Source organism: Solanum tuberosum, unplaced genomic scaffold (assembly GCF_000226075.1).
Source record: "Solanum tuberosum cultivar DM 1-3 516 R44 unplaced genomic scaffold, SolTub_3.0 scf00623, whole genome shotgun sequence".
Lineage (NCBI taxonomy): Eukaryota > Viridiplantae > Streptophyta > Magnoliopsida > Solanales > Solanaceae > Solanum > Solanum tuberosum.
This window is the reverse complement of record NW_006239550.1, coordinates 40,664-108,112: the sequence shown is the minus strand read 5'-3', so window position 1 is coordinate 108,112 and position 67,449 is coordinate 40,664. Positions and strand designations below refer to the sequence as shown.

The 67,449-nt window shown below is 32.6% G+C and overlaps 7 protein-coding genes and 1 non-coding gene across 11 annotated transcripts in view; 1 reads left to right on the top strand and 7 right to left on the bottom strand.

Annotated features, from left to right (window-relative positions):
* LOC102603836 (extradiol ring-cleavage dioxygenase-like) overlaps positions 1 to 2,396 on the bottom strand; it is a 3,749-nt gene extending 1,353 nt beyond the window's left edge. Inside the window, exons 1-2 of the mRNA XM_006366339.2 lie at positions 1,985 to 2,396; positions 166 to 533 (exon numbers count right to left, since the gene is read on the bottom strand). Coding sequence (XP_006366401.1) covers positions 166 to 533; positions 1,985 to 2,335 — 719 coding nt within the window. The 5' untranslated portion in view covers positions 2,336 to 2,396. The remainder of the gene's footprint in view (positions 1 to 165; positions 534 to 1,984) is intronic.
* Positions 2,397 to 7,866: 5,470 nt separating this feature from the next.
* Positions 7,867 to 11,387, top strand: LOC102578972 (ankyrin-3-like). Of its 2 annotated transcripts, XM_015304859.1 has the most exons (5): positions 7,867 to 8,380; positions 8,479 to 8,667; positions 8,914 to 9,033; positions 9,254 to 9,711; positions 10,702 to 11,387. In XM_015304859.1, the coding sequence occupies exons 1-5, from the start codon at positions 7,882 to 7,884 to the stop codon at positions 11,326 to 11,328; spliced, it is 1,893 nt and encodes a 630-aa protein (XP_015160345.1). In that variant the 5' UTR covers positions 7,867 to 7,881; the 3' UTR covers positions 11,329 to 11,387. The 2 variants fall into 2 exon arrangements, with proteins under 2 accessions (XP_015160345.1, XP_015160346.1); XM_015304860.1 differs by lacking the exon at positions 8,479 to 8,667.
* A 1,377-nt stretch (positions 11,388 to 12,764) lies between these two features.
* LOC102603271 (DDB1- and CUL4-associated factor 8-like) lies at positions 12,765 to 18,516 on the bottom strand. Its single transcript, XM_006366338.2, has 6 exons — positions 18,368 to 18,516; positions 18,137 to 18,269; positions 15,512 to 15,763; positions 14,263 to 14,406; positions 13,497 to 14,183; positions 12,765 to 13,251 (listed from the first exon to the last, which is right to left on the bottom strand). The coding sequence occupies exons 2-6, from the start codon at positions 18,233 to 18,235 to the stop codon at positions 13,015 to 13,017; spliced, it is 1,419 nt and encodes a 472-aa protein (XP_006366400.1). The 5' UTR covers positions 18,236 to 18,269; positions 18,368 to 18,516; the 3' UTR covers positions 12,765 to 13,014.
* A 1,591-nt stretch (positions 18,517 to 20,107) lies between these two features.
* LOC102602933 (V-type proton ATPase subunit a1) lies at positions 20,108 to 33,099 on the bottom strand. 2 transcript variants are annotated; one of them, XM_006366336.2, is made up of 18 exons: positions 32,755 to 33,098; positions 30,132 to 30,176; positions 29,115 to 29,237; positions 28,870 to 28,977; positions 27,423 to 27,536; positions 27,153 to 27,326; positions 26,774 to 26,911; positions 26,248 to 26,355; positions 26,020 to 26,127; positions 25,769 to 25,917; positions 24,963 to 25,116; positions 24,699 to 24,859; positions 23,349 to 23,555; positions 23,086 to 23,269; positions 22,323 to 22,406; positions 21,702 to 21,898; positions 21,551 to 21,610; positions 20,108 to 20,686 (listed from the first exon to the last, which is right to left on the bottom strand). In XM_006366336.2, exons 1-18 carry the CDS (start codon positions 32,893 to 32,895, stop codon positions 20,482 to 20,484), a joined length of 2,460 nt encoding a protein of 819 aa, XP_006366398.1. In that variant the 5' UTR covers positions 32,896 to 33,098; the 3' UTR covers positions 20,108 to 20,481. The 2 variants fall into 2 exon arrangements, with proteins under 2 accessions (XP_006366398.1, XP_015160347.1); XM_015304861.1 differs by lacking the exons at positions 20,108 to 20,686; positions 21,551 to 21,610; positions 21,702 to 21,898 and adding an exon at positions 22,028 to 22,246 and having other exon boundaries at positions 32,755 to 33,099.
* Positions 33,100 to 34,580: 1,481 nt separating this feature from the next.
* On the bottom strand, positions 34,581 to 43,120 carry LOC102602486 (arogenate dehydratase/prephenate dehydratase 2, chloroplastic-like). Of its 2 annotated transcripts, XR_368873.2 has the most exons (13): positions 42,705 to 43,120; positions 42,534 to 42,601; positions 42,049 to 42,141; positions 39,119 to 39,319; positions 38,964 to 39,044; positions 38,731 to 38,826; positions 38,569 to 38,646; positions 38,346 to 38,435; positions 38,179 to 38,246; positions 36,336 to 36,417; positions 36,136 to 36,204; positions 34,888 to 34,935; positions 34,581 to 34,770 (listed from the first exon to the last, which is right to left on the bottom strand). XR_368873.2 is itself a non-coding variant. In XM_006366335.2 (12 exons), exons 1-11 carry the CDS (start codon positions 42,976 to 42,978, stop codon positions 36,145 to 36,147), a joined length of 1,191 nt encoding a protein of 396 aa, XP_006366397.1. In that variant the 5' UTR covers positions 42,979 to 43,120; the 3' UTR covers positions 34,581 to 34,935; positions 36,136 to 36,144. The 2 variants fall into 2 exon arrangements, 1 of the variants encoding a protein (XP_006366397.1); XM_006366335.2 differs by having other exon boundaries at positions 34,581 to 34,935.
* A 1,259-nt stretch (positions 43,121 to 44,379) lies between these two features.
* On the bottom strand, positions 44,380 to 47,088 carry LOC102602150 (cinnamoyl-CoA reductase 1-like). Its single transcript, NM_001288307.1, is given in 6 exon segments — positions 44,380 to 44,633; positions 44,760 to 44,946; positions 45,225 to 45,387; positions 45,817 to 46,002; positions 46,632 to 46,804; positions 46,890 to 47,088. Coding segments are annotated over 6 exon segments (975 nt in total). The 5' UTR covers positions 47,011 to 47,088; the 3' UTR covers positions 44,380 to 44,488.
* Positions 46,320 to 46,424, bottom strand: MIR8029 (microRNA MIR8029). Its single transcript, NR_127193.1, has one exon. It is a non-coding gene; the product is annotated as a microRNA MIR8029 (primary transcript).
* Positions 47,089 to 51,629: 4,541 nt separating the features above from the next.
* On the bottom strand, positions 51,630 to 53,640 carry LOC102601812 (dof zinc finger protein DOF2.1-like). The gene is made up of 2 exons (XM_006366333.2): positions 53,429 to 53,640; positions 51,630 to 52,661 (listed from the first exon to the last, which is right to left on the bottom strand). The coding sequence occupies exons 1-2, from the start codon at positions 53,453 to 53,455 to the stop codon at positions 51,780 to 51,782; spliced, it is 909 nt and encodes a 302-aa protein (XP_006366395.1). The 5' UTR covers positions 53,456 to 53,640; the 3' UTR covers positions 51,630 to 51,779.
* Positions 53,641 to 67,449: the final 13,809 nt, after the last annotated feature.

The following is a 67,449-nucleotide window of genomic DNA, read 5'->3' as shown; positions in this document are numbered from 1 at the left end:
GCCGGGGTGGGGGGTGGGGGGGGGGGGGGGGGGATATATTGTGCTTCTTTAAACGTAGTACTTTTATCGAACTATGACAGACTTGAATTAAATGAGCTTTTAAGAACCTTAGTCTTCGATTCACCAGCTAAGCGTAGACACAAAAAGTGGATAATAAGAATGTACCTTCCGCTAAGAAGGGCGTCCTTAAGCCAATTATCAAACTCTAAAGCCCATGAAGAAACATTCTTGGATGGACCGAGAGCCCTTAAGTTGTGGGTGGCAGATCCAGAACCAATAATGAGGACACCTTCATCCTTGAGGGAAGCCAATGCTTTTCCCAAGTTGTAATGATAAGTACCATCCCTATTGGGCTGGACCGAAAGTTGGCAGACTGGAATGTCCGCTTCTGGATACATGAGCATGAGAGGGACCCATGCACCATGATCCAGACCACGTTTTTTGTCCTCGTGCACTATCGGGAACCCAGACGCCATGAGAACGTCCTTCACCCTTTTTGCCAATTCTGGAGATCCTGGTGCAGGGTACTTGAGCTGAAGATCGAAAATGAGAGAAATTGCATAAGGAATTCGTAAGCTTTTATCTCACAACCAGATTAGATGGAGTTAGCGCGTTTCATGCTTATCACACAATTACAAGAAAAGCAGGGAACTTTTTAAAAGGGAGGCAAAGTCCTAGTTATGTGCTTCAATAAAAAATCATATCCTGCTTGCACGATCACAAAATAATGCAACAAACTAATCAATCTCACACTCTTATCACAGGTTTGTAGCAAGTACACCCAAAAAGTTGCTTCATTTTATTTCTTAACGGTTAAGTTAAAGGAAACAAGAATCTGTAAACTCAACCACAAACTGGTCGTAATGAATATCAAAGAACGTAAGATCTCGAAACTCTAACTATAGAAGCTTACTTCAACATATACAAAGATGTCACAAAACCATCCAGCTCCACTAACCAATGAAACTTAATCAAGTCACAAGGAAGCAAGGCACGAGACAGGCAAATCAAAGATGATTTCAGCTACAATCAACCTGTTAGATAATCCTTTTTAACCCCTACATCTTAGAGACAGAGGCGGAGCTAGGTGGGGGTCCGAACCCACTAACTTTTCTGTAGACTCTGTATTTGCATTAGAAAATTAAATAAATATATATGTATATTAACTTATGAATCCCCTAACAATTGATTGACAACTTAGTGATAAGGAAAGGGGCGGTGGAAATGCCTTTCACACTAGTGTTTATCAATCTTCTGTCCTAAAATTTAGAACCCCCAAACTCCTAATTCTGACTTTGCATCTGCTTAGAGATGTATATAGGGATCTAGAGATAACTCAGATGTTATAAATCATGATCATATTCTCCAATACTACGGATCAAAATGAAAAATCACCGTATCCTCCAATGCTTGGAAATGTGGTGCCTCAACATAAGTAAATACTATCATTTCATTTTTGACATTTTACTGTACAGATACTGGGACAGAGCCAAGGGGAGGACCGCAGTTATTCAATAACTTCGGCTCAAATCTTATTCTTTTATTTTTAAAACACCTATTCAAAACCCAAATACACACACAAAAAAAAAAAATTGCAGTTCATAAACCATAACCTAAATTTTTTGACTTCACCTCTAAAAATAGCTCTGATATAGTAAACTCAACATTCATCAATTAATAACAGGTAAAACAACGCAATCACATCAAGCCAATCAACTGAGCTACTAATAATAATGATAAAAAAAAGGGAAAAGGATAAATATACCCGAACTATCATAAATAGTGTGCAACTACCCTCCGTCATACTTTTGGGACATTGATGCCCTGCCGTTCAAAAACTAGACACAAATATCCCAAAAGTATGACTGAGTCTGGATATCATTTACGATAGTTCGGGTATATTTGTCCTTTTTCCTAAAAAAAAATACTTGTATCCGAAGTATGTACAATTATCATCTAAAAATTATGAACAAAAAACACGAACCTGATACATGGATTTGGGGAATCCATAGAAATCATGAATAGTGTCCTGTCGTCCCCGAATAGAATTAACAGTTGGTTCTGAAGTCTCCCAATGAGCAGAAATCACCAAAATTGAATTAGGTTTTTGATTAATCATAAATCTTTCTTTGAAACTTTTCAAAAAAGTCCTTGCAGGCAAAGATTCATCAATGGAAAGTGTAGGAGATCCATGTGATATGAAAAAAGTCTCCTTCACAGGCAAAAAAGCTGGGCAAGACATTTTCAAAACTTCAATTCCTTCAATTTCTATATTCAATTTTGTATCCAAATCCTCTGGGCTATTTATTGGATATGATGTTTTACAAATTCCCATATTTTTTTTTCTCTATTTTATTTTATTTTATTTTTGCTTTTTTTACGCGTTCACCAACCAAGTTTTTTTTTTTTAATTATTATTATTATTTTCAATCACCAACTTTATTAAGTAGTAGTTGCCATTTCAATTTTTTCTATATTGGAATCTAGAAACGTAATATGGTCAACTTCACATTGATTTACTTTTCTCCGGTTCAATTTATTTAGCCTATTTTGATTTAGTACGAAATTTTAAGAATATTTAAATATAAACTAGATATAAGACAAATATATCATTAATCTTGTAATGTAACATATATCATGTGCAAATTTGAAATGTAAAATATTACTTATAAAAATGGTTTAAACGAACTAGAACATAGGTTCAATAAATTGAAATGAAGGAAATATTTATCAAACACGATTTATATTTACTGTATAATTGTTCTCATAATATTTTTGTGCAAAATATTAAATCAGTGAAAGTTTTTTTTTTTTTTTTTTTGGAAATTTCAATTTTCTTGAGTAAAAAAAATAACTTAAGTATTAAGTCACCTACCGCGTAACCCTTTTTTTTTTTTATATATATATATATTTGAGAACCTACCAAGTAGTAGTCGACATTTCAATTTTTCTGTTAGGAATATGAAAACGTGGTATATATAATATATAAATACTAATATTTTATACTATATGTAACCTCTAATTCAACAAAAAGATTTGTAGAGTCCTAACAGAAATAATATTTAAAGGAAAAGGTTCAAATTATATGATTTAGAGTAAATATATGTTACATTAAAAAAAGAGTCTATTTCTACTCTTATCATCTCATGTTCAATCTGAATCCTAATTTAGACTCTAAGATTTATCTCACACCTTCAATATAGCGTTAACTCCATCATAAATCTCGTCATTTAGAATTATGTCATCCCCAAATAACATATGCACCATGACACCTTTCGTTGAATATGATTTTATGTCATTTCATCGATTACCAAGACAAATAAAAATAGACTAAGGGTTGATTCCTACTCCCTGGTGCAACTCGACCACTACTTGGAATTGCTATAAGTCTCATCCAACTTTCTTTAATTATTCGGGTCTTGTTGTCAATATCATTTTGTCTTTAATTAATTGCCTTAATTAGTGTATGCGCTGCGCCCTGAATCAATCAAAAAGCTTATTGATTTGATTCATCCCATTTCATTTATTTGGGTGAGAGGGAGGCTGTGAGTTACATGGGCTATGAATTTTTTCGTTAGTTGATTTTCGAAATTGAAAAAAAAATCCGATCCAGACATGATAAAATCTTTCTTGGGACTTTGTCATATAAGCGATCTCTAAGTTAATGAATTTCATGTGTAAGTCTCTCTTCCTTTCTGTATATTGCTCCACAGATGAATGTCTTTTATAGTAGAACACTTTGACATGAATTCAAACCGGTTCTCAAAAATAGGCATACTTCTCGTGAATCTCATCTCAACTACTTCCTTTCACAGTTTATAGTTTTAATAATTTTACTATATGCAAACAACATATAAAGTAAATAATTTTTGGGTTCAATTGATTGAAAATAGTTTCTCTACGATCTACATGATAAAATAAGAAAGCATTTTTGTGTAAATTTTTATATTTTTCTAGACTTCAGTCTCCACTTATGTGATTATGTTGTGCTTCTAAACAATTTTGCGGGGCCTTAGTGGCTCCCTTCTAGCCGGACATGCGTATCACATGGAGGGAGTTGTCTTGCACTATACTTTAATAGTTATTCCAAATTTCAAAGATAAGATATTAATATTTTAAAGCAAATAATATTCTAAATTTTGCTTACTTAAACATGACTCTTTAACTTAGATTCAGTGAATAACTATGACCTCAAACTTTGAGTGTGCATAAGTAGACACTTAAACTTGTATAAAATTGAATAAGTAGACAAATGTGTCCTACATGACATAATACACGTAGGATGCCACGTAGGACACAAAATTGTCATGTAGGGTACCATGTAGGACGAATGTGTCTATTTGTTCAATTTTATATAAGTTTAAGTGCCTACTTGTGCACACCCAAAGTTAAAGGTCATAGATGCCAGCTGCCACCAATTTAAAGGTTATGTTTATGCATTATGCCTAAAATAATTAATGTATTGTTTTTCCGTGAAGAGTGAGGAAAGACAAAAAAGAGCATAGAAAAGCTTTGTAATGAGATGGTACGTAGTATTTTTCATTTAGTGTATGTGAGATGGTAATGCCATATGTATATGTATTTGGTCACGCTATCCCATGTATCTGATTTATTTATTAAATGTACATGTATTTTTTATTAAACATATATGAATTGTTTTCTACCATGTATCTGAGTATGTTATTGTATGTATCTGAGATCTATCTGTCATGATCTAGTGTGTTTCCTTCCATGTATCTCTAAGTTGATGAATATCATATGTAAGTCTCTTTCTGTCTCTATATTGTTCTACTAACCTCCTTACAAGATGAATGCATTTTGTAATAGACATCTCGAAATGAATTCAAATCTATTTTGATGTGAAAAATAGACTTAGTTCATTCAATATAAAAAACTTGTGGCAAAAACTCACGATAATAAACAACTTAAAATATTTGAAAAGACTTAAAAAAATTTGATTGACTCTCAAAATTTTATTAGTGTCACATAAATTGAAAAAATAAAATAATAACATATATTATTTGAAAATGACGAAAAAACACTATAATTACAATAATTAACAATTTAAAATAATTGAAAGACATAAAAATTTGATTGACTTTTGAAATTTTATATATGTCATGTAAATTGAAACATGAGTTAGCGGATCATGCATATCACACCGAGGGAGTAGTCTTGCACTACACTTAATGTTGTTCCAAATTTCAAATAGAAGATATTAATATTTAAAGCAAATAATATTCTGAATTTTGCTTGTAAAAGGATTAATATTTTATTCCATAATGACAATACTTATTTATGTTTAACCCAAATATAGTATTTTATTCCTCATTAAAATATTTTACTACTAACAAGTTAGCTATAATGGGAAGAAATCGCACCAATTCAATAAGTCATCGTGAATCTGCAGTGTAACGATCCAAAATCGATCGAGCTTTTACGCGATTTTTGGAGAGAAGAAGTTGTTTCCTCAATAGATAATCGTGGTGACGCGATTCTCCATTGTATAGCCATTCATGGCAATGTGAGTGCGCTAAAAATTACTTATCGAGGAACAACCAATAAGTGGTCAAGATTTAAAGCTTCAAAATAAAGATGAAAATACGGCTTTGCACGAAATAATATGTAACATCTAATTCAACAAAAAGATTTGTAAAATCCTAACAGAAATAATAATTAAAGGAAAAGGTTCAAATTATATGATTTAGAGTAAATATATGTTACATTAAAAAAAAGAGTCTATTTATACCCTTGTTATCACATGTTCAATTTGAACCTAATTTAGACTTTAAGATTTGTCTCACACCTTCAATATAATTCTAACTCCATCATAAATCTCGTCAATTAGAACTAGGTCATCCCCAAATAACATATGTACCATGACACCTTTCGTTGAATATGATTTTGCGTCATTTCATCGATCACCAAGACAAATAAAAATAGACTAAGGGTTGATTCCTACTCCCTAGTGCAACCCGACCACTACTTGGAATTGCTATAAGTCTCATCCAACTTTCTTTAATTATTCGGATATTGATGCCAATATCGCTTTTATCTTTAATTAATGGGAAAAAGGAAAAATATACCTCCGAACTATCGTAAATGGTATGCAGATATCCTCCGTCATACTTTTGGGACATTGGTGCCCCAACTATCTAAAAACTAGAGCATATATGCCCTTCACTCTAACGGAAGACTAAATAGGGACACGTGGTGCAATCTTATCCGTCGATAAATGTCGGATCGATGGATAAGATTATGATACGTGTATGTCCGTTAGTATAAAGGGTATATACGCTCTAGTTTTTGGATGGCAGGGGCACCAATGTCCAAAGAGTATGACGAAGGGTATTTTTATACCATTTACGATAGTTCGGGGGTATATTTGTCCTTTTTCCTTTAATTAATTGCCTTAATTAGTGTATGCTGATAAAATCTTTCTTGGAACTTTGTCATATAAACGATCTCTAAGTTAATGAATTTCATGTGTAAATCTCTTTTTCCTTTCTTATATTGCTCCACAGTTTGCTTACAAGGTGAATGTCTTTTGTAGTAGAACACTTTGACATGAGTTCGAACCGATTCTCAAAAATAGACATACTCCTCCTCAATGTCATCTCAACTACTTCCTTTCATAGTTTATAGATTTAATAATTTTACTATATATGCAAACAACATATAAAGTAAATAATTTTTGGGTTCAATTGATTGAAAATAGTTTCCCTACGATCTACATGATAAAATAGGAATACGTTTTTGTGTAAATTTTTATATTTTTCTAGACTTTATCTTCACTTATGTGATTATGTTGTGATTCTAAACAATTTTGCGGGGCCTCAGTGGCTCCCCTCTAGCCGGACATGCGTATCACATGGAGGGAGTTGTCTTGCACTATGCTTTAATATTTATTCCATTTTTCAAAGATAAGATATTAATATTTTAAAGCAAATAATATTCTGAATCTTGCTTGTAAAATAATTAATGTATTGTTTTTTTCTGTGAAGAGTGAGGAAAGACAAAAAAAAAGAGTATAGAAAAGCTTTGTAATGAGATGGTATGTAGTATTTTTCATTTAGTGTATGTGAGATGGTGATGTCATATATGTATCTAGTCAGATTATTTCATGTATCTGATTTATTTATTAAATGTATATGTATTTTTTATTAAATATATATGAGTTATTTTCTATCATGTATATGAGTATATTATTCTATGTATCTGAAATCTTTTTGTCATGATTTAGTGTGTTTCCTTCAGTGTATCTCTAAGTTAATGAACATCATATGTAAGTCTTTTTCTCTCTATATTGCTCTACCAACCTCCTTACAAGATGAGTGCATTTTGTAATAGACAACTCGAAATGAATTCAAATCTATTTTGATGTGAAAAATAGACTTAGTTCATTCAATATAAAAAAAACTTGTGGCAAAAACTCACAATAATAAACAACTTAAAATATTTGAAAAGACATAAAAAAAAATGATTCTCTCAAAAATTTATTAGTGTCTCACAAATTGGGGGAAAAAAATTAGTAACATATATTATTTGAAAATGAAAAAAAACACTATAATTACAATAATTAACAATTTAAAATAGTTGAAAGACATAAATATTTAATTAACTTTTGAAATTTTATATGTGTCACGTAAATTGAAACATGGTCGTCCATGTTTATCACAGGGAGGGAATCGTCTTGCCCTACACTTAATGTTGTTCCAAATTTCAATTAGAAGATATTAATATTTAAAGCAAATAATATTCCGAATTTTGCTTGTAAAAGAATTAATATTTTATTCCATAATGACAATGCTTATTTATGTTTAACCCAAATATAGTATTTATTCCTCATTAAAATATTTTACTACTAACAAGTTAGCTATAATGGGAAGAAATCGCACCAATTCAATAAGTCATCGTGAATCTGCAGCTTACACTGCAACTAAGTGTAACGATACAAAATCGATCGAAATTTTACGCGATTTTTGGAGAGAAGAAGTTGTTTTCCCAATCGATAATCGTGGTGACACGATTCTCCATTTTATCGCCATTCATGGAAATGTGAGTGCGCTAAAATTACTTATCGAGGAACGACCAATAAGTGGTCAAGATTTAAAGATTCAAAATAAAGATGGAAATACAGCTTTGCACGAAGCTGCTAGGTTTGGACGATTAGAAATTGTGAAGGTGATGGTGAGTTTGGATAGCGAAATTTTATTCGAGAGGAATAGTAAGGGAGAGACACCAATTTATGTTGCAGCTGCGCATGGAGAAAAAGAAGTGTTTACTTTTCTAGCTGATAATAATTTGTGTGATGAATTTACTATGACGAGGAACGATGGAAGCAACGTACTTCATGCAGCCGTAGCTCACGAGTGTTACTGTAAGTGATATACTGTTTTAGTTTAACTTCATAAATCTGGCTCTGATATCGTGTAAATATAATTTTTAACCTATGATTTTATTTTGCATGAGGACCAGACTTTGCAATACAATTATTGAAAATGTATCCAGAATTAGCAAGAAAACAGGACAAAAAGGGTTGGAGTGCATTAAATGTATTGGCCACAAAGCATTTGTCTTTTAAGAGTGGATCAATTTATGCACTCCAACAAATGGGGACTGCCCCTTTTCTTCCTATGCAAGCCCTTGAAACCTTTATATATTTCTGTAAGTATTTTTTCATAATTATTACGCTATCTGTCTCGATATATGTGACATTATTTTATGTATTTTTGTAAGTTTTTTTTCATAACTATTACGCATCTCGATATACGTGACATCATTTGACTTCATGAGAAAGAAGTAACAGACTTTTGAGAAGTATTTCTAAAAATATATTTCAAAAATTTGATCAAACAGACTATAAGTAAAACTATATAAATTAATTTGTTTCTTCTTTTGAGAATGGAACAGGCATACCAGCAATGTATGAAGAGTCAAAACCTAATTACAACTTGGAGGATCCAGAGACTACTACTATTGATCATGTTCTCATTAAAAGAAAAAGATCTTCATTTGTTAATTTCCTATTAGGTAAGGTATCTCCATGAAAACTACATACAAGGATGGTACATTGCAACAAATGAAAAAAATTGTGACAATTGTTTTTTACTTATAATATAAGTGCTGCTATATAAATGTCTGGCGTCCTGAGGTTTTTTCTGGACTATTAATTCCCGAATTACAATTTCTGTATTACTAATTCCTGCATAATAATATATTGAGATATGTTTTTGACCATTGGCTTTTGTAGGTAATGCATGGTTGGGAGTAATGGATGATGAAAAGCAAAAGCATATTCTTGCATTAACATTAGCAAGAATATTGATTAAGGAGGAAGATTGGAATTTCTATGCAAATAATTGTGTAGAAAATCCACTAATACAAGCAACAAAACTTGGTATAAATGAGTTAATCATTGAAATTATACAAAATTACCCTCAAACAATAGAAACCATAGATGAAGAGGGAAAAAATATACTACATATTGTAGTAGAACAAAAAAATAGGCTCATATTTGATTACATTATGAAAAATGTATCACACATAGATAGGTTGCTTGTTGATATTGATCATCATGGAAAGACCATATTGCATTTTGCAGCAAGTGTTGGATCACCATTCAAATTTTCCACAGAGGAACCACCAATTGAAAAAACAAGGGGTTATAAAACATTGATACTCATGGCATGGGGTGTACTATGGTTTAAGGTATTTTCTAACTTGCTCTTAGCATGAAGGTTCGATTTTTCGAATTTCATACTTGTGACTTTTCTATCTGAATTAATATCAAAACACATCTTAACTATCAATTGTTTACTTTTTCTACATGATATATCAACATAGTTTAGGTAGAAAAAGTGAACAATTGATAGTTGCATATTGAGATATGTTCTGATAATAAATTGGTGATAGTTCAAGTAGAAAACTCACACTCTTGATAGTTCAAGTATGAAATTCGTTAAATCGAGATACACTAGGTGTGTTTCTGATTATTAAGTCTTGATCTTATATATAATTGAATGATAAAATATAGGCATAATACATAAATATGCCTTTTAACTTGACTTCAACATACTCCCTCCAATTTTGAGTGTGCAAAAGTAGACACTTAAACTTGTATAAAATTGAACAAATAAACACATTCGCCCTATGGCATCCTACATGACAATATTATGTCATACGTGGCGTCATACATGTATTATGTCACATAGGACGTGTGTATCTACTTGTTCCATTTTATACTAGTTTACGTGTCTACTTGTGCACACCTAAAGTTGGAGGACATGTATGTTAGTTAAAACCAAGTTAAAAGAACATATTTATGTATTATACCTAAAATTTACTCGCTCCGTTTTAATTTGTTTGTCTTACTTTTTTTTGCCAACTATTTAATTCCAACTTTCCATGTGACATATTTAAGACCACACGATTAAATGAAATGCATGTTATTACATTCTACATATATTTAGTTTATAACCATAAGATTCAAAAATCAGACAAATTACACCTTCATCGTCACTTAGCTCACTACAACAAGAAATTACATTTAGTGGCAATATATTTATCTTTGCCGCAAAAAAATATCATTAATGTCATTTCATCCAGAATCACTAAAACCTTTATTTGTTACATTGGCTTACAATGAATGAAACCTTTATTTGTTATATTGGCTTACAATGAATGATATTTTTTGTGAAGCGTGTAAAATATTGTGTTCATCCACGTTTATGGACAATGAAGGATGATAAAAACATGACTCCAAAAGAGCTATTTGATCAAAATCATTCAAATGTATGCATAGAAGCAGAGAAATCAATCAAAGATTTAGCAAATCCAGCTCTCATTCTATCAACACTTCTATGCACAATCAACTTCGCCGCGGTTTTTACAATCCCAGGAGGCTTTGATGACAAATCTGGACTACCTATTCTCTTATCAAAACCACAATATTCAGAGTTATGGATGTTGATGTTTTTCATAGGTGCAGCACTTTATGATTCAGTCTTCACAATGGGAACTGTGTTATCAGTACTACTCTCAAAATTTGATTCTGATGATTTCTGCATTGCTTTGCCAATCAAGTATTGCACAATCATTATTTCTGTTTATTATTCAACAGCATTCACAGTTTTAGGTTGTGTACAAGCTCTTAATGTTGAGAATATATTTATGGACAAAGATGTGTGGTGGTTAGTTTTTCTTTTAATGTGTCTTGGGTGGTATATGGGTTTAATAGTTTTAGATGTATGTTATATTGTCTTTGATTATGTCTACTATTTCCTTCATTATTCCTTTCTTTTTAAAGGGAACAAATATGTAATGTAAAAAAGGTGTAGTTTGCAAGATGTGTTGCATTTTTATCTATGTATTTTGTTGGAATTAATAAGAATTCTCCTTCAATTTTGTAGTATTTTTCATTCCGTGTATGTGAGATGGTTCTGTCATGTATCTGGTCAGACTATTCCATGTATCTGATTTGGCCTATTTCTACCTCTGCTTATATTCATCACTGTCAATCTCTTACACCTCCTTATTATGTTGGGATATTGATGCATCTCCTTTTCACATTTCTAAATCATCTCAGTCTTGCTTCTCTTATTTTGTTCACACTACAGAGGTCACTCCAACTGTGTCCCAAATTTCTTTGTTTCTGTAATCTAATCTTTCTCAATATATATACCCACACATCCATCTCAATACTCTTATTTTTGAAATTTTTGTTTTCTGAATATGAGAGTTTTTAACTGGCCAATACTTTGTTCCACACAACATACTTGGTCTATGCGTTGCTTTGTAAAATTTACCTTTAAGTTTTGATAGTACATTCTTATCGTACAAGACTTCATAGTCGAGTCTCTATTTCATCCACCTTGCACCAATACGATGTGTGACATCATCATCGATTATCCATTTTCTTGGATTTATTAGTTAAAGACCTAAAATACTTGATTCTTCCTCTCTTAGGGATGATTTGTGTATCCAATCTCACTTTCATGCCAAGCTAACTGCATGTAGTAAGTCACTAAACTTGCACTTCAAGTATTTACTTTTGGCCCTGCTCTACCTTTTTTTTAAAAAATAACTCCATTGATCATTGATGTGCAAAAACTTACAATTTGAGTTTGGCATCCAATTTGAGTTTGGCCCTACTCTACCTAAATCTTTTAGACTCCAAGATTTGTCTCCACACCACCAGCCTGAGATCAACTACACCAAGACTCGTTAATTAGAACTATGTCAAACAATAGAAACCATAGATGAAGAGGGAAAGAATATACTACATATTGTAGTAGAACAAAAAAATAGGTTTATATTTGATTGCATCATGAATCCCCATAAAAAGTCCATCATTGAGTTAGATTAGTGTGCTTTGCACGCTTTTCTCAAAGCTCATCGGTCAAGAAGTTGCATTCCGCTAATCTAACTTCGAGTTCGTTTATCCAACCAAGAAAGACATGGGGCTTTTGGGGCATGGTAACTAAACACTAGGGGTCGTTTGGTTGGGAACAAGTTATCCCAGGATTAGTTATCCTGGGGTTAGCTATCCTGGGATAACTTATCTCACCATGTATATGAGATAACTTATTCCATCACTATGATATAAATGGTGGGATAAGTTATTCCAAACATGGCAACCAAACAAGATACAAACATTTTATCCCATCACTATTTATTTTTATCCTTCACACCAAACGACCCCTTAGCGTTAGTTAGAACACACCATTATATAGTAGCTTTGAAGTTAAATTGACACCAGATAATGAAGTTCACAGAAAAGGGAACAATTGTCTAAAAGATTAAACCATTACTTCTTACATGTCAGCATATAGGATAGAAGAATTTACAGATTGAACTATTCAATTTGGTAAGTGGCTACAGATGACACCACTCACCTTATTAACCATGTTTGTTGAGAATTGGAAGCAAGCACCATCATGTAAAAATGGCCTCAGCAAAGTGGCACAAAGTGAACGAAGAAAATCGCGCTGGTGGGTAATAAGAGTATGATGACTAGCTAATGCTGCATTCGGAATTTTCCCCCTCCTCACCATCTGAAAACCCCAACACGTAAGCGCCTCCTCCTCCGTCATCATCATCATCATCACTGTCGACATCACCCAAATTCTCTCGTCTCTCAATATAAGCCAGTGCTTGCCTCCTGTGCAGACGTAAAACATGCATTATCATGTCCGGGGTGAGTGTTACCCGTGAATGGTCCTCTCGACCACGCCTATTAGCTTCCATTATCTGCTCACATCAAGACAAAGCAATGAAATCGTAAGAGTTGGTCAAAGAAGTAAGCAAAAGAAGACGCCAAAGGGGGTTGAACATCTACTATATCTACATGAACAGAAAATTTAACCACGTATAAACAATGTAATTTTCCGAACCCCCTCGGCCTTACTTGGCTCCGCCCCTATAGACAACATGACGAACCTTAACTATAGATATTCAAACATGAAAACTTCTAAGAGAACTACTAAGATTTGCACCTCTTGAACATCAGGAGGCAAAGGAGTAACATCCTTAGATGTTGGAGCCCAAAGCTTTATGGTCTTTTCAATTCCACATGTAGCAAGAACAGGGATACAAGGATGGGGCTTCAGCTGATTTACAATGTGTCGATCACCAACCATCACGCGGACAAGCTTGGTGTCCTTTTTCTTCCAGATAAATATATGCCCACAATCAGACCCGGTCAGCACATATTCGTCAGTGGGACCAAAGAAACTCACTCCTTTAACTGTTTGTGAATTTCTATGCCCTGAATAAACTTGTGGCTTTTCTAGCTTGTTCAAATCTTCACCTTGCAACGACAAAGGAACTGGACCCAACCCCATGTCCTTCTGAAACAAGTATATCAGTTCGTCGTTGTATGAAACCAGCAATTCACTTGTGTTTGAGTAAGCCAGTGCTGTAATGTGAACATCGTGTGTCTTAATCAGGTGATGGGGACAAAATGTGTCGATTGGCCTATCGGAACTGGTTCTTGCATCCAGCTGGTACATTCTGATGTCATATACACGGGCATATTCATCGGAACCTCCTACAGCAAAATAATTTGGATTTCTTGGGTCTATCACTATGGCATTCAACCTTATGCTGCCTGACTGCTTATTGTTTTCCGTGAATGAAGAGCAGCGTAAAAGCTTTGAGGAAGAACTACTTCGCAGATCATACTGCAAAATAATGCAAGTCATGGAAAATTAACATGGGAAAAGAGAACAATGTAACAAGGTACCGCATGTGGCAACCTACGTGTTGAACAAAACCATCTTCACCACAGCTATAAAGTATGTAGGGACTTCCTGGTTCCACAGCAAGCTTATGTACACGACCTTGGTGCTTACCTACTTTTTTTGTTTCTACCCGACCATTCTCCAGCACCAAACCAAGTCTCACCTGCAGCAGTATTTGCAATACATCAAAAATAAGCACATACGAGTCGAGCCACAATCATCGTCTTTGACCTTTTGACAAATTAGGAATATGAAGAGGCAAACTCGACAGGTCTAACTACAACAACAACAACATACCCAGTGCAATCCCACAAGTGGGGTTTGGGGAGTGGGGTGGGTAGTGTGTACGCAGACCTTACCCCTACCTTGAGAGGTAGAGAGGTAGAGAGGTTTTTTCTGATAGACCCTCAGCTCAAGGACAAGTATATCAAAGCAATTCGGGAAAAGAAATATCAGAAGTGAAGAAGCCACGACAAAATATTAAAAATAGCATGACAAAATATTCTGAAAAAAGGGAACAATAACTACAATATAAGAATACTATAATCGAAGTATAAGAAAGTAGAAACAACAAATAGTAATAGAAATCGAAGTTAAAGAAACAATAGATAGTAACAAAAAATCGAAGAACAAGCAACTACAAGAATAATACTATGACTGCTAGTATGGAAGAATAAGTGAGACACCTCTCAACTACCAAATCAGCAGGTCAAAACTATTGCTTAATAATACAGAAACTACAGATGGATGTACACGTATTATATGCAGATAAAATATGGGTATAAATTAATACGAGGAAAAAAGAAAATGTCACTAAAGACTACTGCCAGAACTATTCAAGGAAGTTACTATGTTTAGGGAGTAGATCAACTAATACTGATATTAATGGAAGAAAATTATAAACAACCAAGTGTTCGGAACAGATTGCACAAATCACGGTTATGTAGTTGAGAGGATAGCCAAAAGAAGCACAGAGGATGCCGTAATGTTGCCAGTAGGTAACTATTGAATATCTCTAGAATGCATGACGTCTTCCACAATATGAAAGGACCCCTCCTTTTTATTTAAATCCCCAATTTATTGACACTCGCTACGAGTTCTTTGTTATTAAGACCATGAATTTGGTTATATTATCAACAAGAGAACTCCCCCATTAGGTAGAAATCATAACAGCAACAGACAGTAGACCTCTTCAATAAAACATTTGTTCTACATCTTTTGTCTCCAATATTCCATATATTATAGCGCATAGGACAGGAGAACATCACCTGGCCATCAGCAGATGCAGTTATTATTTTACGATCATCCGTGAAGGGCATGAACTTGGTCTGGAAAATATTGTCCATGTGACCTGATGGATAAGAAAATTTTGAGGTTGACGTTGCCCAGTCCCATAGTATAACTCTTCTGTCATCAGAGCCCGAGACAAGAACATCACCAGTGGCATTGAAGTCAATTGTGTTTACACATCCTTCATGACCGGTTAACTTGCCATATAAATCAAGACGCTTGACCATAGCCTGCCCCACAAGATCACAAAAGGAATGCTTTCAGTGGCTCATAATATATCAGCTTCTACAATTCTAGGGTACATGAATTGTCAAACATCTTAGATATAGAAAAATAGAACTCCACATAGATTTTTAATTACCGTCACACCTTGTGTGGAAACATCTGCATACTAAAGTATGACTAAGGAAAATAAGTAGCAGCAGATACTATTAACCATCACAGAATATGAAAGACATGATTATTTATTTATCTTCATACATTTTGAAAAAAAAATCACATTATTTGAAGATAAATAGTATCATTATTTACCGAACAAATTTCCAACATAGATTGAACTACCTTTACTTTAAATGAAATTGTGCACACTAAAGTGTGACTTAGAAAGAAATTAAGTAGCAAAGAAACTTGACATTACACAATGTGAAATTCGTAATTATTTATTTAACTTAATTATTATTTTAATAATCATGTATGTACCAACTTGCACACGCCTCGACTAATTCCATGAGGTACATGCTACCTCCCACCAGCACAGGTATTGGGTGACCCTGTCCACCAACGGTTGGACAGATTGGAAAAAACCACCTAGTGTTTTTGCCACTACTGGGATTTGAATCTGAGACCTCGTGATTCTCAATCTATTCCATTGACTACTAGACCACATCCGTGGGTGCAAAAGGCATCATTATTTATTAATCTTGGCATATGATATGTGCCACTAAACTGACGGAACTTAATTCCATCCGTAGACTGATACCCCCTCCGCAAGCCCGTAACTATCACTCAGCGGATGTACCTCACTTACGATCATCGTACATCTTTTGCATAGTCCATTTTGGATCAGCTCAAGTATAACGGCAACGACACTGCATCCCACAACAAACTCTAAGATTCTAGCAACCATTTCCTACGTATCAAAGAGTAGTTGCCAACTATCAAGACAATGAATCGGATTCACTCACATCCAGCTAATACTTAACTTCATTGCATGCTATCTGTTTACTACTTCTCAGACTTATTACTACTCCTTCCGTTCCATTTTGCTTGAACCTACTTCCTTTTCAGTCTTTACCTAAAAAAATGACCCCTTCCCAAATGAGAAGCTTTTAGAGCCACACAAATAGTATGGTAGGTTTAGACTACAAGTTTCAAAAGAATTGACTTGTTTAGTACCACAAGTTTCATAAGTCTTCATTTCTTTCTAATAGGTTCACATAAATTGAAACGGAGAGGGTAGCAGTCTACTATTGTATTAAGTCTAAAGGCATAATACCTAACGAAGCTTATCACTGTCAATCAATACGACCCTTTACGCTTTCCTACATCATTTTCTTGTTATTATTTACGACTATTTTGTATTCACGCTGATAGTGCCCTTCTATCATGATTGTTAGACTTTAAGCATCCACAAAATGACCAGACCTTACTACCCTTCGGGGTGGCCCAGTGGTTTGGGCTTGGGACTTCCATGCTGGAGGTCTCAAGTTCGAAACCCCTTGCCAGCGAAAGCAAGGGGTTTGCCTTCTGGGTCGAGCTCGTCGCACCGGGCTTGCCTAGTGTGGGTTACCTCTCCTATGTGGTTTGCGAGCTATTGCATAGGAGTGGGGGTTTTACCCTGTGCGCACCCAAAAGGTAGCGGCTGCGGGTTTCCCTTGTCATCAAAAAAAAAAAAAAAATGACCAGACCTTACCAGATACAATAACTCCGTGCTTGTCTTTTTAAGAGCTTCTTGAGTAAATTGATACACGATTATATCAGTTAGCTTCAATCCGAGCTAGTTGAGTCAGCTACGATAATCCTATGTATAGCTTTTTATTTCCTCAAAGCACGTGACATTCTTTCCCTTCCTTTTTAATTCCAAACTTCTTACTTTCCTTCATAAGATTATAACCCCACAAATATCGATGACTTATTTTAATCCACGAGTTTCAAAAACCACCCTTTTACTTCCATTCTCAACTTCATATCCAATCAAACACATCACATAAATTGGGAAGGAGAGAGTAGTACATCATTAACCGAGTCGGAAACAACCTCTCTACCTCCCAAGTCTCAAGATAGTGGTAAGGTCCGCGTACACTCTACTCTACTCTCCCAAAACCCACTTGTGAGATTATACTATGCATGTTGTTGTTATAGAGTAGTACATCAGTACAGTTCAAGTGATCCTTGACCACAAATTTAATCAAACTCTATCCATTCATTACAAGGCCATTAACAATTCATCACAAAATAGCTCCAAACTACTCAAAATTCATACTTTTTCACACCCCACAACAAGTTCAAACCCAAAAAGGGAAAATCAGACCCAAAATCACAAATCCAAAGAAATATGTATTTAGCTACAAGAAATTAGGTAAAAAAAAAAAAAGAATTCAAACCTCAGAAGCAGAAATTCTTCTAGAGAAATTTCTAGGCTTAGAAAACCCAATTTCTCTTTTATAAAACTCCATCAAATCACCCTTGTACAGTTTCTCCATTTGCTACACCTCTTTAATCAATCTTGATGATGAACTATAGAAATTGAAGTAGTGGGATTTAGCAGAGAGTAAAGTAAAAGCATGATGACAAATCTTGTGAAACAGCAAAGGATGTAACAATATGGGAAGCACCTGGTTGATTGACACTTCACACCTATAAGAGACACCTAGATTTTTGTTACCAAAGTTTTTTACATTATTTTATGCCTCACACAATTTGATAATAGTTAAGTTGTTACCTCTCTTTTTTATTTCACCAATAGGTGAATCAAAAATATATAAATAAAAAAAGACGATTCAGTGTATTAAATTCTCGCTATGTATAGAGTCGGGAAGGAATGGATAAGAATATATTATTGATAGTAGATTAAACTCTTTGCTATGTGCTTAGTTGGAAAGAGGTGAATCACAAAAATCAACATTATAATGAATTACTCGTCTATTTGTCTTAATCATGTCCATCTTCCAAAAATATAAATTTTGAATTATATTTTATGATTTTATCCAATTAAATATAAAATAAATTCATCTTAAAAATATTTTCAAGATTAGTTATTCTTTATCTCTGGTACCAAACGAAGATTTAAGATGAAATATCTAAAGTGGACTATCTACACCTCCTATCCACTTGCTTTGTGGGACTCCTAGTGGAATTTACGTGGCTTTTTCCTTAGTTTTACCATTTTAACTTTTACTAATAGATAATTATAGTTTATAAAATAGCTCCTAAATATATAATTTTATGTACTAAAGGGGAAATGATTATGTTATGATCCAATTTACAATAACATACTCATACTTTGCGAAAACAAATTAAAATTTTATTAATTTTATTTGGTAAAAAGGAAAAATATACTCCCGAACTATCGTAAATGGTATGCAAATATCTTTCGTCATACTTTTGGGACATTGGTGCCCATGTCGTCCAAAAACTAGAGCATATATACCCTTTATACTAACGAACATACACGTGTCATAATCTTATCCACCGATCCGACATTTATCAACGGATAAAATTGCATCACGTGTCCCTATTTAGTCTTCCGTTAGAGTGAAGGGCATATATGCTCTAGTTTTTTAGACGGCAGGGGCACCAATGTCCCAAAAGTATGACGGAGAGTATCTGCATACCATTTACGATAGTTCGAGATATATTTGTCCTTTTCCCCATTTTGTTTATATACTAATCAAATGATAAAAAAAAACTAAGGAGTTTAATCATTTACACTCTTCGAACAAAGAATAAAATGAAAACCCTCTCTTTCACATTTCAATATTTTCACGGGAAAATTAGTTTAAATTTCTTCAAAGGACAAAAAGGTCTAATCGTTATACACTATTTTTAGTGGGGCTATATGATTATAGATGAAACTAAGAGCCAGTTTGGATTGACTTTTGACTTATGATTTATAAGCCATAAGTTAGGATTTCTAACTTATGGCTTTTGGCTTATTTTTTTTTTTTTTTCTTTAAAATAAGTGCTTATAAGCATTTTTTAACTTTACCGAAACACTTCAAAACTGCTTAAAAACTATTTTGGCTTAAAAACACCTAAAATAAGTCTATCCAAACAGGCACCAAGTATAATACTTATTAATCATCTTTTGGCCATAGATATTACTTCCTCTGTTCCAATTTATGTGACACATTTCGAATTTTAAAATTCAAACAAATTTATCTTTGAAGATTCCACGAATAAATCTCGACCAAACTTAAATTATTTGGCTCTCGAAAAACGAAACGTGTCACATAAATTGAGATAGTAGGAGTACTATTTCAAAATTCAAAAGTTTGGTGATTCCAAAGAGATTAAGGATGAGGAGCAAAACACTTTATAAGACTCAACCCACAAAATGTATACAAGGAATCATCTATTTGCTGATTGTGTAAATTTGCCTCCAAAAAAGAATGACACACTTTAGATAAATGCTACTATAGTGATTTCTTTCCCTCTTTACAAATAATTGACTCATTTGTGTTTGGGAAAATATGTAAAATAATCTATGAAGAAAAAATTTACAAATCTCTTCTTTAAACAGCTAACTATAAGTGAAATTTTATGTGTGCCACAACTTTACAACTCTATGCTAAAACCAGCTGCTTCATCAAAAGAAAGTGAGCAATAGTAGTCAGCCAAAATTGTGTCCTTTTTCAAAATCTCTGTGACAGGCTTTTTTTCCTGTTATATGGCAACTCTTCTTCTCTGCAGAATTCCCCAGAAAGAAGGAAAAGAAAAGGGTTATGTACTAATCATCGTCGTCTGCTAATGAAGCAAAAGAAAATGGGTTGAACTTATAGCCATCGCCGTGGTAGAACTTGTTTTGAAATTCTACCCAATGAAGACGCAACGCATGAAGGAATGCACTAAGGGTCTCCATCATGAGTAGTATAAAGGTCGTTGCAAAGGCAAAAACTGACAGGCCAATGAGCCGTATGACCAGGCTATCATACCTGCAATTATTAAGTAATTAGCATTTCGGATAAAATTGATAGCTATGATGTTGTCAAGGGCAAAATGTTAAAACGACACAATCAATTTGTACCACCACGTTTTAAGTCCTTGACCAAGACATGGTGTAATCCCTGCCCCATAAAGAACCTTAATACATCAGTCCAGGCATCGTGCAGCATAATAATTTATAAGCACCAGAAATCATGGCACAATGTAGGAGGGTGCATATTGTCTAAGATAATCTTTGTAATTGACATATGTATATTGGCTATAATTCCGAGTGGAATAATATTTTAAAGAGCTTTTAAAAGGCAATATATCAAAGACATAACAGGTTAAAGTTGGAGAGTGGAGTTTAGTGAGACCAAAGCAATTTTACAAGTTAAGCCCTATGATTTGTAATGGAACATGGGAACACATGAATTTAGATCTTGAGCAGAAACCATGGTGATTGCACTAGCTTTACTAATGGTACAAATGACACATTGTTCATTTTTCATGCTTCCACTTTTCGGCATAGTCTTAATGTCAATTTGACCTGTCATCTGTGCCTTTCTTCAATGAATACAGTAGAGCATATAATCTTCGCAAAATACTTAAGCATAAGACCAGAAACAATTTGGATGAAATGTTGCTAAACAAATCAGAGCTGCAGAAGAAAACAGGGCTGGTTTCGAGGGAATACTTGTTCAACTCCAAATACTTACCATTGCTAGAAAAAAATCAGGAACCAAATGAATTCAACAGACATTTCAAAAGGAATAAGATTTGAAACTCACTACTATGAACACCCATGTGAAGACACTGAGCAATGTCAATACAAGAAAAATCTGAACAGCAAGACAGATAACATGAAATCTTACCCCCAAGCAAGGAGGAGAACTTTCTCGTAGAAGACAGTAGACAGTTCAGAATGAGCCAAACTGCATCAACATCAAAGACATGTAAAAAATTTTGAAACACAAAACAAGTTTGCTGTTGATTATGAATAAGCAAGTAAAATGAAGGATTCACCTCAAAGCCCACAGACGAAGGTATGATGCAGTGTTAGAGACAGCACCCAAAACAAACTCAATAGAATGTATCATTTGATGCACAAAAACCTCACTAAAATTAAATTCCTCATGATGGTGTTGCCTGGCAGAGTCCGGTTCCTCGTAAATATCCACCTCGGAGGTTCCAAGAAGGCCATAAGTTCCGCCTTGAAATCTCTAAGAATCACAATAAGGTAGCCCAAATAACCATAAGAAAACTGTCAAAAATAGAACTAAATTTGTTTTGTATGGTTAGTTCATTCCTCCTTATACTTATTCACCCTCTCTCTCTTTAAATGAAAAACAAACAGTACTAACTTTGATGATTAAACAAATTATTATTTAGCCAAAATTAACCAAACCAGTCTTGCGCAAGTAAATTTTTGGAGGACTGTAACATGACCAATTTGTTGACTCACTTGTTTTAACACCCAAAAATTCCCAACCTCCCTACATAAGAGTTCTCTCCAATCTTTGTGCCCCCCTTTCCTTTAAATTTGATCATCCATTCCTTTATGCTTTTCTCTGAATCATAAAGATATTATAGTAGTCCATTCATTGTGAAGGATGAGAAAAGGAAAAAGGCAGACAAATGTACTACCTCAGTGTGAAGTCTCTTCAAAATAAAAGGTTTTGGGAATAGCATCCATGGAACAGCAACAAGTGCCAAAAGCAGCAATATTACCTGCAAATTGCAATAATAACTGTTAGAACAAGGAAACAGAGATAATTTAAGGGTTTGTTCGATTTATGGCCTATGGGATGGGGGATTAGGGATACAAAGATGATCCATTGTTTGGCTGTCTGGTAGAGTTTGATAAAGGACAGAATCATGAAAAAACCCACCTCCCATCCTGGATAAACTTATCTGCTAGGGGAGAAATGACAAAGTTACCAGATAGGAATTAAAGGGTGTTTTTACTCCATAGATCATTTCCCCCCTTCCACACACACACTGCCACCAACCTTTCTTTATTTTCTGTTTTTTGTATTCCTTATAAACCCTAGAACTAATGAGTTTAGCCACTCATGATTCTAGCATGAATACAAGATTCATGAATAATACAGTGAAGAATGATGAAATAAAGTAGAAAGAAAAAAATTCTACGGTGGAATGCTCCAAGCCTTTCCTCTACTGATTCTTCATTTCAAATTAGTCCTTATTCTTCATTAGTTATTTAATGCATTTAGGCCAAGGACATTTTTGTCACATAGATCTAAAATCTCGGTACCAAACATGGGATACAAGTGTATACAATCTTATCCATAGTCCATTTATTTACATCATATCCTACCGTGTAATCTAGCGGTATCACAGTTTTACCTTATAAGATACATACAGAAAGAGATGCAATGTCACATACCTGAAGCACACTCTGGCCCCAAAACAACTGGTTTTCACCAAGAGGCTCAAAAGGACTTAGGAACATATAAATCATAACATGGTAGAGATCTGCCTGAGATCCAGTGCACCATTTAACAACAACGAGGAGTGACAGGTATCCAAACAGGCTGTTGAGAAAGATCACTTGTGGCACAAACTGATACCTGATAACAAATCAATAACAAAATAAATACCCTCAACAAGAAAACCATCAATGACACAGAAGAAAAAAGGAATACGCACTTAATATCAAGTGAGCTGTTGAAGAAACGTGCATTGAAGTAACTTAATATGATTCCAAGGTTCATCTGTACCACACCCAACAAAATAGACATCTTCATCTTAAGGGAGTTCAAGAAAGGAAGCTCCGAACGGCTACCTCTCCAGCTTGGATCCACACCAAAAGGATAAGGATCACTGTATTTTATTAACCCCACTGTTTGCGCATCACTGCAAAAAAAAAAAAATCAAATTCCAGCTAAAAATCCAAACTAAAAAAGGCTGGCCGGAAACTGTGCATTAAATACTAACTCAAGCTCTACGTGCATTCAATAATGGGGAGGCAAGAGTCAGGTGCCAATGTAGATGAATGTCAAGAGAACCATCAAGACCTTTTTTTTTTTTTTTATAACCGAGAAATCCGTCTGTGACCCGCCCTTTGAACCAATCACAGCCTTCTAAACTCGGTGGATAATGGGGCCGCCCATCGACCCTTCTCCACTTAAATACCAAGCTTCGCTTTGCATGGTGTGGGGCTTGAACCTGCGACCTAAGCCACAAATCCTCCACCTTTTGCCACTTGAGCTAGGCCTTGGGGGCAATCGCTTACTCTTTTATGACGGTACGATTGAGCGTTATTAGCCTCCACAAAAATGGACAAACACCACGGAGTAGCACTGTGAAACAGTAATTACCTGTACGAGTTCAGACTTGAAACCAAGAGGCCGATACCCGTTATGTCGAATCATTCGTTCAGCAAGCTGATTTGCGTAGCCAATGCACAGTGCTTTCCTCAAATTTTTGTACTCCTGTTGGCCGCCTCTCCGTCTATTGCTTGTTTGAACATCTAATGAGCCTAATTTTAAGCAGACAACATAATAAATACCGGGCATCGCTTTGCATGGTGTGGGGCTTGAACCTGCGACCTAAGCCACAAATCCTCCACCTTTTGCCACTTGAGCTAGGCCTTGAGGGACATCAAGACCATTATTTGGAAGAGCAGTATCTGAATATGTCCAAGAAATATGGAGAGGATAGTGACTGTTTGATTGCATTACTACAGCTTCCTATACTTGACAGGAAAGCAATGGGAAATCATGTTGAAATCTAATAAAAACTTGGCCAATCTTCACCATTAGTACATAATTAGGGGTGTTCATGGTTTGTTGAAAAAACAAACCAAACCTATCAAAAAACCCGATATTTGATTTAGTTTGGTTTTGAATTCTAAAGGCCAGGCCAGGGAGAGAGAGCTTAAAAATGCAAACCACAATCTAGATCAGAAGCACGTAAGAGATCACATTATCATTACTTTGACAAATCACAAATCTAAGTAATTCTATATGGAAATTTAACAAGGTTATAATTCCATACCTGCATGAAGCATCGCGGCATTTGTATGCAGAGCCACCAAAAATGTGAAATGGAACAGAGAAGAATTCATTATATATCAAGCCACAGTAAATTGAAAATATTGACATTAACAGGAGTACATAGCGACCGCCAAAAAGCATCTCCATAAAGCTGCCCAATTTCTGTCAGAAAATTTTATTTGATTACAAAAGGATTATAAAATTGCATAATTCCTGATGTTAAGTACTTTGAGTGAGAGGCTGAAATAATGGGAGGACAACATACCTGAGAGCTGAGCTTGCTTTCCTTAGAAATAAGAACTAATGCTCCCAACAACAAGCAAATTCCATGACCCCAATCTCCAAACATCACCGCGAAAAGGAAAGGGAATGTAACAATGGTGTAGACAGCAGGATTTACCTCCTGGTATTTAGCAACACTGTCAATGTAGACAGTAGTAAGTATTTTGTTTTGCCGAAGCAACATAAGTCATGGATATTTCAATTTGATAAAAATAAATATAGATTCTACACTTGATCTTAGCCAAAAGGGAAAGAAAAGTAGTATCAGAGATGGATATTGACTTTTCATAGTATATATCTTTACATACTTTTCATAGTATGTAAATGGAAAATTTATTTGAAGAGCTGAAGCATCCCAATTTGACAGCATTACACGTAAAAAAACAATAAAAAGGAAGAAAGCTGGACTATCAGATTTAACGTTTTAAGTAGATCACACTTTGCCTATAGAAAACTACAGGAATAATAAACACCATACTGCAAACAATGTCTCTATATGAACTAAAGGAAAACAAGGAACAAAGACTCCACGAAGCACACATACTCTTTATCATGAAAATCAATGACACTTTAAAGAAGATGAGGTAACCCATGATGACTGAATCATGATTCATATAGACAAACATAAATCAAATTAAGGCAGTTGCTGCAACTAGTTTTGATAAGGACTCATGGAAAGAATAATATCATCAACATACACTCTATCCCCATGACCTAACAGCATTACCTAACTCATTACATTGTAGATCAGTTTCTTAGATTACTAAATGCTACTACACATTCACTTACCCATAAGCATCTACAATTTCTTGATATGCATTTGTGAAACAGTTTGTCCTGAAATATGTTGGAGGTGAGTCTACAGCATCCATGACATGAAATATAATTCCCACTTGTGAGTTGCTATCCATTGTCGCACGTTGCAAAGCCTCTTGTATCTAAGGTGTCAAAAGCAAGCACATGGCGATACTATTATAAAAAATGGATATGGAAACAGTGAATAAGTAACCGCTAACATAAATAATATCAAACAAGAGTACCTTAATCTTTGCAAATATTGGACACCAGCCCTCTCCAACTAGACACTTCTTTGTGACATCAAAATTCAGCATATTTAATGTGTCATATACAGCCTTTTCCCTTCTAACCTAGAAAAAAGAGTTTGAATTCATCTTGTATTTCAGACTCACTGGAAGAGTTGCTCTGACAAGCCACTAATTTAACTACATTATAAGAATGTCAGTTTATACTCTTGTCTTCACTCTTACCATGTTCATCCATTTTGTGAGGTGAAATCCAATAGACGTCAAAGCTTTATCTCGATGACGTAATCCAACATCCAGAGTGGTCTCTAATTCAGATAGCCTCGACAAAACCTGCAGTCAAGATGTTCATCTCAATGGTCAGTCTTATACTTTATGGCCAGGCAACTGAAAATGATTACAATCTAGCTAATATACATACGAACAGTATACAAAAGAGTCTACGGTTAGACTCAACGAACTGGCGCAATGTGAAAGCTACATCGCACGGAGCTCTTCCTAGAGACTCAAAAACCAACATACTGGCCCTCTTTCCATGATTACTTTTTTCCAAGCATAACATGACCTCATATATAAATTAACACAAACCATACTAGACAGAAAGAAAAAACGAAATTGTTTCCATGACTGGCTAGCAGTATATTTCAAAGTACACTGACTGATGTGCAGTAAAACAAGCTTGTTCAACAATGATGTCTATGAAACTCCCTTTCCAGTAATCAGAAAAAATTGCATTAATATTTTGACATACTTCTCGAGTTATTTGCCTCCTCTTGGTCATGTCTTCAGGAACAGGATAGCAATTGGCACCAAACGCCTCACAAATTTTCAGTATTTTCGATCTTGCCTGCTCACCTGAAAAGAATACTACGAAGACTATTTTCTCAACCTGCAGAAGCAAAAATTGGGTGTTAATCACATACTAAACTATCAACTAAGCCATTTTGTAAGCAAGGAGAAAACAAATAAAAATATGCATGCGCATTAGAGTATTGAAGAAACCATACAGCATAAATAGGAATATAATTCATGGAGACTTTCCTTAATTAGGAAAATAATTCTTAGTGCAACAGTGTAGAAAACTATTTACTGAAATTCACGGAAGAGCAATTTAGAAGAAAGAACGTAACCATTTCATTTGAAGAAGGATCCAAGATTTCCTCATCAGCAACTCCCTGGTGGAAAAGCATATTTCCCCTTGTTGCACGAAATAGCATTCTCTCAAATTGTAGAACTTTGCACTTGCAGATAATGCCACTAATAAATCTTACTCCAGACTGATTTGAAAGTTCTGGTTGCATCTCCTGAAGATTGGAAAAAACCTTATCTCAGATGCATGGCAGATACAAACAATAATTATCTTGCACAGTATCAGTCTAATAGCAAGAAGAATAAATTACCTGCTCAAGTAACGATGCTGTATCTGTATAGTTATCATTGGAGTACACGTTTTCACTTAATTCTGTCTCCTGAGCTGTTGTATGACTTCTACTTGAGATAAGGAAGTCACTAGCCTAAAGTTTCCAGAGTTACAGTTAGCAGAAATGAGAAAAATAGATCTGAAAGGGAAAGTATTTCTTGACCAAAAAAAAAGGATGACTTTGGTCCAATAGCTACAATTTACTAGAACAAATATGACCATAAAGCTCTTCTCAATGATCATGTACAAAGTTTGGAATGCCAAACTCAAAAATTGTAACTTTTTTGCACATCAATGATCAAATGAGACTTCAAAATTTTAAAAAAATAAAAAAAATATGACCATAAAGCTCTTCTCAATGATCATGTACAAAGTTTGGAATGCCAAACTCAAAATTGTAACTTTTTTGCACATCAATGATCAAATGAGACTTCAAAAATTTTAAAAAAATAAAAAAATATGACCATAAAGCTCTTCTCAATGATCATGTACAAAGTTTGGAATGCCAAACTCAAAATTGTAACTCTTTGCACATCAATGATCAAATGAGACTTCAAAAATTTTAAAAAAATAAAAAAATATGACCATAAAGCTCTTCTCAATGATCATGTACAAAGTTTGGAATGCCAAACTCAAAATTGTAACTTTTTTGCACATCAATGATCAAATGAGACTTCAAAAATTTTAAAAAAATAAAAAAAATATGACCATAAAGCTCTTCTCAATGATCATGTACAAAGTTTGGAATGCCAAACTCAAAATTGTAACTTTTTGCACATCAATGATCAAATGAGACTTCAAAATTTTAAAAAAAATAAAAAAAATATGACCATAAAGTCCATTGAGTTAGTCTGAAGTCTCAAATGCATGGAGGAATATTAATTGGCAACCACCAATGTCAGGTTTAATAACAACAGATCAAGTACTAAGAAATCAATTTCTCAACTAACTCTGTCATCTGAGAAGCCATTAAAAGCTTTGCGCATAAATGAATTGATCAGAGATAAAGCATTCCGAAATAAAAGACACCCACTATGGAAGAATAACATAAGAATTCACTCATAAGTTCTCCCTTTGAGTGCTCCAAGGTAGTTTTCACGTCTTTAGTATACCTTCAATTTATTCGATATCTTTATGTTCGCATCCAAGAAAACCAAGTAATGGTTGACACATACATGATTTTGTTACTGTAAAAGCATTACCCAGTAATCATGACTAAAATGGTTTAGTGCAAGGACAGAAAAAACATAATAGATGGATATTAATGAAAGCCAATACCATGCACATATACATATGAGAAGCAAATGCATAACAAACGTAAGCATATTGATGAAATATTCAAACAACAGTATCTGGCATGGACCAATTTCTCAAATGTGAACCAGTGCTCATTAATGATATAGTAAAAAAGAGAAGTCAAACTGTACCTTCTGCAATACCATCTTAAACTCAAGCAGCTCATTGTACGATTGCCTTAGCTTCTCGCTATTACCATTCATTTCAATTAACTCGTGTTCGTGCTCTGCAAGTTGTATCTGAAATTCAGAATAAGTCTGCATGAGCTTTTACTCAGAACGAGAAGTATACAAGAAAACAAATACGCATAAACCCGATTTGGACAATATAGTAAGGAATTCATCTGTCAGCAAGAAGAAAAATACTATAAAGACACCTCCAGTTCTTCAAGTTCAATATCAGGTTGTGAAGCAGGACGCGGAGAAGGCAGCATCCCAGCTTTTTGTATCTGATCTTTGAAAAATCGTAGTTTTCTTGACATCTCTGCACATCTTTTTACCTATGAAAAATCATTCACGATTACAATGAAAAGATAAATATAAACCACTGGCCACCAAATGTTTAGCATGCAACCAAAACGATGAAAGCGCGTATGGTGTTTAGCAATCAGATGTTTCATGTAAACTAAGGTTGCTTTAAATATGAATTACCAATCACCACACTAGCATCAACCTAGGAATATATGGAATGCTATCATTTAAATCAGATCAATCAGAAGATAAATAACAGCAGAAAAGTTATTTACTGCAAACACTTCCAATATCTTATAATAAACCTCTATATCACTGTATGGTACTGTTGAGACACAATATAATTAGTAATTAAAAGTGTTCTCTTTAATATTTTCAGTTTGTAGATGAGATGGTTACATATTTCAAGATGGTATCACAGTAGGCAGAAATCCTGAATTCAAATCTCACTACCACCCAACAACAACATACCCAGTGTAATCAATCTCCTCACTACCAACCATTATAAAAAAATGGGAAAAATTAAGTGTGCGAGACCAATGAAAAGGAATCAGGTCTGTGTGAGGGGCAGGTTTAGACATAATATAATTAAGTAATTAAAAGTGTGATCCTTTTGATAGTTTAAGCTTTTACTCACACACTTCAACAAGTACCATTACTAACCACAAGTAACTTCACATTACCATTACAAGCTGAAATTGGACAAAATTACTTCTTATCTTGACTAAAGGAATGGACTTCCATCAACTCTCAAGGGACAGTTTCCAGAAAAAAAGTTAATAATGATTATGATTGGTCAAAAACACAAGCTAAAAGTGATTAACAATTCAACAAATTAAGTTAATGATGGAAATGCATTTCAGTGAGGTAATCACATCTAGAATCCTTGAAATAAAGATGTTGTATATACTATTAGTGTATACCTGGTTTACAAATGTTCTTTGGAAAGGACTTTTATCAGCATTTAACTGTCAAAAGAAAAAGTTAGATAGTGAGTACATTCCCACCTAACACTATCAAAGAAGGTGAAGCAGAAAATAATTACAAACATTTGTATTATATACAAAACATTCACCTTAAGTAAGGCCATCAATTGGCCACAACAAAAATCTTTCCTTTAAAACATCAATACAATCAGTACAAAAGCTTTCATTCTCAAAAATATCAGTACAAAAGCTGCACCAAGACAAATCAGTACAATGACATTATTTAAATACGCTTGTTTGGGATTGAGGCATAGGTGTTGTTTTTTATTCGAACACACTTCATTTTGGTCCTTCAAGATCAAACTATTATCATATACTTTTCATGGTCAGCAATTTCTTAACAACAAACCATCTCGATAGAAGTAAACTGGATTCTGTTTCACTAGGACACCCAGATTTAAAGTGGAATCTATCTTTCAAATACTACTACAAAAGAAAAAAGGAGCCTGCCTTCTACCAACAACATAAGCATCGCCAATTCATGTATTCATAAGCATAAGAATAAAGAAGCCTGCCTATAGACTACATAAGCATCTATAATTTAGAATATGTATTCATGGTGCCTTCCGTTCTAAGCATCTCTGGTTCCTTCCTTTCCAAATTGTCCATAAAACACATGCTAGAATGGCTCTCCAGATTTCTTCAACTCTTCGTCTCATACAGATCATTCAGCTGCTATGTGGCTCTTTTATAGGGGATTGATCACACATTTTATCCCAGAAATGTACAAATAGAGCATCTAATATCTATAAATGAGTTGTCAGATAGAAAACACATATTAATTCCTTGTATCTCTTTTCATTAGCATAATCAGAAGCAAAACCCCCAAAAATTTAGAACTCATTTATCTCCTTTGAGATGTGTTTACGGTAATCAGGATGATTTATTTTTTAAGGCTGTAAGTAGGATATGAGCTTTGTCAAGCTTAGATATCAAAAGACGTTTCAATCAATAGTCACTGTTCCAGATGTGACTATTGAATTATAGAAATCATCACAAGTTGAAGGTTCATAAGCTTTAAGCAGCTACTTCTTCAAACCAAATTCATAAAACAAAGGAAAATGAATGCTGACAACTTCTCATGATCCCAGATAAGACATTGGGAATTAACAATCTGTTCTCACTTAGGAAGCATGATCATGTGTACGCAGCGAGAGAAAAAGAAGTGCTTTAACAAAATCTGTTTAGGTTCTAACATGCTATCATCAGCCATCACTCAACTTTAATGAGTGCACACGGTAGATAGAACTACCTTATTTTACCATTTACAGCTGTTTCCATCTAGCTAACTTTGAACATTATAACATTAGTCATATGTTTATTAAGATTAAAAGTTTTTGTGCAGATTGAAAGGATGACAATGGTGAAGAGGCCTTGTAGCATTTTAGGGCTCTGAGAGCATCACAATCTGGTTATTGGTGGCTGGAGGATGTAAACTTAAAGAACTGTACCAGCCTCAAAAGACTAAAGACAAAACTCTCGAGAGATCTGCTCTGTATCATCAGTCTTGTTAAGTTCCACATTTATTAAGTCCCACACTAGTTGAGGGAATGGTTGTGGTCTCCTTATATGGTTTGAGAAATCTTACCCTTATGAGCTAGCTTTTAAGATTGAGTTAGACCAAAGATTCATTTTTTCACATGGAATTAGAGCCTGGCCTATTGATCATGTTGTTGTGTTTCTAAATGTTGGGGCCCCATGTTATGTTATCAACACTCCAGTTGTCCAATTTTGAGTGTGGAGGAAAGGAGGGTTAAGTTCCACATTAGTCTCGGGAATGGGTTATGGTCTCCTCATATGGCATTGGGTAATCCTCCCCTCGTGAGCTAGATTTGGTGGTTGAGTTAGGTCGAAGGTTCATTTATTCACACTACTCCCTTCCTCCATCCTAATTTATATGACACCATTTCATTTCTATAGAACTTTCATAGCTTTCAAGAACTCAAATTAGTTAAGCCATTCAAGTTTCTCTATCAAACTATCTAAAACTCTCCACTGAAAAATTGTCATCTAACATAAACCTGAAATTGTAGTAAAGAAGACAACTCTAAAAAACTATGTTGCTCAGAGTCTTCAAAAATGTCATCGGGTGCATGTCGCACCCTTCAACAGTAGTACATATTTGAAGGATTTGACACGGATGCAGCAACATTTTTGGAGAGACCGAGCAACTTAGCAGTGAAAAATATGAAAAGATTATTAAACACAAAATGAACCAGATCTAGTAGCTAGTGATCTATCCATTGCAAATCAAAATGTGATCAAAACTAATTCAAACTCAACTCATTTTCCACTGCGATCACAACACTTAAGCTCAAAATAAATAAAGATCAATTTTTCATCACTAAATTGCACCGACATCACAAGTCCCCTCTCAACCGACACGAAACAAATCAATCACTCTCGCTTAACACTACCAAAAATTGCTACAACATCACTCATTAGAATTTGTTTCGAAGCAACAAAGTGTTGAATCTCAGTGAATCACAACACTATAAAATATATAAAAAAAATACTTATTGAGCAAATAATAAACAAGGAGAAAGGCATGGATCTGTACATCGCGAAACTGAAGAAGGCCAAGTTGTCCAAGGTAAGTAATAGCAGGATGAGCAGATTCAACAGGAATAATAAGCTGAACAAAAGTCATCTTCTCCGAACGCATCAGATCCATGGGAGGCAAGTTGTCTATGTACTCCATTTTCCATACACCGAAAAAATAAAAATCAAATCTCTTCAGATCTAATCACACAAAAATACACAACTTTTTTTTCTGGCAATTATATTTTTTCGTTTAGTATTAATGGCGGCACCGATTATGGAATTTCAGATTGATTTTTTTTTTCTGTGCAGAGCCATCACTGAAGGAAACAGGTAACTGCCATGGAAATGGAAATGAATTCTGTTTTGGTTACACCCTGGGGTGGCAGTGGCTACGTCATTGTGCACACCTAAAGTTGAAGTGCTTAAATGTGAACTAAGGTCAAATTAAATGGCATATTTATATATTATGCCTATATGAAAGTAATCATAATACATCAACGTGCTCTTTAACTTGACTTCAGTTGACATTTATGTCCTCCAACTTTGGATGTGCACAAATAGACACTTAAATTTGTATAAAATTAAACAAGCATTTTACGTAATGTCCTATATGATAATTTTGTATCCTAGATGCCACGTGTAGAACCAATCCTCAAAATAACCAAAATTATTCAATGCACTTAGTAAATCGCATCCAGAAAAGGCGTTTTATGAGTACTTCTCGGGGTGAAATTTCAAAACTGAATGGGATTTATTTCTGACAAATATATATTGTCTCATCAGTTTGGATGATATTTTTTCTTTATCCCAACTTTTCTCCCCCTTGATTTATTAGTTTTTAATTTAACTCTTTTTAAAGAAAAAATATATATGAACGGTAAATAGTACTCCCTCCGTCCCATTTTATATGATGTACTTTGATTTGGCACAAACTTTAAGAAAAATGGAAAGACTTTTAAAACTTGTGGTCCAAAATGAATGATAGAAATTTGTGTGGTTGTAAATCATTTCATTAAGGGTAAAAAAGACATTTTATAGGCAAATTGTTACTTAAAATAGAAATGTGTCATTCTTTTTGGGACTGACTAAAAAGGAAAGTGAGTCATATAAATTGGGACAGAGGGAGTATTATTTTTAGTGTAGAGAAGAAGAAGGGGATGAAATGGTAAAATAAAATAAAAAAATTAGACATGAAAGTGTAATATAAGCTACGCTACCTCTTGTCATTATCAAATAGTCAAAGTAAAATTAATGTGTTCGATACGATGAAAAATATTTTTTAATTTTTTCATGATATATATTAGAAAATTATTTCTTTTACCATCTCATCTTACTCCGACTATATTTTATTCTTGATCACTGGTTATGTCAAATAACTTGCAATTTATGCTCGTACGTTAACGAATGATTCGTACCTAGGATTTGATCATGATAATTAGTCTTTTTTTTTCTTTATCGAGTCTGTTTCTTGTTTTATACGAAGCATAAGTATAGTGGAAATTCGAAAGTAGTGATGTTAACTTTTTAAAAGAAAAAATAATTCAAAGGTGAGTGCATTTTGGACTTAAAAAGGAAACGCAACCTCTAGTGTTATCTTGCACGTCATTTTATGCTGACTAGTTTTTGTTGGATCAAATGTGGAATAGCACAGTTCAAAGATATGTACAAATTGTAGAATAATGATATATTCTTAATTAGAAATCTCGAGTATGAGTTTTTGGGAATGAAAAAAAATCCTTGTTAAGAGCGTCACTAACAAAAATGGGTCATGCAATGCACAAATTCAAATTCAATGAGATCTCAATATTTTTTTTCCATTAACCCATTGGGAGTAAGCTATGCTTTAAGGAGACGGATCTAAAATTTAAATTTATCGCAAAGTTGCCAAATGCAATAAAGAATCATCACTGTTCTTCATAAATAAACAATTAAAAGGCAAAGGATTCTATAGAACATGTATCACTCTGATCATCTACATTTCACTCCTTCAGTACCAATATGCTCCAGGACCAGTGAACCCAGGAGAACAAATCTGGGATAGAAAATAAAGAACACAAGAAAAGAAGATGAACTTAGTAATTACACGTATCAAATCGTAGTGTTGCATGGTATCTATAATGGAATTTCAGTCATCAGAGAGTGGAACCACCAATTTCACCATCGTGCATCTTTCATAAGAGCGTCTTCAGGTGCTTGCCTGCAATAGCAATTAACCCTTAGCAGCGTTAAGTTTTATTGGGTTGTTGGGTGAGGGGGAGGTCCGGGAAAAACATACAAGAGGAGAGGAGAGGAGGGGAATAAAGCTCACAAAGAGGAGGACGACTTTTCTGGAAGTCACAGAAACCATATAGTTTTGTGCCTGGAGATGCTAAATACAGCTTGATCAAAATCCAAAGTTATTTTATTAAGAAATTCACCTATACGAGCTTCGCAAAGCAACAACCAGTCCTACATCCATTCAGATGAGGAGGAGGATACTAGAATGAATTAAAACATCTCAAAACCATTTCTGAGATTTTCATTGCTAATCATCTCTGATCACCACTTACAAGGTGTATGGCACAAAGCTTGGCACTTAAGACTTATCTACGTTTTTGGTAAACACTAAAAGTGTTAATAAGCCAAAATGAGTAGGTCCCTGCCAAATTATGACTTTTCGGCTTATAAGCACCTCTTGTTTGACCAAAAATTTTACTATTGTATCCCTAACTACCCTTCCCAAAACAAAACTTCTACCTCCATTTCTGACATTATTCCTTTTTCTTTGAGAAACAACAACATACCAAGTGTAGTCCCACAAAGTGGTATCTAGAGAGGTAGAGTGTACGCTGAACTTACCCCTACACCTCGGAGGTAGAGAGGCTGTTTCCTTTTCTTTGAGAAAGTACTTTTTAATTCAACTTTGTAAATAATTGTAAGGGCATTTAAGTCATTTTAACAGGAAAAAAAATGGTTATCAACCCTACAGCATGTTATATAACCCATGGTGAAGTTCATGGAGTACAAGTTCAGTATCGCATAGAAAAGAGACTGCTTAATTTATGATTTTAATGGAGTCGGGTAAAGATCCCTTGCAAGTTGTCTGATTCGTGCTCTTATCATTGAATGGCTCAGTCTCAACTAAGAGACAAAAAGTCTGCTACTTTCTAGAATATCTGTCTCCTCTTTCAGTTATCCTTAATTTGAGGATTCTCTATCCTCAAGTCCCGTTCTCCTCTTTTCCATATTGACAGTAATTTACTTCCACACGAAAAGGGAAAAAGACAGTAACATTCATACCTCAGGCCACAGGCAAATAAGACCCTTGAGCAAACAAATATTTATTTATTTTGCTAAGAAGAGCAAGGGAAATCTATAAGGGATCTCTGAGAAAAACTCTTAAATATATAAGTGATACCTTGTAATGTCAAGCTATTCCACTATCTGAAGGGTAACTTCCTAAAACTCGCAAAAAGGTAGCAAATTCCTGCAAGGACAAAACAATTCTCATTCTGTGAGCAACTATACCACTATGACAACCCTTATGAGTGGTTTTACTTTGCTCCTCCCTGTATGAAAGACCAATAAAATACTAAAACATCAAATGTCTAAAAATACCTTTAGATGTCCCAGAGCATTTTGAGCTCTTTGATCAGCCATTGATGCTTCGAAATCAACATAGAAAAGGTAAGGGAAGTACCTGCACACGGATGACATTATGACAAACTATTTTTCTGAGTATAAGATGATACTTGGTAAGAATGATGCACTTATACATAATTTGTGGTATATGTATATGGTTTATGTTATTCGTAGACGACATAGTATTGATCAACGAAACACGTGGTGGAGTTAACGATAGACAGGAGATATGGAGATCGACCCTAGATTCTAAAGGCCTCACGTTAAGCAAGACTAAAACAGAGTATATGGAGTGCAAGTTCAGTGTCGCATCCGAGAAGGCAAATTGGAAAGTGAGGATTGATACACAACTCATCCCCAAAAAAGGAAGTTTCAAGTATCTTGGGTCTATAATCCAAGAAAATGGGACAAAGACAAGGATGTTGCACATCATATTGGAGTAAAGCGGATGAAATAGAGGCTCGCATACGGTGTCCTATGTGATAAGAATGTGTCACTGAGATTTAAAGATAATTTTATAGAGTGATTATTAGACAGACTATGTTGTACGAGGTGGAGTGTTTGTCAGTCCAGAACTCGTATGTTCAACAGATGAAGGTAGCAGAAATGAGAATGTTTAGATGGATGTGCGGACATACTAGAAAAGACAAGATTGGGAACGAAGATATATGGAGCAAGGTGGGAATAACTGTCGTGGTAGACAAGATGCGTGAAGCAAGGTTGAAATAGTTTAGGCATGTGAAGAGGAGGAACACACAGATTCCCCAATGAAGAGGTGCAGGAGATTGGCGATGATAGGTTTGGAGAGGTTAAGAAAAGACCGAGGAAGAATTGGGGAGAGGCGAATAGAGCGGGCATGGCTCATTTTTAGGCTTTAGCTCATCGAGGAAATAACATTAAATAGGAGAGGGTGGAGATTGAGGATTAGGGTAGACAATAAGTAGGCAGTAGAGCATTTTCCCAATTCACAGTGGTAGAGCAGGGTTCTAATCTGGAGCATCTATTTGTTCCCTTACTGCACTATTACTACTATGCTAGCATTATCTTATGCTTCAATTTTACTACTACTGTTGTTTCCTTTACTTTGGTTATCTTAAATATTTATTATTGTCAGTACTTTTCTTTCTTCAATATTTTCATCATACTTCTTTACTCTTGCATTTTTTATTTTATTGATAAATGTAGTATCAGCCATCAGGACCAACTTGCGTGCACCTCGACTAATTCGACGGGATACCTGCACCTTCCACCAACAAAAGGTACCAAACACTGTCAACCAAGGCTACAACAAATGGGAAGAAATCACCTAATATTGTCTCTGCTGGGAATTGAACTTGAGACCTCAAAAATGATGTTAAACCCACTTCATTGACTACCAGGCCACACCTTTGGGTGCTTCACTCTTACATTTATTTCAAACCATTTTCTAAAAACAAAATTCTTGAGTTGAGGGTCTTTCAGAAACAACCTTTATACCCCACAAAAGTAAGGGGTAAGATCTGCATACACCCCACCTTCCCAGTTCCCAGATCCCACTTGTGGAAATATATTGGATATGCTATTGTTGTGTGTGTGTATATATCACCTCGACTAATGGGCTATCTATTACCCTCCGACCAGTACAAGTACCGAGTAATTCTATAGACCAAAGGCTTAGATAGATAGGAAGAAATCACCTAGTGATTTTGCTTCTGCTGATTTGAACCTACCTCATGGTTCTCACCACTAAGTCACACCCTTGGGTTACATATTATCAGGAGTATGTATTAATTCTATTCTGAAATTGCAAATGCAAAGAGAAGAGTTGTATGGTACATACTTTGGAAATCCATCTACACTATCCTCAAGCACCCGCAAAGCCTGCTTTTGCAGTGGACGACTCTCAATCTGAGCCAAGATGTGGAGTTGAAATCAAAAGCTTTAGTTTGCATATCTAATGTGTGACGTGAGAAATAACCAGCAAATTTTCAGCAAAGTCGAACTAACCTTGGTAAGGTTAATACTCCGCATGGCAAAAACGGCTAGTGCCTTGAAAAGCACTCCCGGACCTTCATCAAGTGAAAAGACTACACTTGTCTGTCATGATCAATAGATAAGCACAAACAACAGAATTAGGTGAGAATAACTTTGAAGACATCCAAGAAAAACATATACCAATTCAGTTACAGTTTTGCTATACTGCCAAAAAGTATCTAAATGCAGGACTAACCTTGAATGGTTTATCAGTACGAGGAATAATGGGCTCCCTAGCCAGCATAAGGAAGCGGGTGACATTATCAGAATCATCCTGAAATATACATACATATGAGAAACTGAAGAATGATTTAAATAATGACAGACAACTAGCTTGTTACATCAGATTTTTGTAAACCTGAATATCTTGTGCAAGCACATTCAAACCATAGATCCTAGATGCAGCTAAACTTGCAACTGCTCCTGCATCTTTGAGTTTGCTGAAAGCAATATACTGCAGAAATAGTCAAACAAAAACATATAATGATTTAAAAGTTTAAAGATAATTTGTTGAATCTATTTTAATCTACCACGCAAATAGTGGAATTTTCTAAATCACAAAAGTGGAACAGTCAGAATATCTCGTCTAACCTTGGCTGCACCAGCAGTATCATCTACGGCTTCTCTGACCAATCCCAACTTCGTTAATGTGTTCTCACACTGAGCAAGAGCCTGATGTATAACCAGGTTTTGTGTAAATATGTGTTTCAAACCATATAAATAATTAGAAAGCAAAAGAAGCATGCCTGCGGATGGCTAAGAACTCTTTTCAGGTCTTCGATTTTGACGCCATTGTTAGCCAGCAAACAGTGTCGAATTGCTAGTTTGACTTCTCCAACTATATGTAAACGATATCTCAGCAAAAGGTCATAATTCCTGTGAATACTCCCCCCTAAAGAGTTTTCTATTGGTAAAACTGCTCTATCAACAAGCCACCTTTCAACAGCCTATCAAACAAGAAAGGAAAGTGAAATCATGATCCGTTTTTATATACATAAGTGCAAAGGACATTGAAACTAACTTCCTGCTACAATTAAAACTTACTGCTAAGAATCTATAGTTACCTACTCGATTAAAAAAAATATATCTTTAGTGACCTACTTGATCAAAAAAAAAATATCTTTAGTGACCTACTTGATAAAGAAAAGAATCTTTACTGTCCTTGGCCTTCAAGAAACATTAAATCACACAAGATTTTAGTTCAAGAATCATTGTGGCCCGAGCTATTATGTCTCGCCACACCAAATTAATTCACCAAGAATGACTGAAACAATTTGAGAAATGCTAAACAGGCAGTATAAATTTTGGGATTTGGTACATTAAAGAGATCAGATAAAGCTGCTTGGGCCAGTCACAAGCTAAAGGGGAATTGGTACCATTCTTCCGATCAAGAGTGAGCGGATGGTACTTGTGATCAGATAATTTCTGTTGCTATAGGTCGCAAATCATTGTGTTAGATTTTAGAAACAAATAAGGTATTCAATCAACAAAATGTTGGGACTACAACCAGATATTCTGCCCATGCACTAGTATTTCTATTCCTGAACGCTACAACCAACCAATTTCCAACCCAAGATAGATATGCCAAGCAAATATTATAATAAACTGATAAATGGCTGAGAGTATTTTCCTCTCCTAGTTTCAAAAGTATATATCTTTCATCAACACCACTTGACTGCCTCTAGATATATACAATAAGAAACCAATATCAGGTTCATGGTCTAAGCCAAGCCCCAAAATAGTGGCATTCAGAAAGCATAAGAAAGGTAGAGATAGGAATGGACGAACTCAATTATAGAGACGTATTATGAACATAGGGGGGTGGCGTCTGATGAAGTCTATAGGTGAACAAAAGAAAACTACAGGAGGAGTATAACAGCATTTTTCACATAACATTCCAAGGCAATAAGCATTTTCCCAGCTTGGGCAGCTTGTTCTTGAATATCAGAAATTTCTTACACAGGTACATTCTATGTTTAACTAACTGATCTGTTCATATCCATATTGACAATAATGCATAAATCATTTATTAGCTTATAATTGAACCATTGACCACCAGTATTTATTTATTTATTTATTAAAGGAAAAAAGAAAAAGAGTCCATAATCTATGACTAAGGCATATATTAGGGATCTAGCAAGTTATTGTTAAAGTGAAATTGCTTCAGGACAAAAGTCGGTCAACAGTTTAACAAATGGTATGATACTCTAAACCTTTTATTTGTGATAAGTAGTCTTAACCTTTTTGGTCACATGGACATAATAACAATGTCTTATGCAAGGAACAGATCAGTCATTGAGTACCTTCAAGAGGTTAAAAAGTATGAACCTATGCCTCTGATTGGAATAAATGTCAACACAAGTAACAGGATTTGAAACTCGTCATAAAGGAATGCACTATTAAAGATAATATAATAATTTAACAGTAGCTATTTCTTAAGATCTTACCTATAAAAGACAATTTTTTAAGCTCTTCTTTTAATTTAAGGATATTTAACAACGATTTTGCAAGGTACATACTACTCCTTGCTTTTAACTAAAATTAGAACATCAAGTGTGTAGCTCATGGTTAACGCCACATATGATCTCGATATACTTACACTTCCGAAACTATCTTTCAATCAACTAACTATACCTCAATCCAAATTAGTTGATGTCAGACTTATGAATCCTTTGTATCAAACTTTGCATCTATCCCTCTCTATTCAGGTCAATTTCATTTCAACACTAAGCAATCAGTCCCCTTTTCCTGACAATGTGGTACTAACAAACTTGCCCTCTCCTCAACTAATCCACCACACGGTATGTGACCGCCTACAAGCACAGGTTTAGAGTAATGCAACCCAGCATGGCTAGAACATACAGTTTACTAAATACTTTATCTTATAAGAAATTAGAAGATCTCTAAAAGGATGCATTTTCCAAATGTCAAAGTTATTCCCACACGAACATACATGTCACCAGCCTGAAGAAAAGAAGAAGAGACGTTTCACAACCAGAAGAACCAAAGTAAGTGCTATAGCAACTGAGTCTTTTTGCTTCCATTTCATTCTATTCTTAACTTAATCCACATGATTCCATGAGATTATAGATCTTTTTAGACAGATGCCTCGTGTTATTTTATGTCTACTTATCCATTTCTTTTTCTTCTTTTTTCGGATAAGAAATTCTTCCCCTTCAACACATTATATAATCATATTGACACACCTACAAACCAGGTATATATGGGGTCTACTTATGACATGGACAAATCATCGCAGTCAACCTTAATTTATTTTATCCTTTTTGCCTGCTACTTGCACCATCTATAAGGTCTGATCATTTCTAATACAACAACAACAACATACCCAGTGACACATCTATTGCAACATTATATTTCAATTACATAACATGTAGGGTCTAGAGATCCAAGTTTCACTCTCATATAACATTGCTTGTCTCACATCCGTTCACAAAACCTGCCATTTTGTTAGAACTTCCTATTGCTTATAGCCTTATAGCACTCCCCCACTTCACCCGTCCTATTATATAGATAGTGTTAACTTTTTACTTTTTCTTTTGAAAGGTATGGTTGTTCATGATTTAACTGTCATCCACTCCTACACGGATTTAAAAATATGCATACTTCATCAAGACAAACAAATCCAGGACATTCTAGAATACAAAGGAGAACTCACGTCAAAAGCAGTATCAAATTGTTCGCACGGAACTGCTTCACAGTTGGGGTATGCTTTCTCTGCAGCTGATTCACTATAAGCACCACGCACACCCTGAAAACACAATAAAATCAACCAATCAGAAACCTCAACAAGAGGAAAACGAGCAACCTCATTAACAGAGACACATACAAATTTTGAAACTAGTGAGAGCAAAAATAAATAATCCGATCCCAAAACGCCCACTCCATCAATTCTGGATCTGCCTCTGTTTATGGGTGGATTAAAGATTAAACTTTATGGGTTCAATACTTAAGTCCTTAGCATTGAACCCATTGTACTTTTGAAATCAAGTTTTCAGACCTACTACTTATATTTTTTACATACAAATTAATGCTCCGGATCAGAACTACTGATTCAGATGACTGAACTCTACATCCACCACTACCTCCGTTAATCAACTAGTACAAACAAAAAAGGAAATGCACGCATAAACCCACTCATACCTGATAAGCAACCCGAAGACGAGAACCTTCAGAAGCCATATTGCTCAAATCAGCCGAAGTTAATGGCCCTGAAATTCACCAATTTCATTTCTCAACACATAGCAATCAATACAATCACATTATCACAAAAATCCCCTAAATTAATCCATTTTATAAAAAACCGCAACTTACTAGGCAAGGGATTAGGTGAATCCTTAGCATTAAATTCATAAGGATTCTCATCATTAACTTTGTTAAGCTCAATCGCTTGTCCTTTCTTAATTTCACCTCCAAATGCACTGTTACTCTGGTCACCAGCGGTACATGCGTAGATCGAGATACAACGACGTCGTTTAGGTAACGGAGTGAAAAAACTCTGGTTTAGAGATGGTAGATTTGAGGTAGTTGATTCAGGAGTAGGAAGGGAGAGGGAAAGCTTCGGTGACCTAACAATGGTGGCCGCCATGGTTGTGGTTGTTCACTTGTTACTCTTTTCTCTGTGTGTGTTTTGCATGAGAGAGAGATGGTGTTTAGCTCTTGTGTCCTTGTTTTGTTGGTGTAGAATTTACCACAATTGTAGGCGATTAAAGAGGTAAGTTATAAACCTTCTCTCTTTTTTTTTCGAATACGATAAATCTTGTTTCAGTATAATAGTCCGTCATAACGAAAATGACATTAACCAAACTTTATATAGATTGAGGAGGTATGCAAGAGGTTTCGAATGTGTTAGACATTCGTTTGAGAGATTACCTGCTAACAGGAATTCTTACGAGTATAAAATTTTGAAAAAAATTATGTATATACCAAGAGAAAAGTTTTAAAATGCATTCTAGGTTAATTTCGTATAAACGAAAAAATAACGAAAATTTATCTTTTTTTTACAAAAACTAGAAGATGTCTCTCGATTAGTTTCACATAAATTTTAGGGAAAAAAAATATTAGGTGAAATAGTATAAGTGGTCTAATAGTAGAATTCTTCTATGTCATGATACATGTTTTGGTTCGATTCTAATTGCTTTATTTCATTGTTATGACTTTTATCAATTTCTTTCGATTTAACTATATGGAGGATGATATAGAAAAAAATAAAAAGAGTTTGTTGGTTTTTACCTTCATACTTAGGTTTGATTCAAGTCGTTTTATTTAGATTTTGTGATTCTTTACCGTTTTCTTTTTAATTTAACTAATTGAAGCTAAAGATATTAAAATATTGAAAATAACGGAAATTCTCGTAGGTTCTGACATTATTCTTTAAGATATTTCAACTAATATAGATATATTCCAAAAATTCAACAATTTTTTCTTATATAAAATTAGGAGTTAAAATCAAACCAAAGATTTAAAAAACCAACAAGTAAGAGGAGAATAGATTGATGTACATTTTGTATCTTTACCCAAAAGGAAAAACCTTTTTTCTAAAAAACTTCAACAGCCAAAGAACTATTTTACCTAATTAAGAAAAATCATTGTTAATGAATAGGAATAATACACAAATATATGCTTTGTTAAATTGGAAAGGAACTTAGAAAATAGTTAAATAATATTATTTAAGAAAGAAAAATATCAAAGTTTTGGTAACTGTCAACTTCTTATAATGAAAGCCATAAATGCTAATCAATTGTAGGAATATCTCTCAGACATAACTTTATTTTTGAGATATTAAAAATATTTTTCCAACAGATGTTGTGTTCAGCCTGAAATACAATCATGAAATGAAAGTATCGAACTCTACGTTTGAAACTTCAACATAGTCATTCATTAGTAGCTCGTTGCTACAACTTCTGATGGTATCGAAAATTGTCCATCAGTTAGATGCTATGCTTGCAGGAAACTGTGAAAACAAGAAACCAAAGAGAGAGAGACATAATTCTATTAGAAAAGTTCTTATCAAGTTGAACCTGAAGTGTGTCTGTTTCACATAATAAGGCGCTGAAAGGATCGATAACATAGTTTATCTACACAGCAACTATGGACATTTAAGAAATATATCCCTTGATCTTCAAACTCTCAACGGCGTCCCTAATTATTTGCTCCATTTCAATAAACTCCAGTCCCAAATCCATCAACTTCTTAGCTCCATCCTTGGCTCTTAATAGTCCAGGTTGAGTATCTTTTGGCAACCTGATCCGAACAAGCAAAACACAACAAAGAAAATAACTAGTATGTAGTGTACTATATTAACGAGAAACTCGAATTGAAGGGTATCTGCATACTAGGCATAAAAAACTCAGATTAGAAGAGTATTACCTAGGAATGTTATATTCAGGGTAGAGCTCTGCAACCTTAGCCGCGAAGTCCCCATAGTGAGTTATGGCTTCAACACACATGTGTCTTCCTTTTGCTGATTTGTTTTCATAAACAAGAATATGAGCCAATGCCACATCCTTGACATGGACTAATCCCATAAAGAAATCTTGATATGTATCGGTGCAGCCTGAGTATAAACAAAGTGACAAGGCAAGTTGAGGACACCAGCAACAAAGTTTCATAACTAAATATCCATCAAAGATACTTAAAAGCTTCAGAAAATATGATTCTGAGAGAAAGGTTCAGCAGAGATCAGTAGGTGGCAATATAACTTAATGAACTGATTCTTTCAACAAGAATTCAAATTGAACGGAAGAAAAATAGGAACAACAATCTACCCCATCCTGGCATCCTAGGGATCTCCTTGCAGACACGAGGAAAATGGAACTCATTACTCAATGTTACCTTGAAGAAGACGAAGAATCATTTGCATGCTGGCATTAAGGCTTGGTGGGATAATAGGGCCCATTACAGTGCCTGGATTCACCACAACAATATCCAAATCTTTTTCCTCGGCAAATTTCCAAGCATCTTTTTCAGCAAGCGTTTTTGACAAAGGATACCATACCTAAACCATAAGATTATCATTTGAAGGGAGCTGATGAGAAATGCTAAATGTACAAGAAATTCAGCATAAATCAAAAGAAGGGAGTAGGCGTCTTTATCACAAAATGTGTGTTGTCTATGCAAAAGCCAAGCAAGTCCAGATTTAGTTGAGCTTTTGCTTCTATTTTCTTTTTGATATTTTAGCCTAACTTACTGATTAAGAATTAAAGACTTAAGTTAATTTAATCAGTACCAAATAAGATATTAACCATAAGGCATACAAAGGTAATTTTTTCTTCATCTTCCATGGCTTTCACGATGCTGTTGTGTCTACTTAGTTTTATACTTAAGTCAAAGGCAAGGCAAAGCCAATCTCAAACCAAAAAAAAAATGGAAACATGATAAGGGAAAGGTATAATTCTGATAAAGAAGATAGGTGAAATGTATGTACCCCATTCTGTTTGCAGTACTCAATATCAGTCCAGCAATCCTCATTCATGATACGATCAGCTGGCCAATTAGGATTTGGGGTGATGGACGATACAGATGAAGTCACTACCACACGCTTAACACCGAGCTCCTTTGATGCTGTAAGTACATTACTAGTGCCTTTGATTGCTGGTGACAGAAGGTCATTCTATAACTCACACGACCACAACCCCATGTAGATAACAGACAGAATAGCAAATTAATACCAAAACTACAAATCAATCTGAAGAACAAGTAAATGAGCAATAGCAGAGGCCAGACTAGAAGTCCACCGGTTCGGTGTAGCTTTAGTTCAAACACCATATTTGTATTAAAAATGAGTCAAATATACCTCAACCATTCAAAATGGATCAGTTTTACTCTTCGTACTGTTATTTGGCTCAAAAATACCTTATGTTACATTTTTGGCTCAAGAACATCCTCCAACTAGCAAAATGCTTCAAAAATATCTTCTTTTTTAACGTTGCTCCAAAACAAAGAAAAATGGCTCAATCTTGACCTTTAATTACTCAAAATTGGACAATTTGAATAGTTCAAGAGCAAAATTGAACCATTTTTTCTTGTTTTGGAGCAATCCCTAGAAAGATTGATACTTTTTAGCCATTTTAGTATTTTTGTGCCAAAAATACAATGACAATGGACATTTTTTAACCAAACACATAACTCGATATCGCTATCCTAGAATTTAGAACAAACAAAGTCAAATTCTGGCTTCACATTGGACCAATAGTAATAGTAGTAAAAAAAATAAAAATAAAGAGGGGTTCTCGAACCCACCTCAGGATCTTTAACTTCATCAACAGTGCAAGGAGAAGCAAGATGAAAAACACCAACAGCACCAGTAATCGCAGAAACAATTGAATCGTAATCAAGCAAATCAATTTGATAAAGACGAAGACGAGATTCAGCTCCATCTAAAGCAAGTAAATGCTTCGTCTCTTTTTCATCATCTAAAAACAAACAAAAATCAACAAAATTAGGGGGAAAAAAACTTAATCCGAACCAGAAATTGATCAAAATGAAAAGGTAACTAACTGAGATCTTTAACAGTAGCGTGAACAGTGTAGCCACGTTCAAGTAGAGAACTAACAAGCCATGAACCAATAAAACCGCTGCCTCCGGTAACACACACTACTTCACCTTCTCCGTTTGCCATTTTTTATCAGTTCAAATTGCTTCGCCGGAAAATGCCTTCTCAGTTTATCAGTGAAAAGAAGAAAATGGGGAAAATAAGCTCTGCCGGTGATTCTTTATCCAATGAGAAAAATACAAATCTATTTGAGTTATGTTCATAAAAATGAATACAAAATGACAAAAACAATTCTTTTAAAATATTCTCTAAATAGTTTAGTCTTTTATGTCCATTCAATATTTATCAAACTTTGATTTGTAATACAATTAAGCTCGGAACAATATAAAGATAAATACTACAATAAAATAGAGAAACAAGAGGGGAGAGTTTCTTTTCAAGTATCTCGAGAAAGAGCATTTTGAAACTTCCTTAAACATGTGTTTCAAATAGTTAAGTTAGGTCTCATCGAACTGGGTCAATAAACTACCTTTCTGGAGCTAATTCTTTACTTAGATTGTTCATTCTGCAATTTAAATTAACTTGGATTAATTGACTAGTGATCTTCGTGTCCGAGTACGAAACTCTAAACTAAAAATTCGACCATTCAAGTTGGATATCATTTATCTATGATTTTCTTATGATCTTTTCTAGAAAGAGATGTTTTCCAAATCTTCAAGTGTGTACAACACAATCTTTAAGACCTCTATTTATAGTGTTACATAGATGCATAAAAAAAATCATAAACATGACGTTAAACACAATACCACACATCACACAATTAGGGTTCAAATCTGCTCCCCATCTTAATAATTTGTCAATTGTATTAAGATGTTCATGTTAGAAAACCCATAGAGGATGTTTGGTAGCTAGTTAGAATTAAGTAAATATAAATAATATAACAATTAGTTATGATAGAATTTATGAATTATTTTATGCTGATATTAATTATGTATTTATATGGCAAATCAAATATGATATTGATTTTATACATGAATAATTTACCTCCTAACAGATATCAAACATGATACCTTATATTACTTGTACATAAGTTGCCTAATTTTGAAATATGTTGAGTAAGCTCACCATTCAACAATTTGGCAATTAATTATGCTATTGGCTCGACAATTTCAAGCTCAATATCACTTGATTATATGCGATGACGAAACTAGCTAGGAATTTTATTGAATATATTTAAAACTTTAGTATATATCTTTAATAAGTTATTTTTTATTAATATACACAATATTATATTTTATATGCGCATTATGATTTTGCAATCTAAGAATATTTGACTGATTAGCCTTGATTCAATAGGTACACCGCTAATTATATGGATATACACCTATTTATTTATATTGATATTTAGATTTCAATTTTAAAAAAATATCAAATTAAAGTTAAAAAAATCAATAAAATCCACCATAATATATCAAGAAGCATATTCTGAAACTTTCAATTCTATCGCATTACAAAATGAAGAATAAACATTCCTTCTAATTCCCTCTATTACGATTAGCGATAGAATATTAAAAAGAAATTATCATCTACAAGCAATTAAACGACGAATTAAGAAAATTTAATTGAGCATCTTGAATCATTTTTCTTCTTCCTTTTTAACCTTCACTTGAGAATTTTTGAATTTGATCATGGAGGGTGTGATGGTCTTTACATAGAGTCCAATACTCTCTATGAAATTACCATATTTGGTGCCATAAAATCCACCAAACGAACGATCATTTCCTATATGAAAATTGAACTCTATGTAACGTGATGCTTTTTTTGCAGCCATATGGTCCGTAGGAACCCTTGTTGGTGCTAAATGTTATTGAGCTCAAACACACTCCGTCAAAGGAACCTTTTATACCAGTAAGAAACTCTGACGGATAATCCAATGCAACCTTCAATATAATACAGATTACAAAATTAATCAAGGGAATGTCTCACTATAAATTGATCAAATTGACTTAAGAACCTTTTAACTTATTGGTTTACAACAAAGAGATTATAAGCAAAGATCAACAACAACAAAAAATAGAGCATCAACAAAATCAATAAAAATGTTGATAAGTTATTCTCAAAATATTTTTTCAAAACAAAATTTCTAACTTCCTCCTCACTCTATATCTATCATCCCTCCTTTCGTTTACACAAATACTATTCGAATTAATATTTTCTTGAAAAAAAGAAGGATACTTTAGTCATTTTAATAAAAGAATAACTTTACAATATATTTTACCTAACTTAAAGAAGTAACTTCTTATTTGTAAAGTCAATTTCAACACTTATTTCCGCATTTAAACTTATCTGCTATCTACAATCAACAAATTCAAACAGACTCTATCTAATGTTCCAAATTATATATGTAAAGAAGAGGATACTTACTATATCGAAGTTTTTGTTGCGACAAAAATCATTAGTGTCACCATGTATGTTAGACAAAACAAAGTCTTGATTCTCAAAGAAGAGGAATTGAAGTGAACAAATCTTGTCTTCAATGTGAAAAACAAAAATCTTTGCTATTTCACTTCTTCCTTCTTCATTCCAATTAATTCCCTTTTGATTTCCAATTGGCCCAATCTTCGTTATATTCATATTCATTTTTTGTTTGTACAAAACTTTTAAAAAAAAAAATGAATACCAAGTGTGTATATCTATTTATAGAGGGGGTGTTTCAACTTCTCACAAATTTTGAGGTATATGACTTTTCGATTAACTTACCTAGTAAGCTTTTATTGTGCTATGGTAACAAAAAATTTAAATAGAGTCAGAAACATTGAACTTAAAATTAGACCAACACATTTCTTCTTTTCACCTAGTCCGTTCATTTTTTAATAAGTGATATTTTAATTTTTTTCATTTTATTTCTAAATAAGTGACGTTTAAATAATCAAGAAGATATTAATAATGTTCTTTCAGAAGAAATTACTAAAGAAAAATATATTTTTTAAAGATATTTATTAAGGTTAAGTTGGTAAAAACATTTTTTGTTTTTCTAGAAATGAATAATTCCTTAAGGGGTGTGCTCAAGCTATGAACATCGTATATTTAGAAACATAGTGAGTACAACAATGTGACAAATTTAAAGTCTGAATATCAATAATGTTTATGGAGAAATTTCATAAATAGTCACATATTTATATACTCCCTTTGAATCATGAACGAAGTTTACTTGATGTTCAAACACTGATTTAAAATCACAACTTCATTATAACGGCTCAGCCTGCTAGTGATATTGTCCCCTCTGGACCTAGGCTCATACGATTTTAAAACATGTCACTAGTTGATAAGACATGCTTACTTATATATTCAACATCTCTCCTGTGGTTTTATTGATGTGAGATTTCTTATCCTAAGCAGGGGCATCGCAATAAATTTCTTTTGAAAATCAAACTTTTAACATTTTCGGAAAAAAATAATTCTTTGAAAATAAGCCACAATATATAGCTGAGCAAGGGAGCATCTAATTATTTTTGTAATATAAACCAATCAAATGAACAGGATAAATTTTAAATCATGTGCAATATATTATATATAACTTCTCAATTATCAGTACATAGGAACCAAATGCACCAACAAGATAATGTGAAATCATATTAATTTATATTAATTTCTTAAGGTGCAGAAAACGATAAGATCGAAGGATATATTTGGCATTAAAAAAAATATGTCAAGTTGTCCAAAAGCAAACTCCCAATTGTCAATATCAGACATACATAAGAAAAATTAGTACAATATAACATATAGTATAAAATAAAATATTATAAAACCTGTCACGCCCAAATCTTGAAGTAAGATTTGGTCTGGCAAATAGAGGAAAATCTATTACGAAAATTGTGTCTTTAATTATTATTTAATTATTCCTCCATAATATTCCCTTTCAGTTATAAATAATCATCGGATCTTACCTTAAAATAATAAATAATCATGATAGAATATCTTGAAAACAAGCTACTATTCATTTTAATATTTATAATTTATTTGCAGACAAAGTACAATAGTACCAGCTTGTATGTGAAACATAGTGTTCATAAATCATAAATCCAACTCTGAATCATCAATTTGATATGGGTTCGGAGATTTCGAGTCCGAATCCTGAAAATTAAAAAAATATTTTTAGTAGTATCGTCTTTAAAAAAAATAAGTCATGTAACATATGAATTCAACTTAGTCGAATTTTAATGTGGATGTTAAACATCAAACATGAAATACAAAAAAAATAAAAAATTATCGCTTAGATAAATGAGTGTTAGTTATACCACTCTGTTTCATTTTATATTGTAGTGTTTAATTAAAAATATTTTTTAAAAAAAATAACACACTTTTGTTATGTACTTAAAGTATTCTAAAATTTGTGATCTTAAATATATTTTGACATCTCTATGACTATAAGGGGTTGTTCGATTCAAAATCATGTTATTCTACAATTATAATTAGAATTATCTAAAACACAAAATAAAGTTAATCTCAAATTCTATAACAGATTAACCCCTAAACTTATTATTCCAATAAGCCTAAAATGGAAAGTTTAAAGTTAAAAGGTATTTGTTTTTATTAAACAAAAACTAAAAATGAAATATTGTCATTTAAAAAGGGTAAAAAAAAATTGCAATAAAATATAAGAAAACAAAAATTAAGTTTCATTAATTTGTCAATCAATATTAGACAAACAAACTAAAAAGATACACAGCCCATGAAACCAAAAAAAGCAAAAAACAACATAGGGATTAATAATTTAGATGAATCAAAACATCTAAACACAAAATTCTTAGATATTTAATTTAAAAATTAAAACAGTCTAATCTAAGAATTAATAATCAAAATACTACCCTTTTTTTTCCCTTCTAATTAAACATCTACATTAAAGGGCTATTAATAAGTCCATGCCAATTAGAAGAACCTCCAAATCCATTCCAACTTTGTTTGTTAGTTGAATATTCAAAATCATTCGTATTCATGTTGTTAACATGATGATCTCCATTCATTTGTTGCCATGGAAATCCACACAAGACTTTGTTGTTGTTATTACTGTTATTCAGGTCATGACCTTCTGCTGATCGTGCCATGTTGCACATCTCTTGCTTCACTATCGATGTCATCATTGTAGTACTTGTACCAATACTCATTTGATCCTGGTCATAACTCATTCCTATTTCTCCATTCTCTACTAATTGCCCCATGTTCGCGTAATTATACATGTTGTGATGAAACAATCCATGATGATTTGGGGAATTTTCGAGAAATCCACCTCTTAGTGCATCAAGAAAGGTAGTACTAGTACAGTTGTTGCCAGTATTGTACATCATTGACATGTTGTTGTTGTCATGTTCTTGATCGATCTCCAAATGTGCATTTGTCTGTTTCTGGAGCCTGGCGAATGCCAAGCTCAAATCAGTTGAGGAATCATAGGAAGGTATTGGATTACTGATGTTTGGGCTAATGTTATCATGACTTGATCGCTTTGCTGATGTTGTTGATGATAATTTTTTGTTTTTTCTACAACCACCACCAACTGGAACGTTTCTGAGCGTACCTCCTTTAGTCCAGTACCTTCTGCAAGATTTGCAAAAGTATCTGGGCTGAGTGAGGCTGTAATTGTTGTAGTAACAGAATTTTGTGTTGGCAGAGTCACATCTTGGACATTTCTGAGGTTGTTGTTCTGCTGGCCTTGGCTTCTTTTGATCTTGATCTGGTTTTGTGCAAACCAACATGCTTTCTAGTGTTTGTGAAGACATTTCCTGGAGGGCACAAATGAAGAAAACGTGAGATTTAGAACTCAAATGTGGGCAAGCCTTGAAGCAAACACCAAAATTGTCATCAAGTCACGAGGAGTTTGAGTTATGAAAACAATACTAATGCATCACATCCATTGGGGTGTGGGCTTCTTTGAACCTAGTGGGAACACGTGGGATGTATAATGATGCTCTGAGTTGTTCTTTTAGATTAGAACTTAACTCAGCCGCTCACATTGTTGGTTTCAAATCCAGATAAAGAACTGTAAAACTATTCAATTTATGATGAATTTTCACAATACGCCGTACTAATTCATAGTATCATTGAGTAAAGTAAATAAAATTCAAAGTACCTAAACAATGTTGCTTAAAATCATTGACAAAATTTGCTAAACCTAAATGCTATTTATGTACCAAATTTGCTAAACCTAAATAGTACACTCTCTAGATTTCCTTTCTTTCTTTTTCTTCAAAAAAATTATCTTTTATTTTGAGCAAAACATCAGTCAAATAATTTTTTTGTGCAAAAGGGAAAAAAATGAAAAATTGTGCAAAAAAAAATGAAGAAGAAAAACATGAACACACAAAAAAGAGTAAGAAAAAGAAAAATCAAAGAATAGAAGATCCCAAAACAACAAAACTACTTTATTACATATCTCTTTCTTTTTCTATAACTACATGATTGAACAACCGCGAGCAATTTACTTATGAAAAACAGAAAACCTCAATAAAAATAACCAAAAGATAACAAATACTATTACTATTATATTTACCTGCTGCTGATGATCCATTATGCACATTAATCAGCTGTATGTAGCTAGCAACTCAATTTTTTATTTTTTTTCAGTTTCTGGATATATTTTGAAACCAAAATTAATGTATAAAAATTGAAGAAAAGTAGAAGAGATTGGATGATATGAATAGAGAGAAGAATTTTAGTAATACAAAAGCTTTAAGAAAAGAAAAAAACTTATAGCCCTCTCTCTCTAAGTTCAAGTGTATATATAGAAAAAAATAAAAGGATGGAAAGAAGGTGAGTTGGGGGTGGGGTTGTGTATAGTATCCATCAGTCGATAATAGTATGGATTGCGGTGCAGGAGCGAGAAAAACGAATGGTGTAATGATTACAAAAGGGTGTACGAGAAATGTGTGCATCTATCAAGGCATTTTAGCACGCAAACAAAGCTAATAGTAATACACACGGAAAAAAGATAAATGGAAATTTCTAGTGTATAGTAACAAGAATTTTCGTTTGGTTTCTTATTCGAAGCGCGGAGTATTCATATTAAAGCTTAATTAAATTTAGATATGTGTATAATATTTACTAAATTTAAGAGGGAAGTGGGGAGTGACACTCCTAACAAAGTTTTATGAGTTGAAGTCCTAAAAACACTAAACTGATCTGAGACAATTTTTCGAAACTCGAAATAGGATCAAATTTCAGAATCAAACATATATTTAAGGGAAAAAGGACAAATATACCACAAACTATTGTAAATAATATACAGATACCCTTCGTCATACTTTTGGAACTTTGATGCCCCTGCCATCTAAATTGTAGAGCATATATACATTTTATACTAACAGACATACACGTGTCGTAATTTTATCCACTGACTCGACATTTATTAAACATCGGATCGATGGATAAGATTGCGACACGTGTCTCTATTTAGTCTTCTGTTAGCGTGAAGGACATATATGCTCTTGTTTTTGGACGATAGGGACACCAATATCCCACAAATATGTGAAGGGTATCTACATACCATTTATATAAGCTCGGGGGTATATTTATCCTTTTTCCTAATATTTAAAGATAAATTTTCAATTCATGAAATAATGATAGCAACACTTTAACCAAAATAAGAAGAAGCTAGAATAGATTATTATTTTTTACATGATTACTATAGTTCAATTTGTATGTAATGATAGATTTGCTATGTAATATGTAATTGTATAAATACTTTTTACATTATTTCTTGTTTCTTTTATTCAGTGTATGATATTCATATTGAAGTTCAACTATATTTGAATTTATATTACGTAGGGCCTCATTCAGAGGAAACCGCTCTCTATCAAGAATCTTTCTATATCCAAGACTTAAACTCGAGATCTCCGCATAAATTTTCCGTTACTATTCATTCAACTAGGAGAAAGATTTCCATCTGTTTGTGGGACCCATTCATGTGTGAAAATGCAATTATACAAATAGTGGGGCCCTCTATATATTTGTCCAATTCTTTGGTCCCCACTTAAACACTATAAAGATCCCTTCCATACACCAGTTCCCCAATTTCAATATTTGTATTGAAATTCGATTAAATCTGAATTTTCATATATCAAATTTAGGGTGACGCTCTTAATAAAAGAAAAATGCATGGCTAAAGGTTTGATTTGATTTCAAAACTTTTAATTTAAATAGAGAAATTTCAATCATCGCATCACGATTTAGTTAATTATTTAGTACGTAATTCTTTTGTCCTGTTTGAAAACTCATGAGCCATGACCTTATGTTTGCTCATGTCATTTTTCTGTTAGGCTAAGAATAATTTTAACAGCAAAATTTAATTTACATGCTAACTACAAAGCTTACTTGCACTCTACTTCTCTATATATATCATACAAATTTTGGTTGTATATAGTTTTGGATTATTATGCATTTTTCTCATTTTTTTATTCAATATTCGATATTTAGTTATAGAATTTGAAAAGCAAATGACAAATCGAAGAAAATAGAATATAATAAATGTATTTTTTTATATATTCTATGCTAAGATTAAATAAATGAATTTATAAATAAAAATACGCACACTATAATCAGTCCATATATTGTTAAAGCTTTCATAAAAATTAAACTAAACAATAACATACTTCATATTTTTTTCCTCTACTTCAGGTTGTATCATGATACCCTTTATAGCTTGACGCGCACCAGTCTTTGGGCTCGATAATATCTATTGTGATTTTTTTTATCATTTATCCCTTTTTGAGATAATTAAATAGTAAATGTTATTATTTTATTTATTTTAAAAGATTTCTTAGATTATAATCTAAAGATGTCTTTTGAGTAAAATCGAAAGTCATGAAAAAATGTTTAACCACTATCTGAAGTTTATATTATAAGTTATTGCAAATCAAAATGACATGCAATCTATTGTTTCATATTTCAAACCCTAATACTTTTTGAAATGACACTTATCATCCTACTACAATTTTTAGAATTACATTTAAGTACACTTATTATATGATTAAATCTCTCAGTCCAAAGACTTTAATTTAGTATTTCTAATCAATTATTTACCAAAGCAAGGAAAGCATATTTTATCATTTAAATGATATGATGATCATAAAGTTTAAAAAGACCTAACAATCAAGAATTCCTTTAATTTTCTAGTTAAAAAGTAAATAAAGAAAATAATATTTTTTTCTCAGAAAGATGGAACAACATTTTGGCTCTAAATAATTGATCACCCAAAAGGTAAAAAGAATTAAAAGCAAAGAATTCTATTTTTTGGTGTTGTTAATTTAAAAATTCACCCAAAAGGTGAAAAGAATTTAAAAGCCAAGAAATCTATTTTTTGGGGTTGTTAATTTAAAAATAAATAAAATTATTTTGTATTTATCCTTTTTAATTTTGATCTTAAATAGACAGATTCCACATGTCGCTTCAAAAGAAAAAAAAAAGTCTGGATTTTTCCTTCAACTTTTGTCTATATGATTTAAAATTGCCCTCAGATTGAAATTTCGATAAAAATTATTGGAAAAAATCTCGATAATTTTGAATTAGTAGTTTAATGAATGATAAAATTAGTCCAATTTCAAATAATATAAAAATAAATTAATTACTTTTTACCTTGAAATGAATTTCAATTTGTATTTATTTTCTAGGGTAAAACTCTAAAATCGTCAAACTATGATTAAATTTGAATCGATAACTTAAGTCTTACCATAACGGTACTAAAAAAAAGCTAGAAAAAGAAAAAAATTGTTGACTAAATAATGGGGTCCATGGAAAACAATAGAATGTTAATAATGTTTGTACTTGAAGATTGGTAAATGAAAGGGACAAATGATGATCATGAAAATAGGCAAAGTTGGCCACATTTGGCCAGGCAACTCACATTCGATATAGACGCGGAATTAGAATTCAAACTTTATAAATTTAAAATTTAAAATATCGATATTAAGTGATAGTTATTAAAATCGTAATTAAATATAAATATAAAATTTGAGTCAATATTATTAGATTTGGCCAAACTCATGTCAATCTTTAGCTTCGCTTCTGATTTTGAAATATCGACTAATTTAGAGAGAAAAACACTTCCCGCCAAAATTAAAACAAATATTCAAACAATTCACTAATTTAATGCTACTCAAACTTTTAATTATAATTGGTAGGTAGGTAACCTCTCAGCCATAGAAAATTCGAGTACAAGAAGGATGTGCAATTCCAAATGATTATACACGACCATCTATTGGATAAATTAAAAAAATATGTCATGATAAGATATTTTATTTTATATTTTTCCCACTTAATATCTATATGCAATTTGTAGAATGACTAGTTTTGAATTTACAACGAAAAGATAATTTTAAAGAATAAAACGCTTTCTGCTAAAAATGATTTTATATTTCGAACAATATCTATTTTGAAATCTAATTAATCTGAAGTTAAACTAAGTGGAGAAGTCTCACTTTGAGGAGCAATCTCTAAGGTTCTTATCACTGAATTCACTGTAATTTTAAAATTTTAGACTTATTTATTATAATTTTAATAAATATTTTACACCTAATCATCCATATTTAAAATATTGAATTTTGATGAATTTAATATCATTATATTATAGCTGTCTCTATAAAATTTAAATTTGAAATCTATAACTAAAAATGAATTGAGTACTTAAATTCCACTAGAATATTTTTTATGGTATAAGGTGTTGTCATTATAACACTACATACATAATTCATTTGTTCTATTATGTTTGCCCACTCATTGTTTACAAACAAAGTTTACTCTCTATTTAATGCCACGTTGCATTATACAAGTTTGTGCTTGAAGAAAACGAAATGACACAAAATTATATGAATATTTTTCTTCGTCTCAAAATAAGTATTTTGTTATTTTTTTTTTTGGTCTCAAAATAAATGTAACTTTAGGAATTCAAGCTAAAAACTAGTCGTATATTTTTTCAACTATACCCTTTTCATCTTTTTATATATATTATATTTTTTATTTTTTTAATAAATGTAATTTTTACGAAAATAACACTTATTTTAAGACGGATGACATAATCAAATTGTGCTACCTTATCTATGGACAATTATTAATTATTTACTGTCCTACTTCTGTTTGAAGCACTGCTTCATCATCAAATTATGGTACCTTATCTCATATGGACATTTCTTATTCTCAAAGTTTTCTTTTATTACCTTTGTTTAATGTGAATATTTTTGGTAATTTAGTACTACATCAATCGAAAATACGGTTTATTTTTAATTTATGTGATATAGTTTGAATATTAAAAAAATTATGAAATGCAATTATGATTGAATGGATAAGATTTCTGCGTAATTAATTAGATATTTTTAATTTGAATCGTGGAATGAAAAATGTGATTAAAAGGGCTTTTTTCTTTAACGAAGCTTACTAAACACATATCCAAATTAGTCGATCTTAATATCTTTAATGGACCTTACTAAATATAAATTCAGATTAGTCGACTTCAATATAGATATTAACCATCAAATGAGAAACAAAGAAAATGGAGTGCAAATAAGAAGAATATTTTTTTTGCACAATTAATGGCAATAAAGTGGAGGTGGTTGTTGAAATATAAATTTTATCAGTTGAATTAATTATGCTAATATATATAAATCTAAGAAGAGGATTTACATGGCAATTAATTAAGCTTAATGAAAATGTTAATGGTGGTTGTTGAAGGGAATTTTATAAAATTAATTAATTTTAATGACTTTCTTATCCATTAAGATAGCAAATGAAGAGCACATGCAATCCACTAATATACAAGAAGGGAATAATTAACCAATTAAAAGCAAATAAAGAGAGGACTAGTACTTAGCCAAATTAACTTTCCTTTTCCTCTCTTTTTCCAATATTACCTAATTTAGAACCTAGATTCTTGGAGTGGTGGGAAATCAATGTCATCAATAGCCGGTAGTATTTTCTCCGTCTCAAATTATTTATCTCAGACATGTTATTGAATTGTGAGAATGAATAAAAAAGGCTTATTTATGTCATTCATTAAAATTTTGGCTCATCTATGTCATTTTTGTCTGAGAAAAGACTTATATATGTCATGCATTAAAAGTTTGGCTCATATATGTTATTACAGTTAACAAATAATTGCACAAATAAGTCTTTTCTCAAATGGATCGAAATGACATAGATGTGCCAAACATAGTTTTTTCTCAAAGTTCGATGATATATTTGAATTTTTTTCCCTTTTAAAAAAATGTTTTTCTTTATAAAAAAAAAGGGAACTCTGACTATTTTATATTTATTTATGTCTTAAGATATATATACTCCCTTGATCCATGTTTAACTTGACATATCCATCTTAGAAATAATAAATGAAATAATTATTTTACTATGTCACCCCTAATTATTATAAATCATCTCACTTGTTAGAAAATAAAAATAAAATGATAAATCGTTTCTTGATTTTTTAAACTAGACAAGTAAAAGTAGACAATGATCTATTTTTAGTATAGAAAAAAAGTAAAATTGAATGGAAAAAGTAGTCTCTCTTCACTAAATATTTATTCTATTGAAGTGCTGACAGTCTTCAAGAACTATTACTATTACAAATGAAGTGAAAAAATAACTAATTAATCATAAATATTTTATGATAAATAATTTGAGACGGAGGAAGTAATATTTGTTACCTAACTACAACAACCAAAAAAAAATTCTAACCAGTCATTATCTCTCAAATAACGTAATGATACAATTCATCATTTCATCAAAAGATCAATCAATTATTGATCCCACCACTTTCTTTGATTATCTTTGGATCCTATGCAAATGGCTAAATATTTTTGTTCCTACTCTATTTTAGGACTTATAATAAAAAAACAACTAGGAAAAAATAAATATGGGAAACTGTGTAGAAAAAGTATTCTAAAGGTGCATGAGAACTCAAACTTTGAATTTAAGAAAATATGAAGACTAACACACTGAAAATGCATGACTCACTATTTATGAGTTGTTACATGATTCAACTACCAAATGATGTGATGTTATTTTTCTTTAGGTTTCGATTTTGAATTCACGATATGAAAAATCTTTAATAAAGGATGTTTTTTTTGAATAATTGAAAAAATATTTTTTGGTCCGTATTAGACATATCCTAATACGGGGTAGAGCTACGTACTATGAAAATGTATGGTAAATAATAAAATCGAATTATTAAATAATAATGAAAGATAAAATGAGAAGAAAATATTAAAGTAACGATGCGAGCACACCAAATCGATTGTTACAGAAATTGTTCTTTTCGTCATTACCTAACGATGAATTTAAACAATACAATACAATAAAACTTAAGTAACAATCAAATCAAACATTATATTTAGACTAACAATACAATACAATATAATACAATACACATCATAACAACCATCCAAACTAGGCGTAAGTCTTCCTCATGATAATAACTTGACAATTGACAAATTATTAACTCATTTCAATAAATTAATTGAGAATATTTCCATAATATCTTAGGAAAAATTCAAAAATTAATCTTGTTGATATTTTATTTTTTATAATTAACAACCCTCCACTTTTAGTGATGGACATATATAGAAGACAAATTAAAGTGAGACAAATAGTGGATGATGAAGTCACTATGCCATAGGGATTAGTCAAGTTTATAAAAAGTTGACTGGTCAAATATTTTGCCATCAGTCAAAATAAAACAATAATACTGACAAAAAAAGTAAAATGTGGGGACTGCTTGTGGGAATGTTTAGGAAATTGAGCCTCAAATATGCAAATATAAAATTAAATTAATTAATAGAAGGGGAGTACTAACAAAGAAAAGAATCTGCAAGGATTTGCATTCCTATTTTCCTCTTTTGATAAAACACATAAAAATTAGTAAAGACTATAGTGCAAAAAAAAAAAAGAATGTCATGTTCAGATTAGGCAGAAGGTTCTAATCAAACATTATAAGAAAATCAAATAAAGGATTTGCTTTGTGCTTTGAGCTCATTGGCCTTTGAGAATGTTTTAATTAAATTTTTTATTTTTGTCTACTTTCATTTTTAATAGTTGGTTGGTCAGGACGTTTTGATTTATCGTGAATGTAATGATATAATCCGCTTATGAGAGAGGAATGACCAACTCTCAAATTCCAAGAGTGGATTTGTCACGATGCCCCTAAATTGGGGTGGAAGAGATCCGAGATTAGCATCCAACGCGTACGATATATATATTAAGTGAACTCTTCTAAGTTCAACAAGTTTTTCCATCACGTACCATGATCGCCGAGATTGTTGTAGCGCTCAAGAACAAAAAAGAATTTGGTTGGGGTGTTATGACAAACTCCCTATGGTCCCCTAGGTTTCCATGTTTGTGGTTTGTATTCTTAAAGGATAGTTGATCTTCAGTTAAATACTCATAATTTTTTTTAGAAATATTAGAATATACGAATTATTTGAAGTGTATTGAATATTAGAATATTTCAATAATTTTAATATGATATACATATCAAAGCTCAATTCATATATTGGGAAATATGATCGTTCATAGTTATTAAATGTGTGGCTAAGGTGATTTTTTTTCTTAAACATTTCTATTCAATATATATATATATATATATATATATAATTCTCTTCCTAGTTAGGGTGGCCATTGGCAGGTGCAGGGCGAGTTGATCTTACCCTAAAAAAGTAAAATCGTTCTGCTCCACCTTGACCTGTTTTGTTCTGTTCCGAATAACATTTTTTAGCATTTTTAACTCATTCTACATAAGATAAATTCCGCTCCGCCCCATTTCGATCCTATTAGTAGTCATTTCTATTCAATATATATATATGGTTCTCTTCCTATTTAGGGTGGCCATTGGCAGGTGCAGGGCGAGTTGAGCTTACCCTAAAAAAGTAAAATCGTCCTGCTCCACCTTGACCTGTTTTGTTCTGTTCCGTATAACATTTTTTAGCATTTTTAACTCATTTTATATAAGATAAATTCCGCTCCGCCCTATTTCGATCCTATTAGTAGTCATTTTTATTCAATATATATAGTTTGTTGAAGGAGCAAATCATGGTAGGTTGTTTTAACACAAAGTATTCTATTATATAAATATTCCAACCTTATTTGACAAGCTTCATTTGTAATTGATTGATCTAATTGGATGCATAGAAAATTTTACCCCTTTTTTTCAAACAAAATCATCATATCATCTTTAATTAATTAATACTATTTGTGTTCACATCACAAGACAGTAACCTAATGTTGCATGTGTCTAAGATTAATTAGTAAACTATATATATTCCAATTAATCATATTTATGATTTCACAAATCACATGTATGACTAAATTTATGTTAAAAGACAAAATGTAATCATAGTTTGTCCACACGTTAGGTAATGCACTAATTAATAACAACACATCCATGGGATAATCATAGTACAAATCAAGTGTCTGACTAGAATATTAAACCATGATCCTCTTTTTTGTCCTAATTAATTAAAAAATAGTAATTTATAGAAATAATTCCAGAAATTTCCTTTCAGGTTTCGCTCTATAACACTCACCTCTTTTTTGGTTTACGATATTACATCTATCTCCTTTGTTTTGTGTTGCACATCAAAACGTCGAGGGAGGTCTCTGAAATTATCCCAAATTTATAAGGTATCTATCAATTAAGAGTTGTAGTGGAATAATAATATTTCTTCATTCTTAATTAGAGATTTCGAATTCGAATTTTATTGACCGATGAGTATATATGCCGTTGCTTTTTTCTTTTTGAAATTGTATTACTCTTTAATGTGAGACTTTCTGACAAATTCGACTTTAATGGTACTTAAAAGCGATATCAGACACCGAATAAGAAATCAAATCTGAATATCACTATCATGTTGGTTGCTTTTTTGTCAAACAATGAACATTTGAAAAAACTATGTTAGGCAATTCCTTGACATGTGTTTGACTAATAATTAGTGATTAGTGAAATTGTCTGTCTATGGTCTCATCACTTAATTCTAAAGTTTCAAGGTAATACTACAATATAATTGGTGTAGTATTTTTTAGCTAATCATATGTTATTATGTTTTTCTAATCAGTGCTGTTTTGATTTGTGGCACATATGGTGTTAAAAAATATTACACTTTTTTTTAAAAGTCGAAATGGTCGAAATCAATTCGAAATATTAAAGTGTTGCTTGAGCTCATAAGTAGATATGCATCATCCTACGTTTGAAAATAATGCAAACAACAATTTTAAATTACAGATTAAATTTAGGAAAATATAATATTATACTAAAAAATATTCATCAATAAAATCTCTATTTCATCCGTTCAAAATTTATTACTAATACAATTAACGATAAGTTACAATAATAAAAGAGTTCTACACTATTCAAGATACTCTATTCGTTTCATATCTTTTTGACTCTTATACTTATACTATTTATAAAAATAGATATTCTATTTTATTAAATAAAGTAATTTTTTTCTTACTACTTTTAGTATTAAACAACTATATAAAATAATAGTACTTAAATTTAAAATTTCAAAATATCATTAATAATATTTATTTAATACAGGTAACTCTTATAAGTTTTACTTATAAGGTTTGTTTAATTAAATACAATATCTTAATTTTCAAAATATTTTTGTAGTAATCAATTTATCTTCAACTCCTTACTTATACGAGCCGAGGAAAATTAAAACTTACGGGCCAACGAGCCAGGTCAATACGAGTTATGATGGGATAAATAAAAGTTATTAATTCTTTAAGAGTGTATTTTATACGGAGGCAAATATTTCTTAAAAATGTTTTCTGTTGTTTATATTTGATTAATTAAAAAAAATTAAAATATTTTTCTAGAAAATTTTATTTTTAAAATGAGAAAAATACATTTATTTTGTCTTTTATATTCTACAACACATTTCATAAAACCTCCCCCCATATAAGTCTATCTCCACTGCCCTACATCCCCTACCCCAACCCCTTCACTCATATTATTTATCTGAATTATATATAAATATTTTAAGAATAATATTTTTTACTCATAACAAATACAAGAAAATAACAAACCAATTGACTTATTTAAGAAAATATTTTTCTTACTACTAAACACACTTTAATCATTTATTTCGAATTTGAGACATTGAAATTTTTAAAAAATAATCTATATGAATTTAAATTTTATTGTGTTTTAATATGAATATCGACCATTAAACTAAATAAAAATAAAATAAAAGTGAAACATATTACATACGTTAGTGGGTGGTCGGCAAATGTGGACCCTACGTGTTTTTGGAGTATTAAGACACGTGGCATATAAAATGCGGCTAGCTGATGAAATATCATTCTCTTAGTGGATTTTTGGCCCTACCTTAATTCTCCTTCTTCAAGTAAGGTATAATTCCCCATTTCAACAATGGCCCCACCACATATAAGTAGTGTGAAATGGGCGGATCGGATTGAATTTAAATGAATCGAAATCGTTTTATTTTATATGAGTTAGTTTGATTTGGTATGGAGTTTAAGAAAGAAAGAAAGACTTTAAGAACTTGTGGTCTAAAATAAGTGATAGATATTTGTGTTGCTATAAATTATTTCATTAAGGGTAAAACAAGTATTCTAAAGTTAAATTGTTATTCCCTCCGTCTCATTTTAAGTGAGATCGTTTGACTTGACACGGTGTTTAAGAAAAAAGGAAGACTTTTGAAATTTGTGGCTTAAAAAAATTCTTAGATATTTGTGTGGTTATAAATCATTTTATCAAGGATAAAAGAGGAACTTTAAAGTTAAATTGTTTCTAATTATTACAAAATAACACTTTTTGTGACTGATTTAAAAAGAAAATAAGTCATATAAAGAGTGATAGAGTATATGACAGTTGATAGTGTTGATGTCTAATACTGGTGATAATTATGGGCATTGTTTAGGGTAGTCTTGGATAGTGTAGATGTTATGGATAGTAGCTAAAAGTAATGGTAAATGACGACCAACAATAGTGATTGATGATGATGAATGATAACAGTGATTAGTCTTATATAGTGATGATTAATAATAGTAATCAATAGTGATGATTGTATATTATGGTCAGTGATTGTAACAACAGGTTGTAAGAACTGACAAATCTATGATGGTTATAGCTGAAGATAGTAATTGTGGTTTGGATTGGGGTTGGAGTTGGTGGTAGTTGACGATGAACAACAACAACAATGGGAGGGGGGGGGGGGATAGTTTGCAATGATAGGTGATGGTAATAGTGGTGATTGGCGAATAAATTGAATTGAATTACTATTATCTTTGTAGAAATTCTTGAATAGACATCTTAATAACATTAAGACTTTATTACAAATCTTGATTATCTATATCTATTCAGACTCATCAAATGATTGTAACAAGAAAAAAATATAAATACATTTAACGATTAAGAACTCAATAACTAAGAATCAGACCTACAGATAGATAGATTTAATGGTTGAGATTTAAATGATTAAGATTCAAATGCTCACTAAATGCAAACAAATGAGGTTGAACTCAATTTCAATTAATTCATGAGGTGAAAATCTTTCAAAATCTCGTAAGAAGATTAAATTCCTTCTCACAATTGATGTGTGACAACCTCAACACTCCCAAAGTCGGATCCATCAAATAGAGCGTGGACAACATAAAATGTGATGGGCGATGGTCATTCGAAAACATATACAACAACAACAATTATAATATACGTAATAAAATTTCACAAGTAAAATTTAAGGAGAATAACATATATGTAGATTTTGAACTCTATCTTGTGTAGGTAGAGATGTTATTATAAATAGACCTCCAACTACGTAAAAACAATAAGATAATAAAATAATTGAAGCACAAGAAACAACAAATAGTAGAAACAGAAAACTAAACATAAGAATGCCAAAAATAATAAGATATTAAAAATACTATTACTATTACTCCTAATATCAAAATACAAACACACAATTATCTATTAGACTTCTATCATAATTCTCGACCTCCATATTTTACGTAAAAATAGATATACACGTGACAAAAGCTGGTTTAGTCACGTGCCACATGTTTTTATGTCATGGTCAGTTTGATGAAACAAACTCAATTAATAAATACGTACATACAAATGAGCCGTTAGCAATAACACTACATTCCAAAGAATGTTCTGAGAAAGATAAGAGTGCTTTCTTGTTTGTGTTTTTGTAATACGTATATTGTTTTCGTTTCAAAATAAGTGGTATTCTGAATATTTAAGATAAAAAATAATATATTGAATATTTTATATGGTAATTTGTGTTTTACATGGTGTTTTACATGTATTATGTTGATAGATTGTGTTATGTGTGTGTATACTTGTTTAAATTAGAGGACATAAATATCAGTAAAGCTAAGTTAAATGATACATTAATTATATATCGAGTCCTTTTCAACTCTATCTTTATAGGCATATACTTCATCTTTTTACTGGCGCAAAATTGTCAAAAAATATTTATTAAATAAGAATAGTTTAATAAACTACATATTATATTTATTGATTTCTTAATGAACGTCATTTTTGTTGAAAGATAATGTCTATTTTAGAAATAAGATGATAATTACTTTTTAACTTTGAATTATTTGGTATTTCAAATTTATTGACCCAATTAGTTAATTCAGATTTTTGTCACGCATGTTCAAAAGTACCTCAATTGCAAATTCTAACTTGTTTTCTATTAAAAAAATAATTAAAACAATTAAATAAAAACTTAAACAAAAATTCTTGTATTATGCCTTGAACCTTGAATTTTGAGTCTTGTTTCTGAAATTTAATTTTTAAAGGTTGATATTCTAACAAATTCATTTAGTATTTTTTAATTTTTTTTTCATGTATATATCTGTTTCATCATACATAGCTGAAACACATATTTAAAATTGACTAAAATTTTAATCATGTATATATAAATGCGAAGTAGAAGCAAAAAAATAATAATAATAAATTTTTACCTAAAATGATCTAAAATTTTAATATTTATGCAAAATAAACAAATAAACATTAAAGAATCCTAAAAGTAAGAGAAACTTTTGGGCTTCTGTTCTTGGGCCCCCAATTTACGGGCTTCTGTATGACATTAAAATGGTAGAAATGTCATCACGTAGCCAATTTAGGACCGCTATTTAAGTTGTGTTCAAACATTTGTAAATTATTTAGTGTTTCGCCGCAAGGAAAACTTACAGAAATCCTACTAGTTTAGATACACTCTAATTTGTAATATTTTGAATTTTACCACATTTTAGTGTGTCCAAATACGTCTGGATGCATGTATCTCGGTATATATTGGGTCAAAACTAGGTGTGATTTGTTCTAGATACATTGTATCCAAGTAGATTCACATGTATCTGAAATATAAAGACAAATCTCATCACCTCTCTTCTATTTCTCTCACCACTCTCCTATCTATCTGGTATCCCAAATGCATATGAAAATCATATCATATACATACAAATACATGTATCTAGTATCAGTGGCGGATCCAGGATTTAAAGAAGCTTCAAGAGATTCTAAATCAACATCTGAAATAAATGTTTTCCTTTGAATTTTCGGAG

Bases quoted from the DNA above. Each gene is read 5' to 3' on its own strand.
- LOC102601812 (XM_006366333.2), bottom strand. From the start codon at position 53,455: ATGTGCATAATGGATCATCAGCAGCAG. The intron at 52,662-53,428 runs GTAAATATAATA...TGTGCCCTCCAG, and splicing joins TAATGGATCATCAGCAGCAG to GAAATGTCTTCACAAACACT.
- LOC102603271 (XM_006366338.2), bottom strand. From the start codon at position 18,235: ATGGAGAAACTGTACAAGGGTGATTTGATGGAGTTTTATAAAAGAGAA. The intron at 14,184-14,262 runs GTAGGTTGCCAC...ATTATTTTGCAG, and splicing joins AAGATGGTTTTGTTCAACAC to TATGATCTGCGAAGTAGTTC. The intron at 13,252-13,496 runs GTGCAAATCTTA...TGATGTGAGCAG, and splicing joins TGCCTCCTGATGTTCAAGAG to ATAATGGAAGCTAATAGGCG.
- LOC102578972 (XM_015304859.1), top strand. From the start codon at position 7,882: ATGGGAAGAAATCGCACCAATTCAATAAGTCATCGTGAATCTGCAGCT. The intron at 8,381-8,478 runs GTAAGTGATATA...CATGAGGACCAG, and splicing joins CGTAGCTCACGAGTGTTACT to ACTTTGCAATACAATTATTG. The intron at 9,034-9,253 runs GTAAGGTATCTC...TGGCTTTTGTAG, and splicing joins ATTTGTTAATTTCCTATTAG to GTAATGCATGGTTGGGAGTA.
- LOC102602486 (XM_006366335.2), bottom strand. From the start codon at position 42,978: ATGGCGGCCACCATTGTTAGGTCACCGAAGCTTTCCCTCTCCCTTCCT. The intron at 38,436-38,568 runs GTTAGTCCTGCA...TGATCATGACAG, and splicing joins GTACTGATAAACCATTCAAG to ACAAGTGTAGTCTTTTCACT. The intron at 36,418-38,178 runs GTATGTACCATA...ATCCGTGTGCAG, and splicing joins AGTGTAGATGGATTTCCAAA to GTACTTCCCTTACCTTTTCT.
- LOC102602933 (XM_006366336.2), bottom strand. From the start codon at position 32,895: ATGGAGTACATAGACAACTTGCCTCCCATGGATCTGATGCGTTCGGAG. The intron at 28,978-29,114 runs GTGTCTTTATAG...TCTGAATTTCAG, and splicing joins TTGAACTTGAAGAACTGGAG to ATACAACTTGCAGAGCACGA. The intron at 23,556-24,698 runs GTATGGAATTAT...TTTTTTTTGCAG, and splicing joins TGCCGCGATGCTTCATGCAG to TGATGCGCAAACAGTGGGGT.